The sequence below is a fragment of the Gymnoscopelus microlampas genome, assembly GCF_963454915.1.
Source record: "Gymnoscopelus microlampas genome assembly, chromosome: 20".
Lineage (NCBI taxonomy): Eukaryota > Metazoa > Chordata > Actinopteri > Myctophiformes > Myctophidae > Gymnoscopelus > Gymnoscopelus microlampas.
In genome coordinates, this window is record NC_139957.1 from 14,022,408 (window position 1) to 14,094,496 (window position 72,089).

Below are 72,089 nucleotides of genomic sequence, written 5' to 3' on the forward strand. Positions count from 1 at the left end.
TGCATGTTTCTTGGAGGTCTGTGCGTATTTGGAGCAAAGGCTAACAGCGTAGAGAGGACACAAGAGAGAACACGTAGTACCAATGAATTCCAATTTCCTTTTTTTGCCCCCAATCTGCACTTTTTGATATGAAAAAGCTCACTAGTGGTCCTTTACAGTGGTGAAAGGATATTTCAAGGAGGGAGGGAGGGTAGATGACATGCAATCATACGTCTTGTTGTATGACTAGGACTAATAGGTTGAATCAGAGGATGCTGGGGGGAAAAAAGGGAGAGAAATGAAGTGAGAAACAGAGACAAGCAGACAGATGAGAAGACTAAATCAGTGTGAGAGAGAGAGAGAGAGAGAGAGAGAGAGAGAGAGAGAGGGAGAGATAGTGACTGAGATGGCGACATGCACTGAGAGAGAAGATGACATACAGGGACAGACAAATTGTTAATTTAATTTAGTGTAAAGTTGGAAACTTTTAAAATGTCTGAGTTGAATTAACACTTCTACTATGAAAGAGTGAGGGACAATCAGTGAGACAGACGGGTACTGTATGTGAATGAGAGTGGAGCTCCTGTATATTGTATCATATTACCAGACAGACAGACAGACAGACACACACGCCTCCCTTGCTCTCTGCCTCATTTACATGTATACAGACATTGACAAACACACAGGCATGCATGGATGGACTGATGGACATAATTTATTCTAAACACGTTTTAAAGTCTTCTTTATTTTATTTATTGTGAAACCGAATGTATTTGAAGGCTTCCTTTTATTGAGCAAGTGATGACAGTTTGTGGGTGTTTTTTATTCTTTGATCTGTACTGGTACACTCCACCAACACACCTGACATAAAGATATTATTCAAGTGTGCAAGAGACTTTTGCCTACCAAGGCTAATGGTACAAAAGAGATACCAACTGATTATGAAAGCCTTAATCTTTGAATCGTACATTCATTATATTGAGTCTCATAGCTTTTCTTTAAAATATGTATTTCAGCCTCCTTTGGGCTGGCATATTCGTGGTGGTTTTACGATTCAGCCTCTGTGCCTTGTGTCACGTCCCGGCTGACGTCCCGGCTGTTCAGCCAGTCCATGCACAATACAACGTATACTGTAGGCCTGCATCATGTTAATTTGCTCTAATTGAATGTCTCTGCAAAATGCAATGACATTTAAACAGTGGTGGAAAACGTACTCAAATGTTTTATTAAAAGTATCAATACTGCAATGTAGAAATATTGGTATACAAATGTACTTAAAGTACCAAAAGTAGAAAGTACTCATTATGCAGAATGTCCTATTTCACAAGTTTTCAAATGTATAAAATGGATACAAATCTTTAGAAAATAGCCGATCTACAAGCTCACAATGCGATGCGGCGCAATGTGAGCTTGTAGATCTGCTATTTTCAATTGACCGAAATATGGGGATGAAGTGGTTTATGTATGTTGTGTAATGATAATCCAAATCTACAAAGTAACTAGTAACTACAGCTAATTGTTCTTAAGTACATTACTTGAGTAAATGTACTTAGTTACTTTACACCAATGCATTTAAAGCATTTACCCGGTGATATGTCATAAGTAATCTACACTCTGTACCGACCACACACCCCTTGTATTTTGAGTCTGCAATATACATACGACATACAGACAGAATAGACAGGTGAGTTACAAACACAGGCCAAGGGCCCTATCTTGCGCTCCTAAAATGTATTGGACTTTGGATTTTGGACTATTTTGAAAAACATTTTAAAATAGTGAAAATAGCCACATCGACACGTGAGCTTGTAGATTGGCTATTTTAACTATTTTAAAATAGCCAATTCATTTTTTAGACATACGTAAGGGGTAAGGTGGCGCGCAAGATATGGCTCCAGGACTTGGTACTGTGTGTCTCTGGAGATAATGGTCATATCCACTGTATGGTTTTGGAACACCAACCTGCATTTGTGTATTACCATAATTACAAACAATTAGAGACATCTTGGAATCCCAATCAATGTGTGATGAATCTCATTGATAGCAGGCATTGCTGAGTGTTTTCTCCCACATAGTTGCATATTGCGTGCGCGTCTACTCGGTGTACACGCACCTGTGTCTGAAGAAGAGCATGGGCTCAAAACGTCACTCTCTTTAATGATTTAATAGTTTGGCAAAGAGGGCTTCAGTGAGCGGCTCTACTTTTATTCTTTGATCTTACTTCACTTCGGTGCCAGCACCTAGCTACCGTCAAGGGGTTGGATGTGTGCTACTACTCTTTGATCCTGTATAGTGTACACATGCGCTCGCTCGCTCGCACACACACACACACACACACACACACACACACACACACACACACACACACACACACACACACACACACACACATACACACAGTATTTTAGGCATCCCATCCCGTTGCCAACCTAACCAATTTTTCCAGTGTCTCAATGACTGTGGCATTTTGTAGCATGTTACCATAATTATGAGTTGCATAAATCAGAGTTGTTCTATGGGTTCAGTGTTTTGACAACAATGTCAGCCATGTGTTGCAAACATGAACACCTTCCCTGCTGTTTTCAGTTGCTTTTTAAGAGTGATGGTTAAGGAAGCTTAAATTACAATGCCATGATGCTATGGCTGATTTGGTAACATTGAGCTTGAAGGTACTTTGGCAAGCACTTTGGCTGTGCTGCTGGTACATTAGCCTACCTACACTGTAGGCCAAGAAGTATAGCATGTAAATAAGCCTGTTGTGTGTCCTGTAAGTCTACTGGAAATGATTTATCATCATCTTTATTGTCTCCGCCAGGCCGTAAGGCATGGCGAGAGAGTATGTTTTACCCTCCGTCCGTGTGTCCGTCCGTGTGTCCGTCCGTCCGTGTGTCCGTGTGTTACCACCAAATCTCCGGCACCGTTGGCCCGGTCGCTGCGAAACTGTGCACACACACTCCCTGGATGCCAATTCAGAACCTCTGCCTCAAATTTTTCACATGGGCCTGTTATAGCGCCACCAGGAGGCCGATTTGTGCAAAACCCTTTTTTTTCACATTATTCCTACAGTTTTTAACCAAACGTCATGCAAATCGGTACACAGTATCTCTATAGTCATGTGATCAACCCTGATCTGTCCGATTTCCCATATTCCTTATTGGTTAAGGTTGCCATCCAAAGTTTGCAGGATTGGTCCGTTTTGAACAAACTGCCTCAAACCATGAACGCAGCGTGCGATTTCCGTGAAATTTCACACGCACATTCCCACTAGGCCGAGGAAGAAATGCCACCCTTTTCACATTGGCCTGTTATAGCGCCACCAGCAGGTCTAATTTAGCAAAACACATTTTTGGAACAAAATGCTTCAAATCATGAATGCAGTGTCCGATTGCCGTGAACGACCTAAGAATAAATGGCACCCTTTTCACATTGGCCTATTATAGCGCCACCAGGAGGCCACAATAACGTATCTGACCTGGCGGAGACCTGTGCTCCGAGGAGCACTTTATCTAGTTTGAATTTGTGTTATCCAGTCAAGCATGTTGGCATGTTAATGTGTTTGTTGTTAAGCAATGTAAAGTCAAGCTCTAATGGTTTATTTAGCACCATAACACATGTTGGTCATATTGATGTCCCTTCCAGAAAATTCTCTTGAGGAAATTACTTACTTGTGGTCCCCCCTAAGTTGTAATGAGATCTGTGCCCCCGACCGTGCCATGCATAAGCCTAAACACCATTGTGTGATCAGGGTTATAAGGGTTAAATTCCCTTTGTAGCTCGGTGTCAGTGTGACACTGCTTATATTGCAAAATAGTCTGTATAATGTGCATTTGGCAGTTTTTGGCATGGTTTTGCTGGCTGGTCTTTGTCATGATCTGTTAACTCGGGCATATATACTGATTAGCATATGATACAGTAACGAGTCCTGATCAAAATATCAGAAGCTATTGGTCAAATCGTGCGACCTCGGAATGGTCGCGGTCGGACCCACAAATCCGGTGACTGATCGGACCCACCAGGTATTTGTGGCCACCAGAACTAACTCCACGATGATTTACGATTCTGTCCCTATTGGGACGCAACTCGAACGCCCTGAGTCGGCTGAAGTGGACTTCACAACATTCGGCAAGGCGACTGAGCTCGCTCATCGGTGCCTCTCGTGGTTCAAGCCCGCTTCAGACAGCGCGCCTTCGTCGTTGTTTTTGCCTAAGTGCTTACTAACTTAATATTAGGGGCTGCAATCTGTTCTCACCAAGCAGGCCGAGTGGTCCGCCTCGCTGGGGGCGAGCGTTCTGCGCCAAGCGAGACGAGTGGTCCGCCGCTGGGGGGGCGAGCGGTCCACGAAAAAAATGGGGGCAAGTGTATTTTGGGGCGAGTGTTCCAGTTTGCTAGCAGAGTAGCAGTAGAAGCTGATTTTTGAACGTGAATCAAATTGCCATGTTCAAAGTTGGCCGGTAAAAGAAATGAGTTTTCAGTTTTTTCACTTTTTTTCACTTTTCACTGAGTTTTCAGTGAAAATTGGCAGTTCAAAGAAGAATCGATTGAAACATATGCATTAATCCTCCATTCACCTTCAAACGAGCATCAGACCGTACAAGCACAAGAGACAGTATAGTTGAAGAGAGGCAATTTGAAATGCCACTATGATACAAACAGCTATTTTGAAGCAACCTTTACTCAAAATTCTGATTGTTACAAATAATGTACGACTAAAGTGACCATGTTTGAAGGAAAACAGAAAGAGGAAATGACAGGTAAAATCAAGAAAATCCCCCCTTCAGACGCCACAGTAACCAGAAGAACTGAAATAATGGCTGGTGATTTGATCAAACAGCTTTGAGATAGAATTCAAAAGGCACAGTGTATTTCCTTAGCTGTGAATCATTTTGAGATGGCATGGTTTGAAAGTGGCATTTTAGGTTTAATTTGGAGAAACCACTTGTGTTTAAATGTTCTTGTTTGATTTGTTTATTGCAGCTGACAGTTTGTGAATTTGCCAATTAACCTAATTTCCAGTCTGTAGTTTTGAGTGCAATTATAGCCTACATTGTAGATCTTATGTGGCTTGATAATTATGACTGACCTTACAGACCCTTGTCTTATTGAAAATGTTCTTTATAGACTTTGTATTCGAGTAGGCTACTCCTTGCAATCATTGTTGGTAGAAGTGAGATATATAGTCCACTGGTTCTAGGTGTCCTTCAAATTAAAAGGGTTGACAATTACTGAACTAAAGTCTTTATAGCTTTACTGTGCGCACTTTTTGGGCTTTCCAAGTGGATGTGGCATTGGTCGGTGGAATACCAAAACGCTCGTCCCAAAACACAGTCACCCTGGGGCAAATCCGGCGACCTCGGATTCTCGGAACGGTCGCCACCTGGTATTCCTAAACATAACCTCAGACAAACTATGCCTGAAACCTAACCTTATTCCTTTACGTAACCTCAGTAAACTATGCCTAAACCCAACCTTATTCCTAAACTTAACCTCAGTAAACTATGCCTAGACCTAACCTTATTCCTAAACGTAACCTCAGTAAAACTATGCCTAAACCTAAACTTATTTCTAACCTTCTCCTCAGTAAAACAAATACAAGAATACAAGAACCGCTGCATGGGGGGCGAGCGGTCCGCGAAAGAAAATGGTGGCGAGCGTGTTTTGGGGCGAGCTTTCCGGTTACCGGTCGGTGACGTCCCCAGGCACGGGTCTAACCAAACCTGGCATGTTGTTTAAAGAAGATACGACATTAAAGAAAAAGAAAACATTTAACACACGTGGAATGAACGTATGACCGCAATGATCCGAGGGGGAAGGTACCTGTGATACTCACTGGCAAAGATTTTTACGCGTCACACTTTTCTTTTTTTCCTTTTTTTTTTTGTATACTTGTACCGTTCCTGATCCATTTGACTGTCTGTATATCGGCGACACTACCTGCTTAGGACTACAGACACACAGACAGAGACGGATCACGGCCAGGCGACACCCATGACAGTCTGTCCACTATGTCCAGATCACCTTCTGACAGGTTTGTGGCACAACAACTTGTTTGCTTCGACGTTAGAGTAACTTTTAAGACCGTATTCTTTTTAAGAGAAAAGTTTGAATGTGGCGATCACTCGACATTTCGTGTCAGAAAATATTGCCGTTATTGCAGTTTCATGTCAAATCTGGTGGGTGTTTTGTAAAGCTCGTTTGCAAATGTACTGGAATAATGTAACTTTTGATTGATTCTCTGAATTGCCGTTGCGAGTCAACTTTACTGTATATGCTACAGATGTTCAAATGAATGGCTTGTGTTTATCAACATATGGATGTCCGCTATTAGCCTATTAACTGTTTTATTGCAAAACCTTTTGACGGATACATCAAAATCCACATGTATCGCAAAAGAGGCATAATGGTATTTCATATCAACAGCCATGGCTCTTCCTGGAGCACTTGTCAGTTTCTATTTCTAATTATGCCATCATCTAATAATAATTAACCGCTCATGCACTTAAAAAAAAAGAAGCAATTTAGTTTACTTGCAACAGCCGACAGAAGAACCAGATAACGTAACCTGCAGGGATGAAAAGTCACGGATCATTTGGGAGCAGGGGTCATCGCCAATGTCGCCATGCTGGCTTGTGGACATTTTTGATAAAATTCAATTTTTTTCCATGGACATGCAAATGAGCCTTAAAGTAGTAGTTCACCCCAAAAATGACTTATTTTCTATCAATTACATACCCCATAAAGTCTTGAATTCATGAAAAATCTCTATGAATGCAAGGCTTTATGGGGTGTGTAATTGATAGAAAGTAAGTCCTTTTTTATGTGAACTATTCCTTTAAACTACCTTTAAATCACCAGGTCTGTAACTATGAGAGTGCACAAATGGAACCATTTGTTTCCATTTGTGCGAGTTATGGGGTTCCTTGAAAACAAAAAGTTTTAGAACCACTGTCCTAGTGGACTCCTATTGTGCCATAGTGTCATAGTAGATCAGTGTCGTTATGTGCCATAGTGTCATAGTAAATCAGTGTAATTATGTGCCATAGTGTCATAGTAAATCAGTGTCATACATATTCTGAGGATAACCACTGACACTCAGTAATTGGGTCTTATGATCAAAATAAGAACATTATAATGTAATCTAAAAGTTGCCACGGACAAGGCCAAGGCTTGCCACAGACACATTTGGTCCATGTACGGACACATTGATGATGACCCCTGTTTGGGAGACCCGGCAGTCGTATAAACCTGGAGTCACAAAATGAAGCGTTGTGTGGAGAACTGAGAGACTGGACTGGTGTCTGTCCCAGTCAGATAAGACCTCCTCCACTCTCCTTACTAGGCTATTATGACTGCGCTCAAATCTTCAAATTCTAAGAAAGAGAAGACTATTTTATTTTGATTCCCCACATGCAATATTTCTAAAAGTGCTCAAACTAAATTATCTACTGATGCCATTTATAGCTATAGAAAGTAATGAGGCTGTGTGCACTTCCCCCTTGACACATAATCTTCCTGATAGCCTTGAAACTGCCCACAGTGTACTATAGCCTACTCTTAATACTGTTACTGTACATGATGCCAAATTCCTTTTCCACTCACAAATAACTCGGCTGCGGAGGAGTTGCCCATGTGTCTGTGTGGATGAACGAGGGGAGAGGGGATGTCTGAGTGGATGTCCTGTAACGACCAAAAAAGCAACTGAGCTCCAACTTAAAGACGTGCATCCCTTTCCGTTCTCCTCCTGCCGGCTCCGCTGACTTTAACAAAAGCAACAACGAGATCCCAAAAATGCTCTCAAGGTCACTCTCGTCAAGAGTTCTTGCAGTAGTCTGTCTATTGCTCAGGAACCCTGCTGTAGGTTCTCTTTAACTAAAACTTGGCCATAGCAAAACTAAAAGCAGTGCCCTCACCTCACACGTGTACACATACACACCACACGACTAGACCACCAGGTGAAATGAAGTTAATGTAGGTAGGATGTGAATTGTAGTTCTCAAACTTTTTTTAATTTTAAAGACCCCAATAACTTTGAGAGAGAGTGTACAAATGGAACCACATGGACCAGTAAGGGTCCATTTGGTTCTATTTGTAATCTTACAGACCTGTTAGGGTGCATTTGGAACCCCTTCAAGGAACCCTGAGGGTCCCTGGACCCCACTTTGAGAACCACTGGGACAGAAAACAAATAGTGGCAGCCAGGTGGATGCTGCTTCATCATGTCCGGTAACTACAGTTCTAGTGGATAGAGACACTGTTCTGTAGCCAGACTCAAATGTCTGATCCATGTACTCAAACAGTTTGCTTTCATTATTTGAATTTATCTCTTTTATATTTAAGTTCACAAATTTATTGGGAGACAAAATAAAAGCACTGTCGGTTTAACTTGGGAGAACATACACGTCTTTACGGACTGTTGCACGGTAGGTTTCCATTAACAATAAGGATTTTGCTGATAATTTCCCATCCCTAAAATATCCACACAAAAATAGTGCATCTTTTGTGACTTGTTGTTTGGTGGTATAAATGTTTGCTGTGTGTCAGGCAATTCCATTCAATTCTATTCAGTTCCTGTCCTCTGCTCTCCTATTTATTTTCTTTAGTATCTACTCTATTCTGTTCTTCTCTCTCCTCGCTCGATTCTAAGCCTGTAATCAGTGCTGTAATCAGTAACGATTTGTGCAGTGTCTGTCAGCTATTACACTCAATGCAACTATTCAGCACTTTGATGACAAATCCTTCAACCTGTAACTATGAAAGCGTGTCTCTCTCTCTCTGTGTGTGTGTGTGTGTGTGTGTGTGTGTGTGTGTGTGTGTGTGTGTGTGTGTGTGTGTGTGTGTGTGTGTGTGTGTGTGTGTGTGTGTGTGTGTGTGTGTGTGTGTGTGTGTGTGTCGCGCGCAGCATGCACATCTGTATTTTTTTCCATGAGCTTTCAGGCTTGTGTACTTACTGTATCCCCTCCTCAAGCTTTCTACCTTTCCTTCCTTGTTATACCCAATCGTGAGCATACAAGCACACTCCTATCTGCGCAGAGCCTGACCAATGCCGGATTTTTTTTTCCCAAAACGTTACATATCGTCACGAAAACGTATCGCGATATATCGCGGGACGATATATCGGCACACCCTAATAGCTGATACGATGTAAAAAAAAAGTCAAATAATGGTAGAAGTATTGGCTAGTATATGGGTCTAATATTGAGCGTATGTGTGAGTGATGTTTAAGCTGTGAAAGCTGTGTTGGAGGCGGAGCAGATTAGTCCATCAGCACCCCTCCTTCCATAGAAGTCAGTTCTTTCAAGTCTGCCAGGTAAGACATTGTAGCAGCCCTGACAGGTGACAGGCAAAATTACTCCAACCACCCTACGCCATAATCAGCCTGTCTTAAACTCTACTCGACTTGAGTTCTTGTTGCACCGCTCAGCTCTAAAACTCTTGTAGAGGTTGTTAAGTGTTTTTTGGTTTTTTTTTTGTAAAATTATTTTGGCCAAATCCCGAGCCCCTACTTCTCCTCCTGCTCCTCCTCCCATATAATCTGTTTACAAGCCCTCTCTGTCTCTCCCCCCCCCCCCCCCCCCCCCCTCTCCTTCAGTCTGAGGTTTTTTTTCGTCAGCATTGGAGAGGGAGCGAATAGAGGGGTTTGGTAATGGTTTTCATGGGGTCTTTGTGCCATTGTATGGATGTGGTCGCTGGCTAGGGGCAGTGGCCCGACCTGTGGGAGAGAAATCAGGATAAATGGGGAACACATTGATTTTATTATTATTTGTATTTTATTATATTTCAGATTATTTGGCAAATCAAGCATTTTTAAGAGCTAAATGTAATTTATTTGTATCAAACGTTGGTATCAAACACAAACAGTCCCTTTTTTAAACATAGTTTAAAAACTATGTTTAGGGCTGTGCTAAAAACATAGTTTAAAAAAAGGGAAATGGTGTTTTTCTTTATTAGTCAAAGATGTAAACAGCATGGAAATACAGTAACACTTGGGCTAAAAGTGTGTTAATGAAATACATATATTAAGACGTTATATTCTTTGAGTATTTAAAAGACACAGTAGAGAAGACTCTGGAAGGATTCAGTTGTATTAAATTGAAACAGTACAGTTGTTCCAGACATGTCTTAACCACTGACAGTCACAGTTGAGTTGATTTTTGTGAAGTTTGGTTTGTGGAACATTTGCAGTAATCCATGATATTATGGGAAAGGTTTTTAAGCACACACTGACACTTATACTGTATGAGTATGGAATAAAAATCGGCCCTCACTCATAATTTACAAGACTCTTGCAACAACAAAAGTTCAACATGTAAATGTTTACACACAGTTAGGAACTCACTCCACCTTTTATTTATCTTAACGCACGGGTTGATACACTGAGCTAAAGGCATTGAAAATCGTTGCTGAGAATGGCATTAATATCTTTTGGCTGCTGGCCAGGTCTGACACTCTAATACAATGACAAACAATTCAATATGCACACAGTAAGCTCCCGAGTGTTACAGTAATTTAACTGCAAGTGTACAAATGTAACCAAATGGTTAACATTTGGTTACATGTGTACACTCGCAGAGTTACAAATGGATAAATAAATGTAGTGTAGCCTACCCTCCCAATGCACTGGACTAGCATAGTATAATTTGCGGACATTAAAAGGCTGGGTATTGCCTACAACTTCACGATACGATACGTAGCATGATACATGTTGATTTTGAATCATGAGCATGTCCTACAGAATTTACTACGAGAGCTCTTTATTATTCCGCAGCAAAGGCAGAGCCAATTTTTTGCATAAATTAAAACTACAGTATATAATTAAATTTGAGGTCCACAGTGATCTTTAAAGCTATACTAGGTAACTTAAAAAAAAAAAAAAAGTTAAATTGTATATCTTTTGTGAGTGGCAAATGTTTCACAACACCCACTCCATGAATTTCACCCCCGAAAGCCTTTTATAAACATATTTTCTATTAAAACGGTGGTGGGGCGCCCTCTCCGCGAAAATGTCGTCATCCGGCCGGAAACGGAAATGCACTGGTTTCCTGTTTGGCCAGGAACTAGCACGCTATTAACAAAAAGGAATCTCACGCTGTTTTTATGGTATTATAGGATTTGAAGATGGAAAAACAACAGCAAAAGAAAGCACAGCTCACGATAACTAAAGCTCCACCGGCTAAGAGAAACGATCCGTAGATAGTATAAAACAATTAAAAGAACGCTTTTTGAAACCCTTCCGCCTTCCGGTGAATTTTTTTTAATTCTGGGTAATGCAGGACTCAGCAATAGACCTGCAATGGCGGTAGTGACCAGCAGAGGCTGCTTTTTTTGGACCTATTATCCCAGAGTTCCTATTAATGAAAGCAATTAAAATATTATTTCTTTAACTTAAAAGTGGCCTTTTCTGCTGTCCCTTGTATTTTTAGTCTTTTGTTGCAAACAATAATGTTGCAACAAGCTCATGTCTTGAGCGTGAAACCCAAAATTTCCAGCCGTATTGATACGAGTATCGGGAAGCATAACGATATGATATATATCCTTATCGATTTTTTTTTTTAGCACAGCCCTAACATTTACACAGCCAATACACTAGATGTGCCACTGTCAAGTCAGGTTTTTCAGATAACTAAGTTAGACCTAGTTACCTTTAACCCATTGCTGCCTAGAGGGTGGTTTACCATGGATGTCTGCCAGGGCTGCCAGTTGACAGACTAGAACGCATGCCTTTCGCGAGTGTCGCCTGTCCAAAGCTCAAACTTCACCACAAAATAGCCTGTCACCCTATCAATAGGTAATAACCCTTGCACCCAACGCCACACTGCATGGAAAAGTAAGTATAATTACTCTATATTTTAACTCACTATTACAGTATGTCAGTGTTTTGGTGAATGCAGATGAGTCTTGCATAGTACAGGTATGTGTGCGTTAAGGTATTATGTAAGTTTGTTCGTTTTTTTAGAACATTTTATACTTTTTTTCAGGCAAAGCGCTCATCTTGCGTGGAGAGAGACTGCTTATAATCAAATAATCCTTGACAAGTGAAGGTTGAATTCCCACAGGGTTTTTAATGAGGCTTCCAGAGTTCAGGTTTTTAAATGTCAGATGTAGGAGGAAATTATTGCCTTTGAGAGCCAGGTTGAATTCGTATTTTTGAAATTGACTATAGTTTAGAGGAGAATGAAGCCAGTTTTAAAGGGGGGGTCAAAATAATAGTCACCCATCGTGCTAGATGTGAGTCTCTACTCATTTTGTAAACGTTGGCCTGGTTGGCATTTCATGTTCATGTTTTAATGGACATTTTTGTCATTTTAGCTGAAGAGATTTCCATTTGAGTGCTGTGGTTTTGTCACGATGCAAGGCCAGGTGGCTGTTGATTGGTTGGTTGCATCTCTTCACAGACCCAACCCAAGGTCTATGTCTACGACAAATCACTCTTAACCCTGATTTATTAAATTCATTCCTAGCTGCCTCATTTCACTGAGCATAGGTTTTCAATGATTCAGTTTGACCAGGAAATTCTATTAGTGACCATAATTCTAACCAATCCCCATTGTCTTTGACGTTTGTGCATTTCAGTAAAAACAAATAGGGGTAATGGCATTACATGCTGCTGTAGTGGAGAAAGTCTTGACAATTATGTCTGGTTTCTGATCTGTGGTTCACTAACAAATGCTGTGGACTGGTCTTGGACTGAAGCCACTGGTTGCTTTTTGTTGATTCTGGCACTGATTAACTGGCTGCAGGTCTGTTTGGCACAGCCATACTAAGTCTTTTGCAAGGCCCTAAAGGGTAATAGAATTCATAGAGTCTTCGTTCGTTTATATTATGTTTGTTGAATATTGTTATTGCTTTCATAATTATCTTTTAATGCAGTGTTCCACCTCATCACATGCTCACCTTTTCTGTAATTTCTTCCTGATTTGGGAAAAATTTAACACAGGTCTGTGTAACTTGGCCAGACTCCTCAGAATGTGCGCATGCATGTGGGTGTGTTTGTAAATGTCTATATTCATGTAAATGAGGCAGAGAGCAAGGGAGGAGTGTGTGAGCGTGTGTGGGTGTGTGCGCGTGTGTGTGCGTGTGTGTGTGTGTGTGTGTGTGTGTGTGTGTGTGTGAGAGTGTGTGTGTGTGATAGAGAAAGGGGAGAATCATGTAAAGAATGAGTGTGTGCATAGTGTGCTTGTATGTGATATTGAGAAAGAGAATATCAGAATAAAGTTTTCAGACTCCACATTCTCTTTTTAAATGCTTGTTATTTTTTGGCCCTCTGCGTTCACATCTCAGTCAGCAGAGAAAACAATTGACTTTCTCTTGTGGTTTACTTGTGTCCTCATGATCCACAAATCAAAGGCTAAAATTAAACAGTCTGTGAGAGCATCATAATCTTGTCATCTATGGATTAACCTTCTTTTCCTTACTATAATACAGTTTAAGCATTTAGAAGATGCTCAGGGTGACTTACAAAGCGCAAGATTGGAGAAAGTGTCCCATGATTGGTAAATGGTCATAAGTAGAATGCAAATGTAAGCTGTACAAAGTGACGAGGATACCAGATAAACATCAGACCTAGCATCTATCTAAACTAGGGCTGCAACTATCGGATATTTTCTTAGCGATTATTCTAAGTGTATTGATACATTTATCAATTAATAGATTTTGTATAATGTGTGAAAATAGCAGATTTACAAGATCAATGTAAGCTTTTAGATTTCCTATTTTCGGTATTTAGAAAGACGCAAATTTAACAAATGTCCCCCCAGAATCGATTAGTTTGATTAACTCTTGCACCCCTAGTCTAAACAACATGCTCTCTAAAAATATACTTAAAGTTAGCGAACAAGCAAACCATATGACTAAATCAGTGGTTCTCAACCTGGGGGTCGCGACCCCCAGGGGGGTCGCCAGATTTTTTTATTTTTTTTTAACAAAATATTTTTTGATGTTATTATTAATTCATGTTTTGTCAGTTCATTTACTAAATTCAATATAAAAATATTTCATTATTAACATTAGGAAAACATTTTTAATATAATAAATAATTATCAAATAACCTATTATAATTAAATAACCTAACCCTAAAACCGAAATAAAGTAACCAAAAAACGGGAAAAAAACAAACCCAATCCGCCCAGAACCGCAAAAGAAATTCTCGCGCGCGAACCCCGCGCATGCGGGGGGTCGCGGGAAATTATATCATTATTTTGGGGGTCGCGGCCTGAAAAGGTTGAGAACCCCTGATCTAAATAATGAAGAATGATTATTTGTTTTGCCCTGATGCTGTTGATTTTGTAAAGATTATGTCCCAATTCTTTCTGAATGGTGGAAACAGAGCGGCTGTCACACACCAGTCACACAGAATTAGTTGGGACAGCTTTTAAGATTTTTTTCATTTGCAGGCAAACAAGATGAATGTTAAGGAGTGGTCTTTACGAGGAAGTAGAGCAGTGGTTCCCAACCTGTCTTCTTTGAATCCCCCACTTCTTACAGCTGACGTAATGTGTACAAACGCACGCTCACAAAGAAGTTAACCATAAGCCATATATACTTTTTGTACGATGAATAGTGAAAATATCCGATCTAGTGAGCTTGTAGATCGTCTATTTTCACTATTTTTGGAACTTTTGTCTTTTTCTCAAAATGAATAACAAAATGTACACAATCAATGTTAAAAGGTAAATAGTGTAACAGAAAGGAAGACAGAAAAAGGGGAAAAAGACGCAAGAAATTGCTAAACAATAAAAATAAATGGACCTGGCCTACCGAAGTCTGCTGTGCTCAAATGTTTTTTCAGTTACGTGTAGAAATTGGTCTATTCATCAGCAAGAAAGGGAAGCCAGTGGCAGAGTTGGCGAAGTATCACGGCTGAAAAGTGATTTTCAGAATAGTTTCCAAATCTTCACTCGGCTCGAGAAGGAATTCTTGCCCTTTTGGTTGCCGTTTACTATCAACGCAGCATCAGATGTACTGGAGGAGCTCCAAATGGAACAAATTAAAGTTCTATATAACTTTGAGACGGGGGGTCTGGATTAATATTATCAAGGACTGATGAACCCCAAGATGACAGACTTTACCTCAAAGACATTGCACATTCAGGACAACATATCTATGAGTACTGCAGGCTTTCTCCATAATGAACAATAACACATCCAAGCTGCACTCGCAACTGATGCAGAGATATCTAAATGACATGAAAATCACAGCTATGCAGAGTTTGTATGTACTGTAATTGCGACCGTAGGTCGCACTTACTACAGAAAGCTGCTCCAGGTGTCCGTCCGTCACTCCGTCACACACGTCACACTTTTGCCCTGCTCATATCTCCGCACCCATTGCCCCGATCCATGCCACATTTTGCACACACACTCCTTACCTGCCAAACTACACCCTCCAAGGACCCCCGGAGCTCCAGGGACCCCCAGCTGCCTCGGGGACCCCCAAGTGTAAAAAATGAGCACATGTGGACAAATTACCAAATGACCACCCCAACGGGGCTGGTCACGGGGCATTCCCGGGGACCACCCACTCCTGGTGCTCCAGAACGGATGCAAAAGTGGTGGCGCCCCCAGTGGAGGACCCCCTGCCACTGCAGCTCACACACACTTGCACAACTGCCAGCCAAATTCATGCCACACACTCTGTGTAACACCTTGCATGTGTTCAACTTATGTCTTCGCTATGTTCTTTGCTACATGTCACTCACTGTCAAGCTGCCTCTTCAACAATAAACAACATCAAAATGAATACGCCTGTCTGCATTCTCATCAATCTCCCACTGTGCTCCCCACAACAAAATCTGTGCCAGTCGTATTTCTCAGCATTCACTCTGTTACCCATTTGCAACAGCTACACATTACACGTTTTCTGCCCACATAAACGCCACCATGTCACAGCTAACCCCACATTTAGACCACCAAACAAAACTATCCATTGCCCACACAACTAGGAACCAATCGCCGTTACAGCCCTCTTCTGTATACATGTGACCTACGGTCGCTTATCTCCCGATTAGGGAGTCTTACTGGTGTAATGTACTCCTGTGGTAACTGCACAGTGGTGGCTGTCTGTCCCTCCCAACGTGGACAGAGGTGCGAGGGTATAGTCATCGCTTGCAGCTTCAATTTGTAGTATATTTTCTGAGCAAAAATCTGAATACTCTTAATAAACAAATTAGGCAACAAATCTAATTTAAGCGTCTTTGTAGCTTGATTTGTTATCCACGCCGCGGCCAGAAAATTAGTAAATTGCGTCTTGTGCGCCAGTTATATTGCCCCAACATGAAGCTGCACTGGCATGTTACAGTATGTGTGTTAAAACAAGAAATTCAAGCTTGTGATCGTTGCTTAGTAGTTGTTTTGTACTTTGTAGATTATAAAGCTATAATTATAATTGTTAATTATAATTAGTTGGCATTAGTGTATGTATCAGTTTACATTTGGAATGAAGATGAAGTCTTTAACACAACTATTGTATCTATTGTCCTTCTCCCAGATACAGGGCCTGTCCACAGTAAGGGATGCAGTAGAACTGGCTTCATAACCATCATCACCACCATCCAGTAGACGATCCCCACCCCAGGCATGGCCTCCTCCCCTGGGCTCCACACTGACCCCCCCCAACTGCTTCAGCTCCAGGAAGTGGACTCCAGTAAGCCCTTGGAGAGGCCAAGCTCCCCGGGGCTTCTGCCCGCCATCTGCCCACCCATGGCCTTGGACAGCCACACAGTCTGCATCCCTGCTCCATACACAGACAGTAGCATTGAGTACAGCCATGGCCCAGGGCCCCTGACCTTCTACAGCCCTTCGGTGCTTAGCTACAGCAGGACACCCATCACTGATAGTCCATCGTCATCGTTGTGCCCCCCTCTGAGCCCCTCGCTATTCTGGCCCCCCCATGGACACCACAGCATGACCCTGCACTGCCCCCAGTCTTTAGTATACAATGACCCCAACCCACATACACCCTGGGTGGAGCCCAAACCCCATGGTATCAGCACTAACAGGTAGGATTTTTGGTTCTCTGACACATGGGTCTCAGTAGAGTTCTCAACGTGCATGAAAATGTAAACCCAAACTTAACCGACCCGAGTGAGATGACGCCTGTACCCAATCCAAGCCTGATCATTACATAAAATCATGAGCTGGTTATTGCCTGAAAAGGATGCACAATTTACATACATAGATCGACACATTTGGAGGCGTACCGTGAACCGTATTTCACAGGTTCTAGATCTCTTAATTCTTTCCATACTCTACGGCTCACAGGACATAATTTGGGCCCTGCACTTTAAGGTAAGGTATTTTTTGTCACTGCTGTTGTATCCTATTGACTCACCTGCCAGTGAGGAGCCCCCACCAGGAGGACTTAGGGCCTTCGTCCTACTCCTCCCGCCCAACACTCCCTGCTGACAGTTGCTGCCCCAGCCCTTAGGAATACATGCAGTGACAAATATCAAATATCACCCTCCCACACACATGTGGCGCATCCGACAAAGCCGGATGCACCAAGGTTGATTAGAACCCACAACCTCTGTGGCGGTTGGCAGGGACTTTACCACTGCGCCACCCTAGCACTTAAAGGTTAGGTAGTTCTAACCTTGAAGTTCTAAGGTATACTTTCAAAATGTTTCTAAAATAGCTAAAATAGCAGATCTACAAGCTCACAATGTGTGACAAAAACAAGAAACGTAAATGAAAAACCATCACAAAACTTAAAGGGATACTCGTGTTTTTGTCGTGTTCCTAAGCCAATAATTTGATGACAGACAGCGGTTCCGGTAGGAGACACAAAGAGTCTCCTTTGTCTCTCATACCGGAACCGCTGCCTACCGGCCCGCTGGTCATCAAATTATTCGCTTAGGAATGCGACAAAAACAAAAAAATATCCAAATGTTTTGGGTGAACTATCCCTTTAACTGGTCCTGGAAAGTTTCAGGTTACTCAGGATTCTGGCAGAGCCACAACAGTGCTAATAAACTGTTGAGTTGGGGATGGGGTAGTTTGAGGTTCATTTAGCTGACATACCAATGCTGAAATCGTCTCTGAGTGACATGACACAAACATATGTTGACAGAAAGAGTAATGACAAGACTAATGATTCTGAATGTTGAGCCGTCCCTTTAACGTCTGAGTGTTGTCTTCATAATTTTCTCTTCTCGTACTGTAGCTCCATCATCAGCTCTAACAAGCTGCTTGGGAAGAGGCTGGACACGTGCCCCACCACCTCCTCTGTGGTGAAGTCTGACATGCACTTCTGTGCTGTGTGCCATGACTATGCCTCGGGCTACCACTACGGAGTCTGGTCCTGTGAGGGATGCAAGGCCTTCTTTAAGAGGAGCATCCAAGGTATGGAAGTCCTCTGATTCCACCTGACTGTAGGGGTGCAACAGTTAATCCAACTAATCGATTATCAAAAAAAATCAATATTCGATAATATAATCAATTAATAATTGATCCCAATTTTGGCCATGTCATTATAGGCAGAAAGTTCCCAAAAATAAAAACAATGTCAAAATTAGAAGTCGATCTACAGTACAAGCTCAGTGAGAATTTGTTTGATGAGTTTATTGGTTTATCGATGATTTTTTTTTTTAAATTCTAGTTTTGTTTTTATCTGGGATTTTTTATTTTGCATGTTAGAAATAAAATGCATTAATAATTTCAATGCCCACTCAAAAGTCCCACTATCTCTTTCCAAGTTGTTTGCCTTCCATGCTGTTGCTTTTACCAACTGTGAACTCATTCAAAAGTTTAGTTATTGCCAACCCAACAACAAACACAAAGAAAGGAACGGCTCATTCTTACCTCCGGGCTATGGTCGATGCTTATACCCCTGCCCGACCAGTTTGGTCTGCCACTTCGGGGCGACTGATTGCCTCGTCACTCAAGGGTCCTTCTGGCCGATCCACACGGTCACAACTTTTTTCTGTTCTGGCCCCACAGTGGTGGAATGAACTTCCCACTGATGTTAGGACAGCAGAGTCACTGCCCATCTTTCGCCGCAGGCTGAAAACCCACCTCTTCAGGAAACACTACCCTTCCTCTTTGCCTGGCCTACTTGTTAACTAGTTGTACGAACACTTGTTTTATTGTTGTATTGTTTTATTGGATCTTGTTTAGTCGATACACTTATTTGTTTTAACTCTTGCTCATTTGATTTTGCTGTTTAAGAAAGTAGGTAGCTGATATATTGCACTTTTACCTTAGCGCTAGGTATACTCTTAGTTGCTTGTTTTTGCAGAAAATGCACTTCAGACTTCTGGTGATTAGTAGTTTTCGTTCCCTACCTACAGTATGTTGAATGCACTTATTGTAAGTCGCTTTGGATAAAAGCGTCTGCTAAATGACTGTAATGTAATTCACCCCACCTTGCCCCTTCCTCCTATCTGTCCAGACATACATTGGTTCATCAGTCAGCTTTTCCTTAATTCAATTCCATCTGCTTAGGTTATCTGTCCTTGATCCCTTCATTGCGTCAGTGTTTCTATCTGTCATCCATTCATTAATCATTCCTTATGAAACAAACATAAAATGTCTTCTCTTGCACTGTGTTCCGGTCCACTCAGGACACAACGACTACATCTGCCCTGCAACTAACCAATGCACTATCGACAAGAACCGACGCAAAAGCTGCCAGGCCTGCCGTCTACGCAAATGCTATGAAGTGGGCATGATGAAGTGCGGTAGGTCCTCTTCTTCCTCACAGCTTTCTCAACCTTGTTGCACTTAATTGATTTCTCTGACCATTCACCCTAAAGCTTTTTAGCAGTCACTTACTCAGATATTGCATTTTGTAAGTTGCTCTGGATAAGAATGTCTTCTACTGAAAATGCCTAAATATCGGAGCATTCAAATAATTTATGGATGTTATAGCAACTTGAAAGCAAAAATCCCGGAGCAATAGCTTATTCAAAGAACGATGCAACTTTAAATGTATCACTATCATCACAGTTTTTTTTAGCCTACTGCTGTGCACAAAGTTTTACTTTTCTATGGGGTTTGTTTTAAATGAGTACAGACTGACTGTATTCATTGGTTAAGAGACTGGACCCACATGAAAACGTTGCACAGTTCTTTTACAGTAGTTGTGCGTAAAGTGTCATGTACTGAAAATGGCCCATGTGCTTAATGTAGTATATCAAAACCTTAACTGTCATTATTTCACTTTGAGTTGTTTCCCACACCACGCCTATTTAAAAAAAAATCTTAAATTTGATCTCGAGAACCGAAAGACCAATCAACTTCAAACTTGACGTGCTTATCGCAGACGACCCAAGGTAGTGCGGTGGTAAAGTTGGTCAGATCGCTGGATGTCCAGAACCAGAAAAGCCGATCCGACTGATATGCATAACTGGGTGGGGCATGCATCATGCAACAGACTTGTATTTTAAACATTTTCCCATGAACCACCTGTAATTATGTCGTGGACCACTATTAATCTGTCGAGCATTGTTTGAGAAACAGTGACACTTAGGCCTAGGCTACACGTATATGGATCTTTTTGTAAACGGATATTTTTAGTCCTCAGTTTAAAAAAAGAATCCCTGTCCACATGACAAAGAGAAAAAAAAATCCCTGTCCACACGTAAACGCAGAAACGCATTGATCAGCTGCAAGTTTCAATTTTATATCAGATTTTATGTTTACATTTATTTTATATATGAGGGGCTAAATACATATATACATTTTTAATCACATTTTAAGTCCAAATATATCAAAATATCCAGTCATTTTGGGGATATACAAGACATTGAAGGGTAGATTTAGGTCTGATAAAGATATACCGTGCATGTTCAAATCATATACTTAACAATTATTACATCATTAAAACGCAGAAACACATTGACACGGGAACGCATTTTGTTCCTGCTACTTGTTCCTGTTTTTTGATTTTTTTTATATTTACAACCAGTACATCTACATAAACGTTCAAATTTCAAATATAAAGTGCTTACCCCACGGCCACGGATATTAAAAGTTGAAGCGCCTGGGTTTAAGTACCCTTATCTTCCGTATTGTTCAATAAAAAACGTTTTTTATTGAACCGGCCATTTTCTTAGAATTTTCTCATTATGCTTTCAACTACGCGCCCCTATCAGTTGGAAGGTGTATTGCACTTAGATACATTAAGAAAAAAAGAAAATGTCCGCGATCGGATTAAAATGCTTTTTATTGAACAATACGGACGATACGGGTACTTAGACCCGGGCGCTTTAACTTTTAATATCCGTGGCCATGGGGTAAGCACTTTATATTTGAAATTTTAACGTTTATGGAGATGTACTACTTGTAAATGTAAAATGTTCAAAAAACAGGAACAAGTAGCGCCATGACGCTTGTGACAGACGAGCGTCATGTGAACCATGGCTAGATTTGGCACAATTGTCGTCAGAAGACAAATGTAGCCTACAACCAATCTTAAATTTGTATCCTGCCATCTTTACTAAAGACACATGAGGAAACGTGTGGTTGGCTTTACCATACAACGTTCGGAAACGGGTCAAAAAGACCCCGCAGCAATTCCGGATGAAAATGATGTTCGTCTGATGCGCTTTGGTGATGTGGATCTGACTATGACCAACAGCAGTGAGGTTTCTGTCACTGCCTGACTGTAATATAGGCAACAGTGTACAGTACAGGCCAGGGTGTGAGCGTGCTTTGAGCTAGTCTGATTATATTGTAGCCTATTAGCTACTGTATGTGTACTGTCAGCCTGCACGTAAAATTCAATAATTTATTCTGTGCGTAATTAATACCAAGTGCAAGCGCCAATCGTTCATTGTGCAGCTACATAAAAAGTGCGCGAGTGACATCTCCTCATCTGTCTGCAGTGGTGTAAAGTAACTGTACTCAAGTGCTGTAGGCTACTTAAGTACAATTTTGAGGTATTTTTACTAGGGCCGGGACTTTATCGCGTTAATTTCGATCAATTAATTACAGAAAAATTATCGCGTTAAAAAAATTAACGCATTTTAATCGCACCCGTTTTTGCACCGCGGAACGTTTCTCACTGGACAAGTTTCAGACGGACCGTTTATGCCAGCGCACCAACATGAAACGACGCAAGCTTATCTAGCTGAAAGGACGTGGTTCTCACTTCTCATACAACAATAAAGTAAACTGCAGCCAGCACAGTGCATGAGCCGGCTTGATAATGTTGGCTGGGCATAAAATCTGTAATGGATGCCGGGGGCACGATGCGGTGCGGGTCACATGCGCACGATTTTTTTTAATAATGAATTAAACGACTATAAAACAACAGTAACAACAACACACTCTAACAGCCTCGAGTGGTGGAAAATAGCAGATCTACAAGCTCACAATGCCCACATGGTTACTGTATGTTTTATAATAATAATCGAAATATACAAAGTAACTTGTAACTAAAGTTTTCAAATAATTGTAGTGGAGTAAAAGTACAATATTTGCCTCTGAGATATAGTGGAGTTACTGGAGTAGAAGTAAAAGTATTAGAAATTGGAAATACTCGAGAGTCAAGTGCAAATACCTCAAAATTGTACTTAAGTACAGTTCTTGAGTACATGTACTTAAAGACGTATGCCAAAATCCATTTGAAAAAATTGCTTTTCACTGTTCTCAGGTCAAATATTGATATGCGATTAAAATAGATTAATTTAGATTAATTAATTACAAAGCCTCTAATTAATTAGATTATTTTTTTTAATCGAGTCCCAGCCCTAATTTTTACTTTTTACAGAGTATTTCCAATTTTCAGTACTTCTACTCCACTACATCTCAGGCAAATATTGTACTTTTACTCCACTACAATTATTTAACAGCTTTAGTTACTAGTTACTTTGTAGATTGTGATTATTAATACCCACTTCAACCCTATTTAAATTTTGGCTATTTGAAAATAGCCGATCTACAAGCTCACAACGCCTGTCAATGCGACGCAATGTTGTGAGCTTGTAGATCTGCTATTTTCCCCAAAAAATTGATACATTTTATGAATATGATACCTTGTGAAACGTGACATTCTGCGTGAGTAGCCTATACTTTCTACTTTAAGTATATTTTGATGCCAATAATTTTGTACTTTTACTCAAGTAAATTTTGATTACCCGGACTTTTACTTGTAACAGAGTATTTATTTTATTTTATTTTACTCAAATAAAACATTTGAGTACTTTTTCCACCACTGTCTTATTATTAATTATAGTTATTTTGCCATAACTGAGCATGCCTTGATTCATAGACTGTAAGTGTTGCTCTCTCTATCTCTCCATTTGGTATTATAATGACCATGAGCGGTCCGGTGTTTATGTAGTATTATTATTTATTATTATAATGACCATGTGCTAATGCGCGATGACGTCATCGTTTCTCAAAACCTCCGGATTACGTGTCCACACAGATCCACTGAACGGGATCTTTTGGAAAACCTTCACTTATTTAACCGTTTACAAAATTCTCCGTTTTAGCAGCCAAAGACACCGTTTGCGTGTGGCTGAAAGGCCCAAACGCACACCAAAATGTGCGTTTGGGCAGAAAAAGATCCATATACGTGTAGCCTAGGCCTTAATGTCTTCATTAATGTTTTCTTAAACACCTCAGGGGTGAGACGTGACAGTCGCAGCTACCGTGGAGGAGTGCGGCACCGGCGTGGAGGATCCCAGGCACGGGATGCCTCTGGAGGGGGACGCTTGGTCATGGGTCCCCAGAGGTCCCAGAGGCACCTGCATATGGAAGGGCCCTACCCCTTCCAGCCGCATCACACGGTCATGAGCCCCGAGCAGTTCATCTCCCGCATCATGGAGGCCGAGCCCCCGGAGATCTACCTCATGGAGGAAATGAAGAAGCCTTTCACAGAGGCCAGCATGATGATGTCTCTCACCAACCTGGCTGACAAGGAGCTAGTTCTGATGATCAGCTGGGCCAAGAAGATCCCCGGTGAGGGAGGGAGGGAGGGTGTGTGTGTGTGTGTGTGTGTGTGTGTGTGTGTGTGTGTGTGTGTGGGGGTTACAGGTGTTTGATTAAGGTTAAAAGGTTCTATTCTATTCTATTTCCTCTCCTCTTGTAGTAGTCCAGCAGGTGTTTCTCCTTGGAAGGTTTTAAAGCAGAGCTCACACTCTGCTCTTTATCTTTACTCTTCACTGCAGAAATACCAAAAAAAACAAAGACATCATGAGAGTTCATGATGTCTTTTTTTGTATTTCTGCAGTGAAGAGTAAAGATAAAGAGTTAGACTTGTGTACACTCAGATGCTGGTTTTATTGTTTATGTGGTGTCCTGGTGTCTTTGAGGCACTACATGTTTCTCTCTGTGCTCTACTTATGTGACTGTTAACTTGGTGTTTGCTGACTTAGACTAGTTGCAATGCCTTCTGAGCTTGTAGATCGTCTATTTTCACCAAGTGTTAGGCACGTAATTGGGATGCCTGGGTTCAATTGGTTAAGATGCTGCATTTATCATATTGTGTGTGTGTGTGTGTGTGTGTGTGTGTGTGTGTGTGTGTGTGTGTGTGTGTGTGTGTGTGTGTGTGTGTGTGTGTGTGTGTGTGTGTGCAGGCTTTATGGAGCTCAGTCTAGCAGATCAGATCCACTTGTTAAAGTGCTGCTGGCTGGAGGTCCTGATGCTGGGCCTGATGTGGAGGTCTGTGGACCATCCTGGAAAACTCATCTTCTCACCAGACTTCAAACTCAATAGGTCAGTATGGATAAATATTTGTATAGTTTGCTTTCTCTTTATTTGTCTTTCTTATTGTCTGCATTGTAGTTTTTCTTTCTTTCTTTCTTTTTTTCATTTTTTCTTTCTTTCATTCTTTTGTAATTCATTTCCTGCTTTGCAGTGTCCGGGTAGCTCAGTCGGTACAGCACTCGCCTTTCGACCACAAGGTCATGGGTTCGTTCTCGGGCACCGCCAACTCGGCGTATGAGTAGCACGGCTTGTGTGTGATAAGTCATGCGGTAAGTACTGGGAGCTGATGGTAGGTGTTGCGCTCCACCTCAGCAATCCATCTCCCAGGGGTCTAGCGTCGTGTTGTGAAGCAGGGATAGACTCCTGCGCTCTGTCTTATACCGACAATAAGCCTCTCCAACCTACTTACTTACTTCTTACTTATTTTATTCATTCATCCTTTCTTAAATATCTTAGCTTTGTTTTTTTGTTTTGTTTTCTTATTGCTGTCTTAATTTCTTCTCTTCTAACCTTGGAGACTTCAACCAGATGTGTTTTTTTCCACTCAGACGTCTATATGTAAAAGGTTCTGACAGTTTCAATGTATGTTGTATTTCCTGTCTGTCTGCTACTCTGTCCTATCATCTATAAATAATCTGCATGTTGACTTTGATGTGCTTTGCAGCGAGCTGCTGTTGTGTTGATCTGACACAGATCATTCTTTCTTTCTTTTTTCTTTCTTTATTGTAGTTACAATTTTTTTTCGTTCTTTCAGTCCCTTTAGAGATACAAAAAAAAGAAGAAAGTAGTAGATCAAATGGTAGTCATTTGCTCTGTGTTTTCTAGATAAGTTCATTTTATTGTATTCACACACAGTAAGCCACCAAATAACAAGCAATGACCTCAGACCTCTTGGTAATGAGAAACACACACTATCAGTAAGAGGTGAGCAATTGTTGTTAACCGAAGCCCAATAATTGTGTGTGTGTGTGTGTGTGTGTGTGTGTGTGTGTGTGTGTGTGTGTGTGTGTGTGTGTGTGTGTGTGTGTGTGTGTGTGTGTGTGTGTGTGTGTGTGTGTGTGTGTGTGTACCTATTGTGTGTGTCTGTGCCAGTGTGTGTCTGTGCATGTGGGTGGGCGCTGATAAGAACGCTGCTGGTTACATTGTGTTCTTCCAAAACCTCCCCTCACATACAGTACCGATGAGACGCTGACCACACACAACCCACTGATATCACCATTCAAAATACGCAAATATGTAGTAGAGTACGACCCACATGTCAGCCTGCCTGATATATCGGCCATTATTTGATCGGTTATCAGTGGGCTAAGACTCTCCAAAAATCAGGGTCGGTAATGAACCCAAAAATCTGGCATCGGTCAGGCTCTAGAGGTAGTGGTACATCTAGGAAAAAAAACTGTTATACATGAACCTACTGTCCGTGGGTGTTTTGGTACCAAGGCACCAAAACACTGTGGCTACTAACTGGATGCGCCGGCAACCACTCCCTTCTTCAGGCGCCTGTTGAATTGTCTTTGCCAAAAGTTCTTTATCTGTGCCTGTTTTCTCCCACTCTGACCTTCAACTTTGTCCAGATTATGTTTTACTGTTGCTTACACCGCAGATCATCTTTTGTATTCATAGCAAACAGTAATTAGGCTCGCTATGTTTCCTGCTCAACCCGAATATGCCTGATTACCGGAATTGACCCTCATAGGGGTCCATCATCGGGCCAATGTTAGCCAATATGTGTTTTCCGAAACATTATTTTGTACACATTTCTTTCCGCTTTATTTCACTGTATTGCTGAGGAAAGCAAATTAGAAAACCTATTGTATGATAAGTATGTGATTCAGATTTCACCACTTTGACCTGGCATTTCATGATAGATTATCGTTAAATATATATATATTTGCATCACACCGCATTGTGAGCTTGTAGAACTGCTATTTTTGCAATTCATCATGCAACAAAGTATATAGGCTTAAGTGGTTAAGCCATAAATACTCAAGCAATCAAGACTGTGAAAAAAAGTTAATGCATGTGGTTGGAGTATGATGGACATACTTGGTTACATTCTGTAGGCACACAGCTTTAGCTGGAGCAGCACATTTTTTCATTTTGAGAGATTTGGTCTTTTTTGCATTTATTGATAGTAATACAGTGGAGAGAGACAGGAAACGGGGAGAGAGTCGGGAGTGACATGCAGCAAATCTACCACCAGGCTTGGGGATCGAACCCGGCACTTTGCCATCGGTGCCCCCGGAGCACATTGTTAGAAAAAAAAAGTGTCTTTTTAGTTTTTACTTTCGAACAGTATTTTAGCTATTTTCGAAAGATCAAATTGGAGGCATTTCTGTTAATAATAGAGTAAAGTGTAATGGGATCATGACATCATGGCTGCTTTTGTGTCACATGGGGTGAAATGAACAGCTTTTTCTTCTTTTTCTATCTCAGCACAAGTTGTCTCATACAGTACATGTTGTTGAATTATGCTCCAACAAGTCAAGCCAAACTCAAGGTTACAAAGTCATCGTCCTTTTACAAAAAAGAATGAAAGACAAAAATATAATTGGATCAAAACCCAGTATATGACTGGACCTTCTATGGGTAATGTATGACATTGTGGGCAGGTTGTTAGAGGGATAGTCAGTTTGCCTGTGCAGGAATGTGTATTCCCAAATATGAAATGTTAATTTGCTATTTTCTGTAGTGCAGTAATACTGGCTGTACAACTGTACTGAAGTAGCATATATCATGCCATTTTTAAGAAAACAAAAAAAGTTCCAAGAGCAATACTTTCCAGTCATAAATTTGGAGGTTTCATTTTGAAAAAGAAGTTAACTAACAACGACTTCTTGTAACTGTTGTAATTATCTGTTGACTCCCCCTACTCATTCATTTGTGTTGTTTTGGGGGGCTTTAACTGTGCGCTCTCCCGCATGGCATGACTCACAGCAGAGTACTCTTTAGGGAAGGCATAACATACATTAAATTAACCATTTGATCCCTAGTGTCTGTGGCGAAAATAGCCGATTTAAAAGCTAGGGAGCCTAATTTAGACCCCTCAACAAAGTATTTAGGGTCAAAAGTAAGTGTGTGTGTGTGTGTGTGTGTGTGTGTGTGTGTGTGTGTGTGTGTGTGTGTGTGTGTGTGTGTGTGTGTGTGTGTGTGTGTGTGTGTGTGTGTGTGTGTGTGTGTGTGTGTGTGTGTGCGTGCGTGCGTGCGTGCGTGCGTGCGTGCGTGCGTGCGCGTGTGAGAAACACCCAAAACATATTATTTTCAAAATATTCATTCAGCAATTCTAGATCTATTACATTTGTTTGGTGCAAGCTTCGCCAGCATTCTAAACTACGTAAAAAAACAAGAAAGCAAGAAAAGTTTTCTTTAACATTAGATTGGACGGGCCTGGGTTTGCTGTGATCACATTATATCCGGATCTATTCTTCTCCAGAAGTCATAGGATCACTCATAGGTTGGCGAACAGCACCATCTAGCGTAAACACTGAAAACACGGTTTGGACGTGTGACACTGAATGAGTTAATCTGTGAAGTTTTCATTTGGTGTATGCACCATGATTTTATTGTCTCTCCTTTCACAACTGGAACACATTAAATGATATCAAGCGAAAAGCAAATGTCAGCCTGCGACGGGCGCACAGAGCGCATGGATGCATATATATAGGCAGCAAGAGCACTCACATTTAACTAAGCCATACTCAATGTGAGGTTTCTTTCTCTTTCGGTCTCACCGCTTAATGCACGGAAAATAGCACTGCATCTTGCGCTGATCTTAAAGGGAATGGCAGCGGATACTTTGATTGGATTGATTAAAGTAACGCCCAAACACACCCATGACTAATTCAGGGCCGTTTTACCGCGTAGCGTCTTAAATTAAGGAATAAGACTGGCTGTAGTTCCCGCAAGACCCGCATAATGGTGCCCTCAGAGTGCTATAGTTAAAACATATAATCAATCATAGAAGGTTAAAAGCAGGGTTTAAAAATGTCAAGCACAAAAGAATATTGCTGACTGTAGTTACACAACAATTTAATATGAAAAGGCCTTCCTAAATAAAAAAGATTTTTAGGCCAATGGTGTAACTTGCATATCACTTCTGCTAGCTAATGTTATAACTTCGTCACTTGAGCTGTCGAATGGTATAATTTCACTTCACTTGGCTAATGGTGTAACTTAATCTCTTTTATGTCAATTATCTAATTTATGTGCACCCGTTTAAGAGTTTCTACTGCGTTGTTTCTTTCCTATTCTGCTCTGTTTCACTTCTACTCTGCGCGCCCCCTATAAAAAACCTCCTTCAAAACCACTCTAAAAGAGCACTTACAGGTGGCTGCAATTTGGAACTGGCCCCTGTAAAAAGTTTAAGCTTATAACCAGAAATGCAATCAATCAATCAATACTGTATATTATAGTATGTGTAGTATATTCAGGATTGATTCATGAATGAGAATGAGAGAATTATTTAATAAGTCAACACTAGGCATTAATTAGATTATGTCTCATATGCTCTCATTTGTAAAAACAAAACAAAAAAAAACTTTCACAACTGGAACTGACATGATTGGTACAGTATGTGTTGCAGTGACTCTGGCCTGGGTTAGGGTGACTGTGTGTGTGTGTGTGTGTGTGTGTGTGTGTGTGTGTGCGCGTGTGTGTGCGTGCGTGTGTGTGTGTGCGTGCATGCAAGTAATGAATGGGGCAAAGTGCGATGGCCTGGAGTGACGGATTCACCGGCCTTGATATGAATCCTAAAACATACACTCAAGTTGTTACGGATTGGACATGCTGCTCTGTGCACAATCTGTTATTGTTTTGTTATCTAATGTTGTGTGTCTGTGTCAGTTTGTGCACAAGCATACCTCCATTCTTTTTACATGTGTGTTTTTTGCGTGTATGCACATGTGTTGCATGTGCATGTATTTGCATGCAAAATAACTAGAGAATGAGTGAGAGAAGAGTGTGTGTTTGTGTGTTTGTATTCTTGCGAAGAAGCTTACGCTGTAAGATTACAGTACACTAACCTTGGTGTGTTTTCATAACATGGACTTATTTTTCTGTGTCCAGTGATTGTTAGTAGTTGTTCACTGTCTCTTTGGATGGTCCCCCCCAAAAAACCCTCCTGGGCAACAACAATCCTTCATCTTCTTGTTAAAAAGGATGACATTAAAAAGTTACTAATACATGAATAAATTGTAATGCATTAGATGTTGCATATCTGTAGATGTGTCCGTTTAGGACTGTGGGTGTTGATAAAGAATATCATGTAATGTATTCTCTCATTCGACCTCTCCTGTCCTGTCCTGTAGGGAGGAGGGTCATTGTGTGGAAGGGATAATGGAGATCTTTGACATGCTGCTGGCAGCCACTTCTCGTTTCCGGGAGTTAAAGCTACAGCGTGAGGAGTACGTGTGTCTCAAAGCCATGATCCTCCTCAACTCTAGTGAGTATCTTTACTGATACACGCACGCACGCACGCACGCACGCACGCACGCACGCACGCACGCACGCTCGCTCGCTCACTCACTCACTCACTCACTCACTCACTCACTCACTCACACGTATTGACACACACACACACACACACACACGCACACGCACACGCACACACGTATTCACACACACAGAGAGAGCTGATGCACATATGCACGTGCACACTTTTTCCCCCAAGATTATTTTTGGCCATTGTATTGCTTTATTTAGATAGGAGAGTGTAAAGGGGAAATCGAGGGGAGAGAGGAGACTTGAGACATGACGGGAGCTGGATTCAGGTCCTCCTGCTGACTGAGCCACCAGGCACCCCACACACAAAGTTTTTACTCACTCTTAGCACATTCCCTGCCAGGTATTAATTCATTAATTATGTAGCTTCTGCCAGGGTTTTTTACCTTATATTGACGATCTTTGCAGAGCCACGGGAGCCGTGATGTGTGCGTGGATGTAAACAAAGCATGTCTGGGGGATAGAGGAGGGTCTGATCTATCCACCAGAGAAAACATTTTGTAACCGCGATCGGCCATTCTGTCCCAGTCGGCTATTGTATAACAGCCGATTTTCACCCAAAAAAGAGAAATAAGAAAAGAGAAGAAGGAGTGGACGGGAGTGTCATTCTTTGGGAGGACCTCACACCTGTCCATCCCTTCTTTCAGGGTCCTAGGATCATTCCTAAGTTGCGTTAGAGCGGCCTCTTGTGGAATTAAAAAAAAAAACATTTGACGGAGATCTCCGTCAATGACAGGGAATGTGTTAACTCCGAGTAAATATCTCCTTTTTTTCCGTTTCCTATATAAAAAAAAATATATATATATATATGTATATATACTAGAAGTTCGGGCCGCTACGCGGCCCGAACGTCTAGCGTGACGCGTCGTTCACTTTGCAGTGCCACCTTACAGGCACCTCACAGTGTGAGAGAGAGTTTTGTGCTCTCCTAAATCCACGGCAGGCTTTGAAAGTACCCACTTCAGAAAGAGGTGACGTGCATCACCTCTCCAATGACCAAAACCCACTATGGAAGCCGTCGAACTGGTGCGATCTGACGGCATCCTAGAATTTATAGGTAGGATGTGATGTCATGCGTGATGTCATGCTGTCGTGAGATTATTTATCACTATGGAAGCCGTCGAACTGGTGCGATCTGACGGCATCCTAGAATTTATAGGGACGACCGTCTCATCGTGATGTCAGATTACGTCACACTGGCGTGATGTCAGGGTCGTGAGATTACGTCACACTGGCGTTGTGTCCATATTCGGGACGACCGTCTCATCGTGATGTCAGATTACGTCACACTGGCGTGATGTCAGATTACGTCACACTGGCCACATACAACGTTCGTACATACAGACAACCGACATGGCGCAGGATTCAAATTGTATATATACTAGAAGTTCGGGCCGCTATGCGGCCCGAACGTCTAGCGTGACGCGTCGTTCACTTTGCAGTGCCACCTTACAGGCACCTCACAGTGTGAGAGAGAGTTTTGTGCTCTCCTAAATCCACGGCAGGCTTTGAAAGTACCCACTTCAGAAAGAGGTGACGTGCATCACCTCTCCAATGACCAAAACCCACTATGGAAGCCGTCGAACTGGTGCGATCTGACGGCATCCTAGAATTTATAGGTAGGATGTGATGTCATGCGTGATGTCATGCTGTCGTGAGATTACGTCACACTGGCGTTGTGTCCATATTCGGAGTGATGCAACGTACATACAACGTTACAACGTACATACTGACAACCGACATGGCGCAGGATTCAAATTGTATATAAGATAGGTAGGATGTGATGTCATGCTGTCGTGAGATTACGTCACACTGGCGTTGTGTCCATATTCGGGACGACCGTCTCATCGTGATGTCAGATTACGTCACACTGGCGTGATGTCAGATTACGTCACACTGGCCACATACAACGTTCGTACATACTGACAACCGACATGGCGCAGGATTGAAATTGTATATATAGATAGATAAGATAAGATATATATATATATATATATATATATATATATATATATATATATATATATATATATATATATAATTTCAAAAGATTTTAAAAAGTTCAAACAAAAAAAGTCACAACTTTTTGTCAATTAACACATTCCCTGCAGGTATTAATTAATTCATTATTTAGCTTCTGCCAGCGTTTTTAACCTTGTTTTGACGATCTTTGGCGAGCCACAGAAGCCACGACGTGCATGCGGATGTAAACAAAAAGTGTCCGGGGGGTGGGGGAGGTCTCGTCTATCCACTGGAACAACATTAATATTTTCAGTATTTCAGGAATAATCTAATAATTTCCATTAAAAAATGGTGAAAGTAGTGAAAATAGCAGATTCACAAGCTCGCAACACGGCGCGAAGCGTGCATGTGGAGCAGTGTACTTAGGCTAAGTATATACGCACGCACTCACATATACACACACATACAGTACACACTCGCTTTCTCTCTCTTGCAGAGAAATCTCTGTCAGAGTGTGTATTTTTCATGCGCAGTAGCAATCACCGCTTCATTGTATTTTTGACAAAATGAAAACAAATCCTGATGCACTCCACTCTATCCTCCTACTGAATACTGAGAAAGGCAGAAGTTCTGGGTCTATGAGAAAAGGGTTTATTCTGAAATGGCTTTAGGTCTAATGGCAAGACATATGACCCCAAATCAAGTAATGGTTATATAATGAGGTGACTGACGAGGTCACATTGGCCTGACTCAGACTGTTTGTGATGGCATGATTGCATTCAGTTTTAGTATTAGTGTAGTTTTGTAGCACGTTAACTTAATAAGTTCAGCTCACCAAACAAGAGCTTGGGAAAATGAGAAAGCAAAGCCTAAAACCACACAAAACAATAATATGCAGACATAATATTATATTTTCTGTATATTATAACAAAAATAACATGCATTAAAGGATCTACACCATGAATTTAAAAAATAATAATATTTAATATCATATTGTTTATGTCCCTCAAACGTCTTTCAAAAGGTTTGAGCCTAAATAAGCATCAGATATACTCATTCCAACTAACTTCTCTCTGGCTTATAAAGCACTTTCACCTGCAATACCACATTGTCCTGTTTGGCATGGGGCGCTATTGAGCCAGTTTGTATGCATGTTATCTCCTGGTTCTGTGTGGAAAAAGTAAAAAAAAAATAATAATGAAAAAATATATATATATATATTATTTTTTTTGGTTGGAACTGAAAAACGGGAGGGATTGTACCCTGACGTGACGTCACGTCAGGGTGAAAATCAGTTTGGCCTGTTTTGAGACCAATTTACAGAAAACCCAAGATTTGCTGTGAAAGCCTGAGTGTTCAAACTGGGGTAGTTTTGGGGATAGAAGAGAGGTAGGGGAGACCAAAAACACACAAAAAAGAAGTAAAGGTTAAAATTCATGGTGTAGTCCCTTTAAATCAGTGCTTCTCAAAGTGGGGTCCAGGGACCCTCGGGGTAACTTGGTAACTCTAAAATACTGCAGCTAACGTTCTTACTAGAATCAGAAAATATGACCATATTACCCCTGTTCTAGCCTCACTGCACTGGCTACCTGTGGCATTAAGAACTGATTTTAAAATATTGTTTGTTTTTAAATCACGGAACGGCATTGAGCCTATATTTCTGACCTTCTGTCCCCTTACCTCCCCCCCTGCAACCTTAGATCGGCAGACCAGCTGTTACTCACGGTCCCCATTGTCAAGGCTTGTAACAGAAGGGGATAGATAATTTGCTGTAAGGGCTCCACATTTGTAGACAGGCTACCTTACTTTAAACTCTTCTTAAGACTCACTTCTATGAGGCCTTTAAGGAGGGCCTTTCAGGCAAGCAGCAAGTGGAGCCTGCAGTACCACCACGACCAAAGACACCATCACGTCGTAGTGAAATGTTTGGAGTGGGGGAGTCTGGTGCAACACTCAGGTCCTGGACCTGGTGAGACGAAGGAGGGGCCCGGACAGGAGGCCATGCACAGAGCCTAGTCCCTCCACGTGCCAGAGCCTCCCCCGGTCCCGGGAGTGTAGTTTCGGAGAAGCGGATTGAGGGGCCCTGTCTTTCCCTAAGAGGACTGACCGTGGGTAGCTACTGGGATGCAAGACCCGAAATACCCGTCGACTCCAGGCTACAACACTGATCCCAGGTGCATCCACGTGATGTTTTTTATCTATAGAATGGCTTTTCACTAGAGGATTGGACAATGGACTCTGTGTTCATTTGAGGACACTATTGTATTGCCTCTATGTTTGTCTCCGCCAGGCCAAAGGCGTGGCCGAGACTATGTTTTGACCCTATCTGTCCGTCCGTCCGTCCGTCCGTCCGTGTGTGTGTGTCCGTCCGTCTGCGGACAGCTAATCTCCGGCACCGTTGGCCCGATCACACGACTCTCCTAGAAGGAATCAACGGATGTGACGTCATCCCAAAAAGCGTCACTTCCATCCGCTCCAAAGATTTGGAGAAAAACACTTCTAGCTCTGATTTTTTATTTTGGGTAACTCTGATGCACTGATGATTTGGATGCATAGTAGTACCCCCCCCCCCTAAAACATGATCATCAGGTATTATGATTATACTAAGAGGAGGATTTTTTTCAAAAAAGTGTACAGAAAGTGTTAAAATTATATTTTTATGTGGACACGCCTCCAGCTCATTAAGTATACCTGGTTCTCACCTTAGCACCTCCCACCTGAACAAGTCCCTCCGCCTCCTCCTACAAGACCACCCACCTGTCCCTCCTCATCCTCATGAAACTGAGGCCACTGCCCATTGCCCTTCCCAGTTGTTTATACAATTATGAAATGTTTAGCATCAAAATCAGTGTAACCAGTTGAAACCTATACATTGGCTATTTGAAAATAACAGATCTACAAGCTCACAGTGTGTCGCATTGTGACGCGTTGTGAGCTTGTAGAACTGCTATTTTCAAATATCCAAGTGGAGTGGGGCGTCTTTCCCGTGAAAATTACGTCATCCGTCCGGAAAACAGAAACGGAAATGCACCGGTTTCCTGTTTGGCCCGGAACTACCGCTCTAGTAACAAAAAGGAATTTCACGCTGTTTTTATGGCTTTATAGGATTTGGAGATGGAACAGCAAAAGAAAACGCAGCTCACGGTAACTAAAGCCCCACTGGCTAAGAGAAACGATCCGCAGATAGTATAAAACAATTAAAAGACCGCTTTTTGCAGGACTCCGCTAAAGATCTGCAATGACGGTAGTGACCAGCAGAGGTTGCTAAAAATCGTTATTTTTGGACCTACCTTGTATTGCTTTAATAATAATGTTTATTTATTCTTCCAGCAAATTTCGTCCCATAATGGTGCCCGCACGGTTGACACAAAAACGTGCGGCTCAGCCGGGACAATTGGGCTATTACATTTCTTGCCGCTACGCGTTACCACAACAACGTAATATGCAAGAAAAGATGCCAAAACCCCCCTTGACTTTCAATGGGCCCAAACAGAAAAGTGCGGTTCTGGAATCCCTAGGGGTCATTGAGGTCTTCCCAGGGGGGGCCCAGGTAAATGATTGCTGACTCTGAGAGTGGATGGGTTTCTAGGGGGTCCATCGTTGGTTCTCAAAGTGCGGTCCAGGGACCCCCACGGGTCCTTGAGGTCTTCCCAGGGGGCCCCAGGTAAATTATTGCTGACTCTGAGAATGGATGTTCCTGGGGGGGTTCATCTGTCCCAGTGGTTATCAAAGTGCGGTCCGGGGACCCCCAGGGGTCCTTGAGGATTTGCCAACTCCAGTAAATCTGTACGCACACACACATACATACATACACACACGAAAATAGCCGATCTACAAGCTGTGAGCACACACACACACACACACACACACACACACACACACACACACACACACACACACACACACACACACACACACACACACACACACACACACAATAAAATTACTTAAAATGAGTTAAAATACTTAAGTCCTTAACTCTCTCAGTGCCAATGAAATAAAAAAATATGTTCATACTGTGCCAGCAATTTTTCAAAAGTAAAAAAAAAGTGCTAAGGAAGCGAGATACAGCCCTTTTCAGTTATACAGTTAAACAAGGAGTGGATGGAGCTGCAAATCTTCAGATAATGATATCTTGGGTTCTGAACATTTATTTCCAAAAAAAATAAAATAATAATATATATATATATTTTTTTTTAACTCAGGATTTTTCGTTCTTGGCACTGAGGACATTCAGAAAAAACTCGGGATATCTCGTTGTGTGGCACTGAGAGAGTTAACAGTTGTTTAAATGAGTATACATACTCAAAACTACTTACAATGAGTAAAAAATGTTAAAAATGCATAGAATGAGTAAAAATACCTAAGTTAGAATCAGTAAAAAATACTTAAAAGTTGTTAAAATTAGTAAAAATACTTAAGTTGTTAAAATGAGTATAAATACTTAAAAGTTGTGAGAATCAGTATAAAATACTTAAAAGTACATGAACTGAGTAAAGATACTTAAAAGATGTTAAAATGAGTAAAAAATACTCAAAGGTTGTTTGAATGATTAAAGAATATTTCAATCAATCAAAGGAAGTTAAAACACTTAGCGAGCGGCAGGCACACTTAAAACTTAAAACTATTTTTTTGTTTCTAGTTGACCTAGTACAGTCAAACATTGTGTTCTCCTAGAGGTCACGGTGCCCTCTACCCTCAACCCTCCTGTCACAAATCACCAGGTTTGGTTCAGGTGACTGACCTGTCTGTATGCGTGTCCTGACAAAGTTCACTACTCCTAATCACAAACACATACTGTACAATGTATTTTAGTCATCTCTATAGTCTTCTCTATAGAGGTCCTGTTTTATGGGAGAAAATATATTTTGAGGTTCCATTAATCAAATTGACAGTGGTTTCCAGGATCCAAAATATAATTTGAAATACTTTTGTGGGACATTTTTGTATCCTTTGAAAAAGATAATTCCACATTTTTGCAGTACAACACACATGCACATACACACACACACAACCCCTGACAGACTCCATGTTGACTCGGCTCCGTTGCAGCTGCAGGGAACAAAAAACTAAAAGTACAAATTGTGCAAGAAGTGAAATGGAGTCTGAAGAGCCAGGAGAACAGGGAGTGGATTACAGATTTATGAATTTGGACAGATGGAAAGTATGGCTCAACTCCTCGGTCCTTCTGTCCTTGCCATGGGAGAATGGATAGGCTTGATAAAGGATCTCTGCTCTACTGCCCTCTGCTGTGTCGCATAGAATAATAGATTTGATATATGCCTATGTGATAATGGTTATTTTAATTGGGTTAAAGCCCTGCTAGTGGCGTGGCTTTAACCCTGGCGTCTCTGTTGGGCCTGTCCGTTCAGGTGACATTTATTTTTTTATTTTTTTAAAGTCACGATACGAGGCACTGTGAGCTTGTAGATCCAAATGTGTTTAAATGGTTATGGATAATGATGTTGGTCGTATGTCCATCTGTCCACCACTTGGTCACAACTCACAAGCAACGTTATCTTTAAATCTAATGGCTAGTATACCATGAAATTTGTTGTGTACCGTCGCAAGTAAAAGACGTCTAGGAAGTGTCAACGCCTTCTGCCACCTGAGTGAGCCAGCACACGCTTAGTTGTAGAGTTTGGAGACTGTTGAGCCGAGGAAACTGAGAGCCAAGAGGATCTTTTAAACTTAGTCTTATAAGGGAAAGCATGCACATAGAGATATTTGTACAGAGTTCATGTGCACCCCAGTAAGGAAGACATTGCATTAATGTTTCATCCGCACTAAACGGACCGCCTATGTACAAAACGGCTCATGGTTGGACTTTAGGGTCAGCAGCCTTACTCCTCCACCCCATTTCAGTTGTCAATTGTTTGACTCCGCTACATTATTTATGGCTAGTCGCCAAATTAGAGAGTTTGGTGGAATGTGAATCCAAAGTCATTTGTGGTCCTTGTTTGGATTACAAAAGTAGGACAATTTAGCTCTGTATACAAGATGAGTCTCACCTAAACGGATGTATCTCTAACAATGGCAGAAATGTGCAAAAGTTTGTGGCAATGCTGTGTTTGCACAGTGTCATGTAAATATGTAAACATACACCAGCTGCACTTCTTTATATTTTGCCATGTTTATCTGAGAGAATAACAGAGACAACGTTGGTCTCTCTTTTCATTTAGAATCAACTTTATTGTCACATCATTTGTTTACAGATGTAAAGAAGTGGGTGAATTAGTTTTTGCATTTTGTTGTTTTCTAGAAAGGGAGAAGAAGAAAAAGGAGGTGTGGGGGGCTAACAATAAATAAGCATGTTAAAGAGAACATAAAAAAGATCAAAAACGATATACACATATATAAGCATAGCATAAGGCCAGTATATACATGAGGTTAAGCCTAAGGTGCGAAAGTGGTAACACATAGCGGCAGGTATGTGTATGATTAGAAATAAGGTGCAAAAAAACCACACAAACTGTCATCCGTATTTACTTAACTTTTCACATGCAACCATGACTCTATGCGTATTATGAGATGTAATGTTTGTTATTTTATAAGCTGCCCGAGTAAGACTTTTCCTACATTGACTTTTCCTACATGTTTACTCCACAAGTTAATATTCCGGTCAACCAATTTACACGTTTCGTTTACAGCCAGTTCTTTTTGCTTGGAACTTGGTTATCAATGCCAAGCGAGCGGACTGCCATGAAACTTACGGAGTGCCCATAGGATAATCCCTACTGGTATTGGTGGCCAATTGCCTTTGCTATAGCGCCACCGTTAGGCCACTTTGTTATCGCAAAATCTAATGGTCATATTGCCATGGAATGTGTAGAGTGCATTCATGCTTTCTGAAGGATGCTTGGCTGCTAGTAGGCAGCCTGCAGGATGTGACTGTTAACCGTATGGCCGTTCCTCTAGCGCCACCCTTTGGCCAACATTTACATTTGGGTGTAATGAGCAGCGCAGGGCTGCTTAGACCCGTAGTATTGTTTGAGACAGACAGTCTTTCTTAGACGCAACAGGGGAGGAAATTCCTTGCTGCCTGCTTATTCATCCTCTAGACTCAGAGTCTAGACAGTAACAAATGCCTTAAAGTGCCAGTTCAATGTCGATGCCAAGGTCATTGTTGATTGGTTCACAATATATATCGTCCTCTTTGATCTGTTCACAATTTTTATTCTAAACCACATGAAAATAAACTTGGGCCCAGTCCCTGGTTACCAAATGCAGAATTCCTTTCCTGAATGATGAAAAGTAAGAAAAACTACTATCCCAGTAGTTCTCAAAGTGGGGTCCATGGTGTTGAATGTTTAACGGACCACAATGGGGAACAAGCCTCTGGCTTTTTGTGTCATCCATTTGGCATGTTTTTAACTACTGCCTGTACCTTTAATGAGTTTAATCCATTAAGACCGGGAACGCATCTGTGTCATTTCAAGATTTCTTTGGCCATTTAAAAATAGCAGATATACAAGCTCATAGCGCAGCACCGAGTGCCGCGCGATGAGCTTGTAGATCTGCTATTTTTTGAAAAATCGAGAAAATGTGTGCAAATCTTTGAATATATATATATTTTTTTAAAGCACTCCAATATTGGCTTCTGGGGTTCCTGGAACAATATATTTTGAGATGGGGGTCCGTGACCAATTACATATCATTTTGGGTGTCCTTGACATGAAAACGTTTGAGAACCACTGATATTATAGCAACAAACGGTTTTCAGAAAACTCTTCGGATTTAGAAGACATTTATAGATGTGTTACCGGATTGAATGGGTTAAAGATATCTCTCTCTCTCTCTCCCTCTCTTGCAGACACGTGCAATAGTCCTCCGGAGACGACAGAGGAGTTGGAGAGCAGGAACAAGCTGCTACGGCTGCTGGATTCAGTGATCGATGCCCTGGTCTGGGCCATCTCCAAGCTGGGCCTGTCCTCCCAGCAGCAGACTCTACGACTCACACACCTCACTATGCTACTGTCACACATCAGACATGTCAGGTACCCATAACCAGGGTTGGAAGGGTTACTTTTTAAAAGGAATCCCCTACAGTTACAAATTACGTGCTAAACATTGTAGTCATTAACGTAATCCGAGTACCCAAATTTAAAAATAACTTCTAGTTACTTTCAGTTACTTTTGGATTACTTTTAAAAGAAGATAAAACATGTTTTACCATTGATAGACAAGAATGTTGAGCATATGAAATTAAGATAAGGACAACAGAAATATGGTTAAGGTAATTTAATTGTTCAAAATGTGACCTCTCTGAACAGTGAACAGTTACATTACTGTAGTGTCATTGTGTCAACCAATAACACATCATAACAAAATGCATCGTGACCTACAGTACCAATCACCGTGCCAGATGCCATTACCTTTAAGAGAAGACTGCGCTAGCCATTATCCCCAATCCAATATATGCTCTCCTATCTCCCTGTCTGCAGTGTTGCCTGGTCTGATTATTATAAGCCACATTGGGCTTGTTTTTCTGAAGTTGCTTGTAAATAATGGTAGAACGGTTGTGAGCTTGTAGATCGTCTATTTTCAAATAGCCAACATATATATATATGCACATTGTTTAATGGACGACATATATAGGTTTGAAGTGCTCATGTGGCCTATTATAGTCGCTTCTTTTGGGCTTGTTTTCATAGACCTGGTTGCTTATTAAGGTTCTGTATCTTCGCCCAGATGGCATGAGTTGTAAGTAGCGATACAGGGGATGATCAGTGTCATTTGTTATTGTAAGTGCTAAGCGTGTGATGGCCTTATTTATCATATCAGAAAGTGTGGGTGTGGGAAGTCCGATAATCTTGGAAGAAATCTTCCTGAAAAGTTTGTTTCTGTTAGGCATGGAAAGTAAAGTGTAAAAACATGCGGAACAAAACAACAGAACAGGTTGAATAATGCTTTTGCACATGTCAGGTGACTGATGATCGATCTCCTCTCTCCTGCGTCTCCTCAGTAACAAAGGCATGGACCACTTGTCCACCATGAAGAGGAAGAATGTGGTCCTCGTCTACGACCTCCTCCTTGAGATGCTGGATGCCAACACCTCCAGTAGCAGCCACATGCCCTCCTCTCCCCCTCCTGCTCCTCCTACCGGCTCCAACCACTACCCGGAGCCGCAGTCCCAGTCTGGGCCCCAGCAGGCTGCCTCAGAATCACAGGGCCCAGGCCAGGCCACGGTCCTTCCCTATCCCCCCACTGAGACACCCATCCTGGACACGCATCTCCATCGTCCTCTACAACCACCCAGCTCCCAGGTGGATCACATGACGTTGGAGAGCAATGAGTGAGTTGTGGCTTACATCCACTGAGGTTATGGTTATTAGAAGAAAAGAAAAGAAAAAAAACTTCCAGTAGTTTTCAGTGTTTTTCTGCCGTTTCCCTAAGCCAGTCTGCAGTGTTCTGACTGGCTGGCTAGTTGGTTGTCAATTCTAGACTCACAACTAACATTGTGGATTTGCAGACAAGAGTAATGGTGCACATTAAAACTAGGCTCTGAGACGTCCCTGCGCTGGCTTTCACTTTCGCTTTGCTACACCTTCCTGAGATTAAACCTGCTAGTCCATCTGGTTGCCACAACCACTGTACCATTTGATTCGAAAAACAGGAGGTAAAATTGTCTGGAATGATGTATGTGTGGATGCACAAAATGTGTACTACATAAATAGTGTTTCATACTTGACTGAGTAATAATTCTGCAAGGAAAGGACATCACCTTGGTTTTGTACAATATTCATGGGGGAAATGTAACTTGACACACAGACGCTTCCACATGCTGTCCTGAATCCCAATGTTGTCAACAAACAGACCAGCTAATCTGACAGTCCATCCACCCATCTATCTATGTGTCCATGCATGCGTTCATTCGTATCGTAGATCATCACTCAATCATCAGTCATTATCTAGCCAGCCATTAGCCAACCAAGTGGTTTCCAAACATTTTAGCTCAAGACCCAAAAGACAAATTTGATGTCTTCGCGATTCGCCACATACAGTAATATGGTCAGTTTGCACTCTTCAGAAATTCTCCACATATTCTTCACAGACGTTTACCACTGCACAAGGGCTTTCCAGAACCACCGATCCCCCTGATATGCCCATATATACTGATAACATCAGGGAGCTCGATATATGGACATAAAATGGACACAGACAGACGGGTACAACGGTTCCTCTGACAACGGGTATAATGGGTATTGCATAACATTGTGGGGGCATGCATTCCCTATTTGCATCGTTCCCTACTGGCATCGTTCCAGAGTATGTCTAGTATATAAAAATAGGGGGATATTTGGGTCCTGACCCACTGTATGGGAAACGGTGACCTAGACAGCCAGTCCACCAGCCATTAGCTAACCAACTGCTCCTGTCTTCCAGTTACCTGCAACCAGCTCAGTGGGCAGGGGAGGCCGGTCACCTGCCCCCCTCTGTGGAAGACACCAACGGCTACATCATCACAGAGCATGTTCACATTAGGACTGTCAGTTTTCCTCTGTAATCCCATTCGAATTTCAATGCTTTATTATTTTTAATATTCGAATATTTTATATAATATATCATTATATAATATAATTTATAGTTGTACAATAATAAACACCCACGTGCACACATACAAATGCTATAATAACAGGCTAAACAAAATAGTGAAACCAACTATATTAGTTAAGGTTTTTTTTTTTATAAGAGGATAGTAATATTAGGATTCAACTTCCTCAGACCACGCGTCCGAGGAAACGACGCACCTCGTCGAGTAAAACATTCCATTGACCAGATCTATAGGGGGCACAGTGGAGTAACTAAAAAATAATTCCCTCCGGTGTAATATTTTTTTTTCTGGCCAAAAAGTATATTTTAGACGGGTGGGGGGCTCAAAGTGTTCCCGCTAAGCAAAGTAGGCTTTCAACATCTTAAAACCGTCTTTGTTTTGGTGAGTAGCAAAAATTTTTTTTTTTTTTACTACAGTCGCGAGACTGCGCTACCGGGGGCAATGCCGAAAAGTCACATAGCGTTAAGGAGAACTCTTTCTAATGCTATGGACCAGAGCTACTGTTCTATCATAGCAAGATCCATCCGTTACGACCGCAGCCTACGTTTCCTAACGAGAACTCCATCCACGTCCCAAGCGCTGATAGCCACGTTGTAGCGACGTTGTTTTCATGTTAAATGCTGTGTATCGCTTGCGGCTCTCTCGTCTGTGACCCATTGCAGTGCTTCGAAATCACCGCTTTATGTCTGTGCGTTCCTGCCTAGTGCCTGTTTTTGCTTCGGTGTACAACGGTGTTGCATCAGCGACGCGTTGTGTGCTTGTAGAGAAGAGCTCCTCTACATTACAGACGGACAATGTTACATAAAAACTTTCGCTGTCGTCATAATTATTAAGGTTTTGTAACTTCCAAGTGAAGTTCATGAGGGGAAACTTTAAGGGAGGGAGGAGTCTTGCCTGCTTCTGCGCTGAACCGACGTGTGTCTCAGCGTAGACCAGACACACAGGCGCACGGTCGAGCGTGCACAACACATTGGGTGGTATGGCAGCGACGACGTTCTTAACTTTCTGTGTGCAGTGCATGCACTTAAACCTTATTGTTGATCATGCCTGACGTGATGAAAGCATTTGTTTTTGCATTGGTAGGTCAGGAAAAAGAAATATGAAAAACATATATATTTAAAAAAAAAACATTCAAATGGCAATTTTAGCATTCGAATGTAATAAAAAAAAATCACATTTGAAAAAAACTACTGCGCATGAGCTTGTACCATCCTACAGGGGTGTTTGGACTTAAAGGAGAGGCTAGAACCAGGGGCCAAATCTCAGAAAAACAGACTGACAAGAAAGAGGGAAAGGTGGGGGGAGGGGTAAATATTCTGCTTTTGCGGCTCATAAGATGTCTTTGAATTTACGGCAACAAAAGGCAAAAGAGAAAAAAGTAACCCTAACCCTAACCCTTGAATTCGAGTGGGGACTTTTTAATTGACTGTATATTTTGTGTGTGTAATTCTTTCCCTTGTGAATGTGCACTTGGTGGTCACGAGTACATCTTTGCCAATCAAAATTGTGCTCTCTTTTGATATACAGTATTTGCATCTTTTTCAGCTATGTGTAACTTTTGAGAACACACCATGTTCTCAAAATAATCTTCAATAATATACTTACCCACTGGTGTATGTTGTCAACACACCTGATTTATGCTTAACCTGTAGTTGTGTGCCGGTGTCGCATTGTGAGATTATAGATCTGCTATTTTGGTATGCCACACCGGTGTGCAACTAAGTATAACTCAGGCTTTAACATCCACATCCGTACAGTCACATATTGCAATGCTTCAATGCTATAAACTGTGCTGTCTATGTATCAGATTGTGAAAACTACTGCTACTACTTAAACTGTACTATGCTTAGGTTTACATTCACTCTATCTGTGGCTCATGCATGCAAGCTCACAGTCACAAAAATACAGAACATGAACACGCAGCCATGGCATCATCTTGGTTACTGTCAAATTGTCAGAGGCTTGTTGTAATTTGGGGCTTTCCATTTGGAATTTGTTTTTTCCTACTCTTCTTTGTAAAGACGCATGTCTTTCAAGCTGCAACATTAGTGGCCTTTTATTGATATGACTGTTAACACTTTGCTCTGCTCCCTTTATCAGGGTAAATACAAGGCTGCATTACACAGGCATCAAAATACCACCTGTGGCAATCTGTAAATGGAATTGATATGGCTCGAATTATTACCTGAGTTCTCACCACTCAGTATTTCTCACAGAGGTTGTAAAAGTCTTGGCATTGTTTTTACGTTTGTTTGTTTTTGTTTTTAGTGATATCAATTTTGTACTAGCAAGTGATTCTTTGTTGAAACAAAGAAAAGGGAATATGATTTTCATATTCATTGGGTAGGGTCCCTACCTAATTCATATTGATAAACTATTGGCTATGATCAGAGGATTGGAAATCAATCCTTGTTTTTGTAAATATGGACTAAGCTCCCAAGTATGTGTTCATACTTGTGGTTTGTGCATGCACGTACATGAAGACACGCAAATCTCTGAACCTGGAAAGATATCCCTCTGTGACTTCTGCATGTATTTTACACACAGTCATCTTGGAGCCTTGATACACATGCAGAAAAAAATCTGTTTCTCACTGCGTTGTCTGCACACAAACAAACACTTTCATGTAGGTTATTTGTCAAATGTCAGAGGCTTGTCTTTCTCTGCTTGGAGAACTGTTTTTTTCTGTGTTACTGAACACTGTACACAGAACAACAATCACAACAAAGAATGCCAATCAAGAATGGTCAGCTAATTCATCCATTGAATAAGCATTAAACAAATTGAACTGTTCACACTGGTGTCTAAGTTAAAGTGTGGCTGTGAGGACCTTCCTTACTCAAACCATCAACACAGTGCAGGTTGCCTCTGTCATGGTCAGTATCATGTATCTAGATCTGTATAGGTTGTATATGGACGGATCCATGACAGGTTGAAACAGAGTAAAACACCAGATGCATGTGTGGTGTTTTACTCTGTTTTTACTCTGTTTTTCTGGTGTCTGATCCATGAGTGCTATGGTGCTAACTATGGTACTGACCATACTGATGAGCACCATGAATAACAGGTAAGCAACATTGTACTATAGCAAAACTGCATTTTTGTCTGTTATTGATAGCATAGCGCCCAAGAAGGTGGTGAGAGTCAGAGCCCGAATCTTTTATTACATTTAGTTTATTACATTATGAGCCGTTATTACATTGTGAGTTGCTGTAGCAACTCATAATGTAATAACTGCTCATAATGTAATACATTTACAGTAATAAAAGCTCATAATGTAATAAACTAAATGTTATAAAAGCTCATAATGTAATAATGTGACACATTAAGAACCTTGCGTAGCCCCTCATGTTATAACAGTGCATAATGTAATAACGGCTCAAATTGTTGTTTTTATTACAGTATGAGCTAATTATTACATTAGCTCATAATGACGTGAAGAGAAGAAGAGGTTCAGGGTAAGGAGTGAGTGAGGCTTGAACCCACACACCCAGAAACCCTTAAAATCAACACAGAAAGCATTGAATTTCAGGGCTACTGATGGCGCAGTGGACTAAGTCAGGGTCACAAGTACTAGCGTGGCTAATGGCTAGAGGACCTGTGTCGGTCAGATAGGTTACTCACTCAAGAGAGGGTGCAGGGAGTGGGCGCGGGGCTTCTTCCCCCCGTGGTTTCCAGACAATAAAGCGGAGGGGTTATAGAACAAATATAAACGGGCAGCTGAAATATTACAGAAAGATTGAGGGAGGGGCGGAGCTAGAGAGGAAGGGGTGGAGCTAGAGAGGCGGAGCTAGAGGGGGAAAGGGCGGAGCCAGAGAGGAAGAGGCGGAGCTAGAGAAAGGAAGGGGTGGAGCTAGAGGGGAAGGGGCGGTGCTAGAGAGACACTATAATATAGACACTGACACTATATATAATATAGACACTATATTATAGTGACACTAACACTATAATATAGAGACACTATAATATAGTGACACTAACACTATAATCTATAATATAGACACTATTAGTAAGTATGTTAGTTAGTTATATATTAGTATTATAAGTATATAGAAAAACAAGTTAAAACCGTTTCGGTGAAATAAATTTTACCGAAACGAAAATAACCAATCAACTCTAAATTGCCTGAAACGTACTCCTAACAGGTTTTTGGGGGGAGTATTTTGGCCTCCACACTTAGTGATTTTTTCGGATTTAACTTTCGTTTCGGTAGTGACACAATGGTGAAAAAATAAATTTACTAAGTCCAGAGCTCGATGAATGTTAGGGACCAAAAAAAGTCACTACAAAGTACTACCAATCAACTCTAAATTGCCTGAAACGTACTCCTAACAGGTTTTTGGGGGGACGATTTTGGCCTCCACACTTAGTGATTTAGTGATTTTTTCGGATTTAACTTTCGTTTCGGTAGTTTGATTACAAAATGTAAGTTGTGTAAAAAATAATCTGACTATACTAAGTTGTTATTTGTTTGTTTAAGTCAGGCTATACTCTACTCAGAGTCATACGTTTACAAAATGTACTAAAGTACAGTGAACGTCTGTGCGGTTTGTCTTCATCACTGAAAATAACGTACATGTAAACAGATATAAAACTGCTGTCATGTGCAGTTGGGGTGAAGAAACGTAACCATTTCACTCCTAATAGTACCTATTTGATTTGACTTGCTGCTGTGGCTGAGGCTTGAACCTGTTACCTGCGGCTCACTAGTCAGTGACTCTATCCATTCACCTACAGCTGTTTCCTTGGAATCTGTGGTTCTAAAACGTTTTGTCGTCAACCCTTACCCCTGTCGATCCAATTATTAGGAATTGTACCCTCTGTCTCCTTTCCATCCTCCAACCACACATCCCTGCCATAAATGACCTGAAAAAGACAGGACAGCACAAACATGTTAGTGCAATATCAGAAAATAAATGACGTGAACCATAGCCAACAAGCCTTTTCTGTCATTATCTACTTGCTCTTCAATCCACAGTGGGCCACCACAGATCCAGTGGTGGCCCACAGGTGTAAGAGCCTGACTGAGAAACAGAAGGTTATGAGTTCGATTCTTAATCCTGATATTGTGTGAAATTTAAATAACTATATAGATATATTCTTTTTATGGTTATCATTTATGTTTTAAATGTACATCTCTTTCATGGAGGGCCCTGGTACTAGATCTTTTCACATTGGGGTCAATTTGGACAACAAAATGTTTTAGAACCACGATTCCAAGGAGACCACTGTAGGTGAATGGATAGAATGACTGACTAGTGAGCCAAAGGTACCAGGTTCAAGGCTCAACTATGGCATCAAGTCAGGATGTCCCTGAGCAAGACATTTCAAACTGCTCCTCTGAGGGCAGACATCAACTGTGTAAAGCTGAATTTCCACCAAAGGATCAATTAGGTATTATTATTAGGAGTGAAATGGTCCAACTGCACAGGACAGCAGTTTTATGTCTGGTTACGTGTATGGAGACAAACCGCAGACACAACTTATTCAAGTCTTACTTAAACAAATAATAATTATTTATACTTTTTTCATTTTTTACAACTTGTAAAGTCCCGTTCATATTCAAACATTATTTTAATCACAGTGCCGTGGCTAGTGGATCTGCCTGGTGAACCAGAGGTCCTGGGTACCATTTCAGGTCAACAATGTGTGTGCCTTAGAATGATTTGAGACTGCTAGTTGTTAAAGTGCAGAGGACACATTTCACATATGTACATAACAGTATATACTTAACGAGCACACTGTTGTTATTGTCACTACTTATTCTGCCAGTTTTTTTTACATCTAACTCCTTCATACGTTTAGCTACAAACTTCATTCCAACTCTACAACATATTCAAACTCATTCAAACTCAGTACTTGAGTCAAAATATAGACACCCCTGGTAACAGCCTCAAATCACTCTAAGATTCCCACATTGTTGACCTGACCTGCAATCGTACCCAGGACATCCAGGACCTTTTGTTCACCAGGCAGGCCCACTAACCACTCAGCTATGGCACTGATTAACATCATGTCAGAAAATGAAAGGAAGCTATACTGAGTCAGAGTCAAGCTTTACAAAATGTAAGTTGTGTAAAAAAAAGTCTGACTATACTAAGTGTTACGGATAAGAGTGCTAGGAGTAGAGTATAGGGATCTGTGTGTTATGTGTTTATGTTATAGGTGTGCGCGCGCCCGTCTTGTCCTCGTCCTCGTTCTTCGTCTGATCCTATGCAGATTCGGGAAGCGACTCCTTCTCCAGGATTGGTGGGGAGCGCTTCAGGCTCAAGCTCTGCACTCTGCAACAACGCGCCTCTATTGGCGCATACCACTCCACGGCTCCGCGTCACCAACCCTCCATTCTTCAAAAGCCATTCAATGTCTCCATTCTGGGCCGCTGTCAGTCCAGAGACACTCCATGTGCAACAGTCTAGTGACAGCGTGCCCAACGGAGTAGTTTAGCTACAGTCTTAACATACAGAGCATTGTATCCAGTCTAAATCCTATTGTAAACCTTTGCTACTTAAGTAAGTGCGTCATGTGAGAGATGATACTGGGCAGGTAGTATTGTAGGTATTTATTAGTATTCCACTGTTTAGCACCAGGTAGAGGGCAGGATCCATTCACGTCTGTCCAATAACATGACTTGACTTCACTTGAGTGGGTTCAATTCCCAGTCGAGTCAATTCAGACTAATACTAAGTATATAAGTAAGTATATTAGTTAGTATATTATATTAGATTAGTAGACTAATACTAAGTGTATTAGTAAGTATATTATATTAGTAAGTATATTATATTAGTATATTAGATTAGTAAGTATATTAGTATATTAGATTAGTAAGTATATTAGTTATTAGATTAGTAAGTATATTAGTATATTATATTAGTAAGTATATTATATTAGTTAGTTAGTATATTTTAGTAAGTATATTATATTAGTATATTAGATTAGTAAGTATATTATATTAGTTAGTATATTAGATTAGTAAGTAGTATATTATATATTTTAGTAAGTATATTAGTTAGTATATTATATTAGTATATTAGATTAGTAAGTAGTATAGTAAGTATATTATATTAGTAAGTAGTATATTAGTATATTAGTATATTATATTAGTATATTATATTAGTTAGTAAGTATATTATATTAGTAAGTATATTATATTAGTTAGTTAGTATATTTTAATAGATTAGTAAGTATATTATATTAGTTAGTATATTAGATTAGTATATTAGAAAGTATATTATATTAGTTAGTTAGTATATTTTAATAGATTAGTAAGTATATTATATTAGTTAGTATATTAGATTAGTATATTAGATTAGTAAGTAGTATATTATATATTTTAGTAAGTATATTAGTTAGTATATTATATTAGTATATTAGATTAGTAAGTAGTATAGTAAGTATATTATATTAGTAAGTAGTATATTATATTAGTATATTAGTATATTATATTAGTTAGTAAGTATATTATATTAGTAAGTATATTATATTAGTTAGTTAGTATATTTTAGTAAGTATATTAGATTAGTAAGTATATTATATTAGTTAGTATATTAGATTAGTAAGTAGTATATTATATATTTTAGTAAGTATATTAGTTAGTATATTATATTAGTATATTAGATTAGTAAGTAGTATAGTAAGTATATTATATTAGTAAGTAGTATATTAGTATATTAGTATATTATATTAGTATATTATATTAGTTAGTAAGTATATTATATTAGTAAGTATATTATATTAGTTAGTTAGTATATTTTAGTAAGTATATTAGTTAGTATATTATATTAGTATATTAGATTAGTAAGTAGTATAGTAAGTATATTATATTAGTAAGTAGTATATTAGTATATTAGTATATTATATTAGTATATTATATTAGTTAGTAAGTATATTATATTAGTAAGTATATTATATTAGTTAGTTAGTATATTAGATTAGTAAGTATATTATATTAGTTAGTATATTAGATTAGTTAGTATATTAGAATATTATATTAGTAAGTAGTATATTAGTATATTATATTAGTATATTATATTAGTTAGTAAGTATATTATATTAGTAAGTATATTATATTAGTTAGTTAGTATATTTTAGTAAGTATATTAGATTAGTAAGTATATTAGTATATTATATTAGTATATTATATTAGTTAGTATATTATATTAGTAAGTATATTATATTAGTTAGTTAGTATATTTTAGTAAGTATATTAGATTAGTAAGTATATTATATTAGTTAGTATATTAGATTAGTAAGTAGTATATTATATATTTTAGTAAGTATATTAGTTAGTATATTATATTAGTATATTAGATTAGTAAGTAGTATAGTAAGTATATTATATTAGTAAGTAGTATATTAGTATATTAGTATATTATATTAGTATATTATATTAGTTAGTAAGTATATTATATTAGTAAGTATATTATATTAGTTAGTTAGTATATTTTAGTAAGTATATTAGTTAGTATATTATATTAGTATATTAGATTAGTAAGTAGTATAGTAAGTATATTATATTAGTAAGTAGTATATTAGTATATTAGTATATTATATTAGTATATTATATTAGTTAGTAAGTATATTATATTAGTAAGTATATTATATTAGTTAGTTAGTATATTAGATTAGTAAGTATATTATATTAGTTAGTATATTAGATTAGTTAGTATATTAGAATATTATATTAGTAAGTAGTATATTAGTATATTATATTAGTATATTATATTAGTTAGTAAGTATATTATATTAGTAAGTATATTATATTAGTTAGTTAGTATATTTTAGTAAGTATATTAGATTAGTAAGTATATTATATTAGTTATTAGTATATTATATTAGTATATTATATTAGTTAGTAAGTATATTATATTAGTAAGTATATTATATTAGTTAGTTAGTATATTTTAGTAAGTATATTAGATTAGTAAGTATATTATATTAGTTAGTATATTAGATTAGTTAGTATATTAGAATATTATATTAGTAAGTAGTATATTAGTATATTATATTAGTATATTATATTAGTTAGTAAGTATATTATATTAGTAAGTATATTATATTAGTTAGTTAGTATATTTTAGTAAGTATATTAGATTAGTAAGTATATTATATTAGTTATTAGTATATTATATTAGTATATTATATTAGTTAGTAAGTATATTATATTAGTAAGTATATTATATTAGTTAGTTAGTATATTTTAGTAAGTATATTAGATTAGTAAGTATATTATATTAGTTAGTATATTAGATTAGTTAGTATATTAGAATATTATATTAGTAAGTAGTATATTAGTATATTATATTAGTATATTATATTAGTTAGTAAGTATATTATATTAGTAAGTATATTATATTAGTTAGTTAGTATATTTTAGTAAGTATATTAGATTAGTAAGTATATTATATTAGTTAGTATATTAGATTAGTAAGTAGTATATTATATATTTTAGTAAGTATATATTAGTTAGTATATTATATTAGATTAGTAAGTAGTATAGTAAGTATATTATATTAGTTAGTATATTAGTAAGTAGTATATTATATTAGTATATTAGTATATTATATTAGTATATTATATTAGTTAGTAAGTATATTATATTAGTAAGTATATTATATTTTAGTAAGTATATTATATTAGTTAGTTAGTATATTTTAGTTTAGTAAGTATATTAGATTAGTTAGTATATTAGATTAGTATATTATATATTTTAGTAAGTATATTATATTAGATTAGTAAGTATATTATATTAGTTAGTAAGTATATTATATTAGTTAGTTAGTATATTAGATTAGTTAGTATATTAGATTAGTAAGTAGTATATTATAGTAAGTATATTAGTTAGTATATTATATTAGTATATTAGATTTGTAAGTAGTATAGTAAGTATATTATATTAGTTAGTATATTAGTAAGTAGTATATTATATTAGTATATTATATATTAGTACTCTCTCTCACACACACACACACACACACACACACACACACACACACACACACACACACACACACACACACACACACACACACACACACACCTTTGAGTAATATTCCAGCTGTCCGTTTGGAATTTTACTATAACCCCTCTGCTTTATTGTCTGGAAACCACCGGGAGGACACGGCCCTCCCGGTGCCCACTGCTCGCGCATCGATGAGATATTTTTCAGTACCTGACACGAGGTTTGAACCAAGTACATTGTACAGGGTGTCCTGCGCCACTAGCCCTGTGACTAGTCCGCTGCGCCATTGGTACCGGCCAATCCTCACTGCTTTCCGGGCGGATTTAGACTAGTTCTTCTGGAACTCAGTCTTTAAAGAAAGGTTTCAAGGTTTCAGGGTAAAGAGGCAGTGGGGTTTGAACCCACAATCTCTGGAACATGTTAACAGTGTTGGCAGTGACTCAACCCACTGTGCTACCAGCTGCCTTGCTGTGATGAGGTCTTCATTCCTCTTTGGGGAACAACACACAACAATACAAAAACAAAAAAAAAGATCTTTACAGCATATTATTTTGTCTATGGTTTGTTGTGCTGTTGCTTCTGAATGTTTAATGAACCCCAATGGAAACAAGCCTTTGGCTTTTCTGTCATTATCTAATTGGCCTTCAATCTTTAGCATGGCACAGTGGCCCACTGGATAAAGAGCCTGCCTGAGAAACAAAAGTTTAGGAGTTCGATTCTTATCCCTGACATTGTGTGAAAATAAACACGTTTGGAATACATATATATATTCTTTAAGTTTTAAATATAAATGGCACTACACTACATCTTTTCACATTGAGGTCCACTGCCAAATACATGTTAATTTGGGTATTTGGGTGGCCCTTGACAACAAAATGTTTTAGAACCACAGCTTAAAGTAGAGCTGTAGGTGAATGGTTAGTGTGACTACCTGGTGAGCCGTAGGTTACAGGTTCAAAGCTAGGCCACTGCAATTGGGGCAGTCCGTCGATTGCAATGTGGTACCATTGCAATGATTAGTTCAAACATTCAGAATATATATTTACTTTTAGCTACAAACTCCGTTCCAACTCTACAACGTTCGGCCTACTTAGGACATATCGGCTACCATTTGAATTTTAGAGAATACCTTAGACCTTTAGAAAATTTAAAACCTTTTCCCCCCGTTCTGAATTCCCATAGACGTGTTTAATATCGCGTCAAATAAGAACTGTGTTCCAAACAAATGACCCCGGCGGTTTTACTCTTATGGATATGAAGCATCAGCTGACGGTGAGAAAACGCTTGTAAGTTTTGTTTGTTTGGCATTTGGCCATCTAATGGTTCCCTTACCCGTCGATCCAATTATTAGGAATTGTACCCTCTGTCTCCTTTGCATCCTCCAACCACACATCCCTGGCATAAATGACCTGAAAAAGACAGCACAAACATGTTAGTGCAATATCAGAAAATAAATGACGTGAACCATAGTCAACAAGCCTTTTCTGTCATTATCTACTTGCTCTTCAATCCACAGTGGGCCACCACAGATCCAGTGGTGGCCCACAGGTGTAAGAGCGTGACTGAGAAACAGAAGGTTATGAGTTCGATTCTTAATCCTGATATTGTGTGAAATTTAAATAACTATATAGATATATTCTTTTTATGGTTATCATTTATGTTTTAAATGTACATCTCTTTTATCATTTATGTTTTAAATGTACATCTCTTTCATGGAGGGCCCTGGTACTAGATATTTTCACATTGGGGTCAATTTGGACAACAAAATGTTTTAGAACCACAGATTTCAAGGAGACCACTGTAGGTGAATGGATAGAATGACTGACTAGTGAGCCAAAGGTACCAGGTTCAAGGCTCAACTATGGCATCAAGTCAGGATGTCCCTGAGCAAGACATTTCAAACTGCTCCTCTGAGGGCAGACATCAACTGTGTAAAGCTGAATTTCCCCCAAAGGATCAATTAGGTATTATTATTAGGAGTGAAATGGTCCAACTGCACAGGACAGCAGTTTTATGTCTGGTTACGTGTATGGAGACAAACCGCAGACACAACTTATTCAAGTCTTACTTAAACAAATAATAATTATTTAAACTTTTTTCATTTTTTTACACGACCCAGGGGATGGAAGAGTGACGTCAGGACTTCTGTACTCTGGGTTAAAGGGCAAGACCACTTTGGTAGAGGTTTGGGTTGTGTAGTTACCTTGCCATGATGTAACTCCAAAGGTGGGCAAGAAATCAAAAATAATTGCTCCATTGATTATTCAAAATATGCTCCTCATTGACTTACATTGTACGGTAAAACAGCTCTCAAAGTCACTCTTATAGCACGTAAACGAACACAAATAAAGTTCATTCAGACAAAATAGAACATCACCAAACCCAGTACCGTTTGTTTTTTTCTATAATGTCTGAATCAGCTTTGCTTGTGTTCATTTACGTGCTAAAAGAGTGACTTTGAGGGCTGTTTCAGCTTACAATGTAAGTCAATGAGGAGCATATTTTGAATTATCAATTTCTAATCACTGGAGCATTTTTTTTCTTTCTTGTCCACCTTTGGAGTTACATCATGGCAAGGTAACTACACAACCCAAACCTCTACCAAAGTGGTCTTGCCCTTTAACATGTGCATGTACAAACTGGATGTTATACATTTATTTACTCGTTTTGAACTAATGCTGCTCTAATTTGACTTAAGAAGCCATATACAAAATTACAGCAATTCATTGATGTGAAAATAATAAATTAACTTTTACTTGTACTTAAGTATTTTTAAAAGCATGTACTCTTGAATACTTAAGTACATTTAAAAGCAAGTACTTTTTTACTCTTACTTGAGTAACATTTTGACTGAGCTACTTTTACTTGTAGTGGAGTAAATTTAACCAGGAGTACTCTGTACTCTTACTCAAGTAGTGGGGTCGGGTACTCTGTCCACCTCTGAAGATAGAGCACTCAACTTTACTGTGTGGAAACCACGGGGCACAACACTGCTCCCCGCGCAACATGATGAGTATTGGCTTCGGTGCCTAGGCTGCCTTGGCCCTGTTTACTAGGTAGCCACGTTTGACCTTCAAAACAGAGTAAAGCAGCAGAAGGATTTGAACCCGAGACCTTCCGATCATGACAGTGACCCAGCATGCTGCCCGTTTTCCTCCTCCTGTTTCACTAACAACAATACATACACATTTTATCAACATATGCTGTTGATATAGTTTATGGAGCAGTTTGGAGCACAAAACGCTGGCTTTTTTGTGATAAATCCATTTGGCTTCAGATGAGTAACAAGTTCAATAGTTCACTGTGTAGAGACACTCTTCTTAAGCCCTATTTCAAATATAAGTAGAAAAAGTGCTCCTCTGAGCACAGGTAGGTCTCACCATGAGGTCAGAAATCGGCCTCATGGTGGCACGCTATAACAGGCCCATGTGAAAAAATTGGGGCAGAGGTTCGGAATTGGCATCCAGGGAGTGTGTGTGTAAAGTTTCGTTGCGATCAGGCCAACGGTACAGGAGATTAGCTGTTCACAGAAGGACGGACGGACAGGGGGTAAAACATACTCGCTCGCCATGCCTTCGTTCTGGCGGAGACAATGAACATAGCAGATCTAATGTAGTGAAAATATCTTATCTACAAGCTCACAACACGTTAGACGTGCTGTGAGCTTGTAGATTTTTTCTTTCTTTCTGGCATTTCTTCCCTGATTTATATGAATCAATCACATTCCTAAGTGTTTGAAATGAGATTCTAATCAGATCTCGTACACTGAAGCTTGATTCATACTTCGTCATACAACGGTGTCACTTGTTGAAAATGACAATATACACGATAGATGATTGGTTGATAGATATTTCAAACTATGCTTCAGACATAATTTCATGCAAAACACACAAAAGACATGTCGTCATAATATTATGGAAAACAACGTTTATTGTCAGTCAAATATTTCAAGCTATGCTTATAGGATTATAAGCATTCAGAAAATAAATTGAATTGCATACACAGTCACATTTTCCTCTGTTATGTTGGCTGTCTGAATGCAATACATGTGGCAGAGTTTGCATTCTTCGACTGACGCCTGATTCATACTAGTATAGAGCGCCTCAGGGCTCTATACTAGTATGAATCAGGCGTACTTTCTGTTTTCGCTCCAAATTTTAGAAAATAGTGTCTATGTCTACTAAAGTTTTCGGACAATACGAATGATGTGGTTTAAGTAGTTGCGTGGCAGTGTCTCACACCAAAAACAGCAGATCTACAAGCACAACTTGTCGTGCTGTGAGCTTATAGATTGGCTGTTTTTAGTGCAATATACTTTGAGAGTTATATTTGGCGTGCAACCAAGTATAACTCAGGCTTAATGTACAAAATATTGGGGACATTTATCACTTTACCACTTAAGTAGAACCTGTGTTAGTCATTTCAGAGCATAAATATTCGGTAGCTCCTTCTGTACACAAACTGCATTTTGGGGGATTTGTTTATACCACAATATAGCTCTGTTGCATTTCTTCACTGACATGTACGTTATCCTATGAAGCCAGAGTTAGAATACATAGACAATCCTCTGTACACAAATAATGTTCTTTGACACGAATACAACTACATTCAATGCTCATTCAAAGGATCGCTTACATTCAGTTTCTGTACCCAAGTCTGACATAGCGGCATTACTGTACATTGACTTAGGTAATTTAACTGCATGGTAGAAACATGTTTCAGAGCAGTTTTAAGGTACACACACACACACACACACACACACACACACACACACACACACACACACACACACACACACACACACACCCCCCTGTCTTTGTAGATATAGCTGTTAACCACTTGAATCCTAGCATCCCTCTTCAGGGGTCCACATTCTGTGAAAATAGCAGATCTACAAGCTTTTAGATCTGCTATTATCAGTAGCCCTTGGGAATCCGATCAACTAAGGGTTTAAGTGGATCCAATTGCAGTGGAAAAGCACCAGATAGGGGTGGGGTTTACCATATTAAGAGCAGTTTGAAAATCGAATGATTTTTCATTTGTTCCATTCTGAATAGAAACAGAATTTTTATTATTGCGTTCTGGCCACATAATAAAGTTCCTCAACTGGTTAGGGGTAGGCTAAATATAACTATAAATAAATGTAATAAATGTTGTTTTTTCAAGTTAGCCCTATAATAACTGAGTCAGATAAAACTGACTTTCTTTTAAATCTCTGAACTGTTCTAAGTAGGAAACTCCACCCTTTTAGCAATGGACACACAAAGACAAACGAAGTGAAATGACTCAAGTTTTAAAGTGAAAACCCACACTCTCACACACATTATCAATAATTGAACTACGACTTTTCAGTAGTTTGCCATTATATACAAAACAATTTGATACAATCAAAACCAAAAGTTGCAAACGAAATATCTCTCTTTTCCAAACTCGCTGGCTACACAAAGCCTTATCTGCAGAATCACTTATCAGCTATAAACAGACTCGGTACGGTGAACAGTTTGCTAGACCAAAGAAAACAACACTATTTCAGTCAGTATGTAAAAATTGCTCTCCAGAAGTGGTTGTCCAAAAATAAAACAATACAACAGCAGTTACTGTATAATAGAAAATGTCTAGTGTACTTAAAGTCATTTCATGCTTTGGTTATTGACAGCAACTCTTAAGGTTGTTACACACCGGCGAATATAACAAATATACGCAAAATTCGGACTCGTTCCGAATAATTAAGACGCTTTTTCGCTTCGCTTTTTCGCTCCATGTACGGAGCCATTGACTTTATAAGGTTTTTTAAAAAAACGCATTATTCGCACGAAAAAATCGCCCCGGTGTGTAAGGACCTTTAATGTTCTTCAGCTTTTAGTGATCATACAAAAAGAAAATTGAGATAACAAAATAAATCTTCAGGCTTTTCTGTGTACTGTGCAATCGTCGATGAAAACGTTTGTCTGGGACATTTACTGACAAATCTTGTCTACATATAAAAACCATGTTACTTTAAAATGAACCATTGATATGGCTTTGATGAAGAGCTTGACGCTCTACGAACAATAAATAGGTCTTTAAATAACACCATAAGAATTTAGACTTAACTTTTAAAATTTAGAAGAAAAAAACAGAACAGGGGACAGAAATCAGTGCCCTCGCAGTCCCTTGTCTGTTAGTCAGAGGGTCTTTAGCGATAAAGAGCGGCACATTGGAGAGCTCACACTCACACACCACTCATGACAGGAGTCCATTTCCTACTAGGGTTGATACTTCGCACAGGAAGCTAAGAAACAGTTCACCAGTCAGAACACGTCCCCCATGGTTCAACCACATTCAACCTGGCGTCCCTACATTTTCAAAGGTGGCAACTCAGCTCACGTGGGTGGAGGACCGTTGGTGTAGCGCAGCATTGGGTAGAAAGAGCGGGCAAAGTTGTTGGTCAGTGTACAGCTGAAGTCCTCCTCAGACATGGGCACCAGGCAGGCTAGAACCAGCAGGAGGAGGAAGAGGATGTGGAGGGGGAAGGCAGCGCGCAGCACCCGGTGGAAGAAAGGGCGAGGTGGGGAGGAATCCCTCTTCCTCTCCCTGGAGGGTGGGCAGAGAAGGCAGTGTTAGCGTGGTGGATGGTGGCGCTAAGGGGCTCCCAGACCGCACCGAATCGGGGCCGAATCGGCGTCGGGAAGCGTCGTATATAGTCGGCCAGTCGGTTAGGGGTCCGTCGGGGGTCCGTCGGGACCTTTTCGGCCGACCCAGGGCCGACCGGACATGTCCAGTCGGGCTAGCCAACGGGCTAGCCGACTGGCCGACTGGAGTAGCCAGACCACAGGGTCACCAAAATCAGGGGTTATCCTCTGGGCTCCATGCACATATGCATAAATAAAAACTGGACATAACTAAATCGCTTACTGATTTGAGGAACGTTATTATGATTAACTAAAATGAACAAAATAACAAAAAACATTTCAGTGAACTGAAATAAAAATAAAAAGACGCTTTACCAAAAAAAATAACTGACTAGACCAGTTTGTCTGTATTGACAAAGTAGTCTTTTAAATGGTACTGTATGTTTATTTAGTACTGAGAGAAAACACAATGCCCACAACACTGAATTAAATAAAACCCTCAAGGTGCATGGCCCAACAGTATCATGAGAACAAGTAAACAGCCAGCGCTCAATAAATGTCCTTATACATAGATTTATTGTGCCTCACCCAGACAGAGCGGATGTCTATCAACCTAATTGGTCTTCCTCAGATTTGTGTTGTCTGGTTATCTTGTTCTCAAATTGTTTTTTGTTCACAATACATTTTGAAAACATGTACGAAAACAAACAAAATAAAAACTAATGACATATTCAAAACTATAATAACCTTGTTTGCGAGGGAATATTGAGAATTAGCTTATGACACATAAAGAACTTACCTTCTAGTGGTAGTGGGTTTGACTGCAGCTGTACTGGGATCAGACTCCGCCTAAAATAAAAACAAAGTTAACCACATGAACCCTAACATCGATATTCTAGGGTGAACATTCAGCGAAAATAGAAGATCTACAATAACATGCGTTGTGAGCTTGTAGATTGTGTAGATTTGGTATAGAGGTTAAAAGGTAGGGGGAAAGTATGGATTATAGATAAGATCAGAATGTTTGAATGTTTCTAAACAGACGTGCATTTCCTAGTAGAACGTCTATGGACATTTTCACAATATTAAATAAAGTGTCCAGAACATTAGCTATGTCTAGTTTGTCAACATGTGGATATTTAGAACAAAATAATATATTTCTAATAGTCAGTAACAATACTATCATAAGAAAACTAAAACTATCATAAGTGTGCTTTTCTTCCAGAAATATATACATAATATTATATTTATAAATAATACTGCTCCGGACGGTTGGCATGGCCGTCTGGGCACCTAGGCTGGTAATACCGACTATCTACCCGGAAATAAATGTTTGGCTGTGGTGATGTCATGATGATTTGCTCTATACAGCTGCCATACCTTCTGCAGCAACAGAGGAGACATGAGTGTTCCCAGACCAATGCTGTCCATCTCTGAGCTGCTCGGACAGGATTCCTGACAAACACAGGAAATGGACAGGGAGATGGTCAACACCAAAAGGTACAAGGTACAAAGGTCCTCATCATGGTGGTGTTGTTGCTCACTATTAGATACCAACATGTTATCAAAGCAGCTGTAAGTAGTTGTGGGCATAACTATGTGAGCCAAGCTATGATACAAGTTAACCTGTTAAATGTTATATACTGCACAGTGTAATTGTTTCCTTTCTTTACCGTATCATTTTGGATCAGAGTAATGAAATTGCAATATTACACATGGTTTAATTAAACGTTTAATACAAAAAAAGAAAAAAATTGAACAAAAGAAATTGAACAAAAAAAAACGAAAGTTAGCCAGCTAATGTACAAATCTGTCATGGTTAGTTAAATAAATAGTAAAAACAGCGTGATTGATCTACAACCTGCCTTCCAGCCAAGACGATTCAACCTGAAGGTTATCCGTCGCTGACATATAGAGCTACAACTATCTTATTTTCTTACCGATTATTCTATTGATTGACTTTTTTGATTAATCTAATAATCGAGAAGCTTTTTATTTTATAACCCTCATTTTTTATATATAAAATCTATCTCTCTCTCTGCTGTCCGGCAGGAACCAGCTAACTCCAAATTGTTAATTTTTCAGGAAATGAAAAAAACAAAAATGGAGTTAGGAGGTTTTGTTTATCATTGATAAGAACAGCTGAATGGACCTCCAAGCTCTCAATGAGGTTGGAGGTCAAAAGGGGGGCCTGGAGTCAGCAAAACCAGCTAACTCCACCCCCCTTTGCTGGAGTTAGCTGGTTTAACAGAAAGTTTGAGGATCCAATGGAGTTAGCTGCTTCTGTCAGAAGCACTTTTTAATACTTTTCATTGGTTAAATATATTTTTTAGCGGTGCCAACCGCTCTACACTTGACTTTGTCCGTATGTCCGTCCGTATGAGCCTGACGGCAAAGAAGAAACACATACAAACACACACACACACACACACACACACACACACACACACACACGGACTTGGAGATTGCCTACGCCAACTCTCCTCTCATTGGCCACACGTGCCACTGGCTACAAAGAGGAGTCCAGGGACCCCCAGCGTATGTTCTGTCCGTCGTCCGTTTCAGCACGGGATGAGCACGGCGCTATAACTCCAGTTTGCAGCATGCCACCAAGTCCACATTTGGTATGTGGACTTAGACCACCAATAGGCACGAGCATGAATTGATAAAGTTATCAAAGAGGGGTCCAGGGACCCCCAGCGCCCGTATGAGCACGGGATTTTAAACAGCTATAAACCCAGTTTGCAGCATGCCACCAAGTCCACATTTGGTATGTGGACTTAGACCACCAATAGGAACGAGCATGAATTGCTGAAGTTAGCAAAGAGGGCTCCAGGGACCCCCAGCGTATGTTATGTTTGTCCGTCCGTTTAAGCACGGGATGAGCACGGGATTTTAAACAGCTATAAACCCAGTTTGCAGCATGCCACCAAGTCCACATTTGGTATGTGGACTTAGACCACCAATAGGAACGAGCATGAATTGCTGAAGTTAGCAAAGAGGGCTCCAGGGACCCCCAGCGTATGTTATGTTTGTCCGTCCGTTTAAGCACGGGATGAGCACGGGAATTCAAACAGCTATAACTCAAATTTGCAGCATGCCACCAAGTTCAAATATGCTATGTGTGGACTTAGACCACCAATAGGGACCAGCATGAATTGCTGAAGTTATCAAAGAGGAGTCCAGGGACCCCCAGCGTATGTTATGGCCGTCCGTCCGTTTAAGCACGGGATGAGCACGGGATTTTAAACAGCTATAACTCCAGTTTGCAGCATGCCACCAAGTCCACATTTGGTATGTGGACTTACACCACCAATAGGGACCAGCATGAATTGCTGAAGCCCCGCCCCCTCTGTCTTCCCATTGGCTGCCCTTCAAACAGCCATAACTCAAGTTCGCAGCATGCTATGGAGTACAAATTTTGTACATGGACTAAAGCCAGCAATAGGGACTAACTGTCATTAATTAAGCCCCGCCCCCTCTGTCTGCCCATTGGCTGGGCTTTAAACAGCCATCATTCCAGTTTGCAGCATGCTACCAAGTACAAATTTGGTAAGTGGACTCAGACCACCAATGAGTTAAGGCCCGCCCCAAAGGCACCGCTTCCTTCACACAGGGTGTGATTTTTTACCAACACACAGACGTAAAGGGTGTTCAATAGCACTGATTTATGGAAACAGCTGAAAAATGGAGTTAGCTGGTTCCTGCCGGACAGCAACGATATTTTTTATCCCAATGGATTAACTGTTGCACCCCTAGCTAACATACCAGTCTTCCTTGCAGTATGAGGAGGTCACCGGCCACCTGTCGGAGTAGGAGGCGCAGCTTGTTGGAGATGACGTGGACCTTCTCCTTGGCCTCCACGCTGTCCTCCCCTGTGGCGGCCTCCAGGAGGAGGTGGGAGGAGATGTCCTGCATGGAGGAGACCTGCCTCTGACCAGCACACAGCTCCTTGTCCAGAGCCTGCAACAAACACACAGCACCGGCCTCAGTAACACAGCTGAACTCTGGTCAGCGCATACACACCAGTGCTGCTAACCTCTGAGGTGTGTTTCACATTACACTGCTCCCATAAATGATCACTTCTAAGTGGAAGTCCACGTACATTAGTGTCACAATGTCAGCACAGCATACTTTTTTTTTTTACTATTTCTACTAAATTTCCAACTAATTTGTACAGTAATACAAATTGTGTGTGTGTGTGTGTGTGTGTGTGTGTGTGTGTGTGTGTGTGTGTGTGTGTGTGTGTGTGTGTGTGTGTGTGTGTGTGTGCATGCGTGTATTTGGCCTTCTGTGTGTTTCTGTCCAGAGCTAAATCAACATACATCGAAAGTAAAAATTCTAAAACACCATGCTACACTATGTCGTCCAATGTAAAAAAAAAAAAAAAACACCATGCTACACTACTGTATGTCGTCCAATGTAAAAAAAAACTAAAAAAACACCATGCTACATTATATCGTCAAATGTAGAAACCACAAAAAAATGCCACGCTACACTATGTCGTCCAATGTAAAAAAAAAACACCATGCTACACTACTGTATGTCGTCCAATGTAAAAAAAAACTAAAAAAAAACACCATGCTACATTATATTGTCAAATGTAGAAAACACAAAAAAATGCCATGCTACACTATGTCGTCCAATGTAAAAAACGTTCAGGCTAGCCAATTACAATGCTCCTGTACTGTACTTCCAGCTTATGGGATGTACTGCCGTTAAATTAACGCTGCGCTGTCTTAACTAAGTTAGTCTTTAGTCCCTTTTTACAGAGTTTAGAGTGCAGACGTTCAGAAAAGCGTGCCCCAAATCTGACCGCTGCTTGATATCACAGGCGCGCAATACATAGGCCTATAGTCGCTGAACGAGCATGCTGGATCTGAAAATAACATTGGTTGGTGTGATCAAGACATCGTAGGAGGAAGACAGGAGAGACAATTTACAACTGGCACATGCTGCGTTAGACTTTCTTGTCTGTAGGTACAGTAGATATGCAGCTGCATACATCACTATGATCATTAGGGCATGCATCCTGGCGGAGATGTGTGCTCTACTGAGTGCATCTTTCTAGTTACAAGTTTGCATTTACATACAGTACAGTACCTGACTGCTCAAACAATCAGAACGATATGACCTTTCATATGATTGTGTTTGGAAAAGAATGCCAAATTCTAATCTTAGACTCAATGACACAAGTCTAAAACAAATCTCTTTACCAGGAGTGTCTCTCTGTGTTCCAGCAGGGCAGTGTGCGGGGTCTTGGGGTCATGGATGTTGACGGCGTAGCATCTGTTCTCAGCCTGCGCCAGCCACATCAACAGGGAGTGGAGCATTTCATGGAACTCCTACAATAGCGACAGGACACCACGGGGTAAGGGTAATGGAAAACGTGACAGCAAGTACAGGACAAGTCCCAGATGCTACATGTAATATTAATATTAGCTAGGTCTGCTGTTAGAGCTACAGTAAGCCCTCCCACATCTTATGGACACCGAGGTCTCTAGTTTGAGGCTGGTAAACTGGAGCCTTCAGCCTATAACTACCCAGCGCAGTGTTGTCGCTGAATTCCACACAGGCGCTAATGTGCCCCTTCAGGGCACAGATTCCCAAGTATTGATCTCAGAAAATCTGAGATCTCTGCCTACTGATACATCTGGGGTAATCTATATCCATTGAATGGGCTTGGATGGCAGAGAAAACCAGCACTGACAAACCTACACCTACTGCTTTGAAAAAAAAAAAGATACCGTATATATATTTTTTAAATAATAATAATATTAGAATATATTCGAATATCTGCCAATTTTTAAGACCAATATTCGAATATAATTTCTGAGTAAAGTTACCAGCCCTACTAACTACTGCTGTTTTGACGCATTTTCTGGATTTGTCTCACATAAGGTTCTCAGAACCAAACTTTGGCCTGGCTCAGGATGTATAGTACTAACCATGAGTAACCCATGGGAGGAGCAATATACAAGCTCCATCTACAATCTCACAACGCTTCATGATGCGACGTGATGTGATCTTGTAGACCTGCTACTGTATGTTCGCTATTTAAAAATAAATACAAATTTCAACCTGGCACTCCATCAGGGCGTTGTGCAGTCGCCTCTCCCAGCTCTCCAGGGCAGCGCAGGCCTGAGTCCAGCTGTGGTTGGCTGATCGCAGGCCTTCCTGGAGCTCCCGGAGCTCTGCGCTGTCTCCGCGCTGGAAGCGTCTGCTGCTCAGATTGATGGAAATCAGCAGACACTTGTAGCTGTTGAAGGTCTTCTGCATCTCCTGGTTGAAGGCAAGGAGAAAGATAAAATTAACTGAGGTCAAGATGGGAAGCTCTTTGTTTGGCCACAGGACGATGCACAGAAAATATATCGATGTCGGGCAGAAACCTTGTATCTCAATTTTTCAACTTTTCATATATTTTTCCCCGTAATTAATGCCCTACTTCGTCATACTACAGCGTCACACAGTGACAGTAGTACCAAAAGTAGCCGATCTACAAGCAAGGTTCAGCAAATAAGTATTGCTTTCTATTCTGTAACAGTTGTGCTAGTCAAGTTTTTTTTTCTTTTTTTGGTTTAACACTTTTTTGCAGGTTCTCATGTTAATCAAGTATTCAATCAATCAATTAAAAGCAATAGTCGTTTAATATCTGTGTATTTGTGTCCAGGTGTGATTGAGCTCTGGGAGCTGAGAGCTTATCATTAAACATTAAACATTTTCCACTTTCTCTCATGTACCCTCAGTAGTACCTCCGCATACCCCTAGGGGCACTCACTGGGATAAAGGATTGACAATTTGATTTAACCTGTTGTTGCCTGAAGCTGCAGAGAAGCCTTACCTTGAGTTTCCTGATGTTGCACTCCATGTCCCTGAGGCTGGTGGCTGGAGCAAGCCTCTGCAGCCTCTCCAACTCCGGCAGCACCCTGCCCAGCCAGGAAGTGATGTCACAGAGGTCAGAGTTGAGTTTCTGCCACTGCTCCAGGTCCTGTTTGATGTCCATGTCATGGCTGAAGTTCTGGGCCTGGATCAGCTCCCAGCGCTCAATCACACCTGGACACAAATACACAGACATTAAACATGACTATTGAAAAAAAAAGTTTTTGTATCAACTTTAAACAAATCCTACAAAGTGTAAAAACATTTTAACAAAAAGAGGAACCATGTGTCTCTACCTCGTCGATTCCTGCATGATCAACTTCCAGTACAGTTTTCCATGTTAGTTTATTTCAAGTTTAAAAAAAAGTTGTACTTGATTAAATGTACTTAGTTACTTTCCACCACTGGCTACATCCCCCCCACCCCTCCCCAAATGGTGTGTTACAGCTGAAACGGTTGGTGTTGTTTTGCATCCATCTGGTACCTGTGCTGGTCTGTTTGTCGGCAGTGCTGCCGGTGAGGCCTGGTTCATCCAGATCCTCCTCATCGTTCAGAATCAGCTTGACTCTCTTCACACTGTTAACACTGCCACTGCACTCTGACATCAGCTTCACCTGGACACACGAGCAAAACAATGCCTTCACTGTATTGAACACAAGGACAGCATGTGCCAGTGTACTTGTAGCTCCAAGGAAGGGAGTTCTGGTGGTGGTGGTGTGTATTTGTTTGTGTATTTGTGACTGTGCAATGTGCATGTACTACACTTAGGCAGCGCTGCCAATGGAAAGATAAACGTGTGGTGTGTGCTTAGGATTTAGCGCCAAGTGTGTGTGTGTGTGTGTGTGTGTGTGTGTGTGTGTGTGTGTGTGTGTGTGTGTGTGTGTGTGTGTGTGTGTGTGTGTGTGTGTGTGTGTGTGTGTGTGTGTGTGTGTGTGTGTGTGTGCGCGCACGCGCGTACTGTACGCTCTCACACACAGCCCTTTCGGTGGTAGGGGGTGCTTGGGGTGAAGTGTCAATACTTATTTGTGTGTATAACTTTCAGAGCTCTGCTGGTGATAGGGGCTGATGAGTAAATACTTGTTTGTGTGTATTACTTACATATCCCTGCGGGTGGTATGGTGTGCTGGCGGTGTGTGTGGGGGAGGAGCCCAGCCCTCTGATGATGTCTCTGGGAACACGCTTCCTCTCTGGTGTGTCCGACTGGTGCCAGTTGGGCGGGTCTGTCACAGACTTCACTGAGAGAGGGGAGAGGAGAGTGCGAGCCAGTGTCAAACCCACGACCAGATTAGGTTCACAGAGACTGTGAAAAGTCTAATTATATACTTTGTTGCACGTCAAAAACAGCCGACCTACAAGCTTGTGCAATGGAGCATGAATTAGGTTTAGCTCAGTCAAAAAAACTGGATTGAGGATAGAACCAAGGAGAGAGAGAATAGAGGAGGGACTTGGTGAGAAAGAAGGAATAATTAGAGGAGACAAAAAGTGAGAAAATAGACCGCAGGGAGACATAAAACAAAAATCGCAAGAGAGAGAATGGAAAGAGAAAATAAAACCACAGTAAGGTTATGTGATCACGGGTAACTTGTGCTTACTAAAGCATTGTGTGGTCCAACGTACACAGAAATCCTTTCAAACTGTACATGCAAACATCTGCAACGCCACAACAATGGAGTGATGATCCATAACATGCAACGAGCAGCATAACAAACTCAATAAGTAACAATAACACAATTCAGTGTCTCATCATGCATGTTCATGTCATCACAGGTTAAGATGCGTTTGGTTAAAAACTCAAGGAGTTCACATTTCATTTGAAGGTGAAATATGTCGTTCCTTTGCAAGGAAGGCCTCATTGGAAACGCAAAAACCCAAATGAGGCACAAAAAAGTTCCTCATGCAGTGCTCTTAATCTTCTACCTTTAAATTAAATTGTAATTTTAGTTATGAGTTATCCAAATAAAATGTGGGAATGAAGGCCAGGCTGTGAATAGGCAGGGTGTGCAACAAGACATGAGGCATGACAGTGTGATGGTAAATAAGGAGTATAATGCCTCATTGATAGTCCGTCATATCATGGTGACCCGCACCAGAAATAGCAGATCTACATACTCACAACGCGTCACGATGCAACACGTTATGAGCTTGTAGATCTGCCAATTACGGCACCCGTCACCATCGTATGACTATGAGTATAAATCAGGCTTAATATCCTAAAGGGTGGAGGTTCATGCCTGGCTTAATATCGATGGGGAATTTTTTGTTTTGTTTTTAAGCATAGGTTCTATTTTTCGATCATTTGGTCCACAAACGTGGGGTGGGTGTAAAAAATATTGGAATTGGTCCATCTAAATTACCGGCAATTTGTTTGTGTTCCAAATGCTCTAAAATAGGGTCCAGGTTTAAGAAAAAAATTCCCCTTTAAGCACACAGTGAGTCAGAAGCATGCAGGTGGCAGAGTGCCTACCCGAGGCCCCCTTCAACGCTTTGGCAGTCGCCTTAACAAACGACTCTGTGCTCTCTGTGACCTCTACATCTGCAAGAAAGAATGCAAGACAACGGAATAACCTACACAGCACTAGTTACTGTACAGTACATCTATTCTCAAAGGAATCATGGGACTTCAGTTCAGTCTCGCACGCTGCGAACTCCGGAGTATGCAAGTCAGTGGGACAATGGGTGTTCGGAGAAAAACACAGAACTAAAGTAAAATAACCACCACAGAGCTCTTAAGCTCAGAGAGCTAAAGAATGGAAGTGTTTTGAGAGATCTTAAAGGCTCCAACAAGACTGGAGAGACGATTCTGAGAATTCCAAAATAACCTGAGGTCCACTGTAGACAAGGAAGTCAAAGTTGTTCTAAGAAGTACAAAGATTGACAGTCAATTTTCAGATGGCAGAGTTTTCTATTCTCGGATCATAATTGTCTCTCAAAACTCCTGGTACGAGAGTCAGGATTCATCTCCCTGAGCACACTGGGGGGAGGGAGGCGGCAGACAGTAATTACTACCTGACAGCGCGCTGAAGAAAGTGGCGTCTTCATCATCCTCGTGCGACGAAGACCCTCCCACGTCCACGGTGTGGTCCCACTCTAGCGGTATGGAGTCCACACTGACGGGGGTCTCCCGACCGGATCGCTCCAGGGGAGGTGCCAGGAGGTGACACACGGCCTGCCGTCCCGCCGACACACCTCCCCCCACCACTCGACCCATCTCCTCTTCCTCCTCCTTCCCCGCCCTCCAGGACGGAGGGGTGGAGGTCAGGTCTGGCGAGTCCTCCAGGTCCGTGTCTCGGTCCGACAGCTCCCGCTCTTCCTCCAAGACCTGGAAATGATGCCATATACGTCAAAGGGTCGTTTCAATGTTTATGTAGTTTCCATATCCAATGAGGAGCTTTATAATGGCATGCCCAAAATAGGGATTGATTATTAAAATCGATTACTTTATTAATCCATTCAGACCGGGAACGCTTCTGTGTCATTTTAAGATTTCTTTGGCTATTCAAAAAAATGCAGGTATACAAGCTCATACGAGCTTGTAGATCTGCAAAAAAAAAATATTGTGAAAATGTGTGCAAATCTTTGAATATATATATTTTTAAAGAGAACATTTTTAACTCAAATTGAACCACTGATATAGAAACATAGGTTAAAAAAAAAAAAGTAGGATTTAGAAGACATTTGTAGAATCCCCAGAAGCAAAGATTTGAGTTACAAATGTTCGCTTTAAAAAGATTTGCACAAATTTACACGATTTTTCAACAAATAGCAGATCTACAAGCTCGTAGCGCAGCACTTGGTGCCGCGCCATGAGCTTGTATATCTGCTATTTTTTAATAGCCAAAGTATGAAATAATGGTTAAAGTGGTTAAAATCTAAAATGACAGATGCTTTCAACAACTGTCAAATATTTCTTGGTGTGGTTTGAGTGAAGTGTGTATGTGGGGAGATGAGAGAGGTGTGTACTGACAGGCCGTCTGTTGACCAGGCGATGGTGGAAGCGCGCCACCCTGCCAAACACCTCCTGGCAGTAGGAGTGGAGCTCCTCCAGCTCGTCCTCGATCAGCACGGCGTCCAGAGGAGCGCTCTTCTGAATCAGGTTCTCCCCGAACACGATGAGGGCGTCGATCTTGTTGGTGTTCAGGGTGATCTCCTGCTGGAAGCCCTGGAGAGAGAACAATCCTTTCAGTCATGCGTATCCTTGCTGTCGGGGGGCAGAAACCATGTGTTCCAATGGAACCTATGTAGTGATTATTTAATTTAGTCACAAGCTCTTGTTAATACTTTTAATTGGTTAAATATTTATAAAGTCCACAGACAGATTTAACCACTTTCCCTAGTTTGGGACACCAGATGTCATTTTAGGCAAAACTAGCATATACAAACGATGTGTTGTGAGCTATAAATCAGCTATTTTAGCTAATTCAGCTTACAAATACAACAAAGTATAAAATAGGGCATTCATTTATGAAAAAAAATCTAAATAATATGAAATATGATGTTAAAAGGTATCTACCCAACAGCAACCATAAATACATTTACTGGTTAACAAGTTGTTTAAATAAGCAAATAAGCACTAAAATAAACCACAAAAAAAATGTTATGAAGGGATTTCTGGGGCTTTCCATAAGGGTAGACTTACATTGAGCTGTCTCATCTTGTCTTCAATGTCGCTCTCTGAGAAGTGCTCCACGTTGGTGAGCTGGAGGTCCATCTCTGTCAGCCACACCAGGATGCCCTCCCTGGTCCCCTCAAAGTCCTCCCTCTGAGAGGTGAAGTGCTGCAGGGCAATGAACAGCAAAACCGGTTCCACGTCACTCATTTGAAAAAAACGGTTTACATATAAATAAATAAAAACGTTTACACATAAATAAATTCCAAAAAGTGCCTCTCCGTTGGGCTGAACTGATGCTTTGGCTTTCAGGAAGAGAGTGCCCCCCCCCCTATAAGCTACACACCATGGTTCAAAATGGTTTAACTCAATAGAGTACATGGATTTTGTATGTAGGTGAGAGAACAGCAGAGCACTGCTCACAGAGCAGATGATAGGTTTAATGTATTAAATGTGTCTGTATTTGTTGCCTTGGTATTGTGGCTTTGATCGTAACTCTTCTTTTTTTTACCACTGGCTGTTTGCAAAGTTGACAATCTAGGAGTGAATGATAGTGTCACACGTTTGATATAGCCGACATACAAGCTCCCAACGCATCACAATCACTTGTATATCTATTATTTTTGGCACATGACACCATTCATGTGTCACAGAGCATACATTTAAGCATTGCAACGTTGCGGGGAAAAATCGCAGCGATGTGTATTCTATTACCCATAAAATGTTAAACCATCAATGGTGTTGGGTATTATTAGCTATAGTATAGTGGAAAGTATTTACAGCTATTTGACCCAGGTCTTATACACAGCCACCACCGGGCCACAAAACGGGTCAAAAGATCCAATCACTGGGACTTCTTTGATTACAGGTCAGGCCACCATCTTTAAACTGCAACAGTTTAACTGGATTTGATTCCCGCCGGGGACGCTGTGGGCGCTGGGGGCGTGTCTTCTCCTCCGCGTCATCAGCGCCCATACCCTGGGTGGGGTTGGCGAAAGGGCCTACTCTATGTGGAGTTTGCATGTTCTCCCCGTGTCTCCTAGGGCAGTTAATACCCTCACAAAAACATGTAGTAATCCTGGTCGCTATACTATACCGCCTCCCCCATGACAGCCGGGGCGCCCGATGGAGGGGAAGGGAACTGGTTGGAATAACGTGTTCCTTCCACACGCTACGTCCAACCAGGGAAACCCGCCCCCCTGTCAGGTGACAAGAAGGTCAGTTGGCTCTCATGCATTGAAGGAGGCATGAGCTCGGCCCTGGGCTCCCTAGGCTGGTGGGGGGAGTGTAGCGCCCAGGATCACTTAGAAAATTGTCACCGGGAGAAAAAAGTGTTACAAAATCGCGGCATAAAAAAAAAACTGCAATAGAAACATCCTCCATCTGTCCAGAG

The 72,089-nt window shown here is 40.5% G+C and overlaps 2 protein-coding genes across 2 annotated transcripts in view; one reads left to right on the forward strand and one right to left on the reverse strand.

The window, feature by feature from the left end:
• The first annotated feature begins 5,788 nt into the window (after positions 1-5,788).
• On the forward strand, positions 5,789-45,389 carry esr2b (estrogen receptor 2b). The gene is made up of 10 exons (XM_084045520.1): positions 5,789-6,004; positions 16,459-16,969; positions 18,133-18,311; positions 19,532-19,648; positions 23,544-23,879; positions 24,497-24,635; positions 29,933-30,066; positions 39,901-40,084; positions 41,053-41,382; positions 42,474-45,389. The coding sequence occupies exons 2-10, from the start codon at positions 16,548-16,550 to the stop codon at positions 42,592-42,594; spliced, it is 1,962 nt and encodes a 653-aa protein (XP_083901646.1). The 5' UTR covers positions 5,789-6,004; positions 16,459-16,547; the 3' UTR covers positions 42,595-45,389.
• Positions 45,390-57,292: 11,903 nt separating this feature from the next.
• Positions 57,293-72,089, reverse strand: part of syne2b (spectrin repeat containing, nuclear envelope 2b) — a 172,844-nt gene continuing 158,047 nt past the window's right edge. The window contains exons 124-136 of the mRNA XM_084045516.1: positions 70,727-70,864; positions 70,055-70,249; positions 69,097-69,409; positions 68,555-68,623; positions 67,189-67,325; positions 66,575-66,704; positions 66,053-66,264; positions 65,293-65,493; positions 64,428-64,556; positions 62,980-63,174; positions 60,592-60,666; positions 60,011-60,060; positions 57,293-59,173 (exon numbers count right to left, since the gene is read on the reverse strand). Of these exons, the coding sequence (XP_083901642.1) occupies positions 58,963-59,173; positions 60,011-60,060; positions 60,592-60,666; positions 62,980-63,174; positions 64,428-64,556; positions 65,293-65,493; positions 66,053-66,264; positions 66,575-66,704; positions 67,189-67,325; positions 68,555-68,623; positions 69,097-69,409; positions 70,055-70,249; positions 70,727-70,864 (2,055 nt within the window). The 3' untranslated portion in view covers positions 57,293-58,962. The remainder of the gene's footprint in view (positions 59,174-60,010; positions 60,061-60,591; positions 60,667-62,979; positions 63,175-64,427; positions 64,557-65,292; positions 65,494-66,052; positions 66,265-66,574; positions 66,705-67,188; positions 67,326-68,554; positions 68,624-69,096; positions 69,410-70,054; positions 70,250-70,726; positions 70,865-72,089) is intronic.

Coding starts and splice junctions, on each gene's coding strand:
- esr2b (XM_084045520.1), top strand. CDS start 16,548: ATGGCCTCCTCCCCTGGGCTCCACACTGACCCCCCCCAACTGCTTCAG. Junction 24,636..29,932: donor CCAGACTTCAAACTCAATAG/GTCAGTATGGAT, acceptor CCTGTCCTGTAG/GGAGGAGGGTCATTGTGTGG. Junction 40,085..41,052: donor TCACACATCAGACATGTCAG/GTACCCATAACC, acceptor GCGTCTCCTCAG/TAACAAAGGCATGGACCACT.